Source organism: Phoenix dactylifera, chromosome 6 (genome assembly GCF_051530095.1).
Source record: "Phoenix dactylifera cultivar Ajwa chromosome 6, Ajwa_hap1_PhDact_Kaust_v1.1, whole genome shotgun sequence".
NCBI classification, from domain to species: domain Eukaryota; kingdom Viridiplantae; phylum Streptophyta; class Magnoliopsida; order Arecales; family Arecaceae; genus Phoenix; species Phoenix dactylifera.
In genome coordinates this window covers 24,497,794-24,569,882 of record NC_143195.1, presented here as the reverse complement: position 1 = coordinate 24,569,882, position 72,089 = coordinate 24,497,794, and the positions used below count along the sequence as shown (strand labels likewise).

The 72,089-nt window shown below is 38.6% G+C and overlaps 1 protein-coding gene and 1 pseudogene across 2 annotated transcripts; both read left to right on the top strand.

Moving 5' to 3' along the window:
- Positions 1–25,942: 25,942 nt before the first annotated feature.
- LOC103719558 (silicon efflux transporter LSI2-like) lies at positions 25,943–32,596 on the top strand. Its single transcript, XM_017845820.4, has 4 exons — positions 25,943–26,200; positions 26,726–27,901; positions 29,188–29,377; positions 32,147–32,596. Exons 2-4 carry the CDS (start codon positions 26,807–26,809, stop codon positions 32,410–32,412), a joined length of 1,551 nt encoding a protein of 516 aa, XP_017701309.4. The 5' UTR covers positions 25,943–26,200; positions 26,726–26,806; the 3' UTR covers positions 32,413–32,596.
- A 34,258-nt stretch (positions 32,597–66,854) lies between these two features.
- LOC103717729 (cytochrome P450 86A8 pseudogene) lies at positions 66,855–69,288 on the top strand (annotated as a pseudogene). Its single transcript, XR_015987915.2, has one exon. The product of XR_015987915.2 is annotated as a cytochrome P450 86A8 pseudogene (transcript).
- Positions 69,289–72,089: the final 2,801 nt, after the last annotated feature.

Here is a 72,089-nt window from a genome sequence, read left to right as displayed (position 1 = left end):
ACTTTCTTATTTTGATTATCAAATATATGTTAAAGCTTCACAACACTTTAAAAATATAGTTACTAAATAACAAATAACTTTTTATAAAAATCTACTTTAAAAAGATTTACTTTATGAAAGTTCTTCTGAAAGCTCTAAATGCTTTACTGCCAATAACAATGCCAAACAGAGCCTTAGTGTCTCAATAACGCTTGTATCTTTATGTACAAGAAATCCTTGGCTCTAAAAATGCTTCTTAGCTTCTTTCTTTTTCTCTTGTTTTTTTTTTTTTTTTTTGAATGCCTACATTATATGTGAAGGATGAAAATGTTAATCTTGAGGCACATGTTCTAGAGATCAATCAAAATCATCTATCTCAATCAAGAATTTTACTTCGAATTTCGGACCTCTACATCCTGCTGTTCATTATGTTTCACGATTAGTATTGGAAATGAGCGGAGAAGTGGTGGAACATGCGGAACCACATATTGGATCACTTCAGTGCGGCACAAAGCCGCTGACGCTGAGTAGGCTCATGGCGCTTTGCTTGCATGCAAGGCGGCGCGCCAGGTAGACATGCGCGGGCGAAGGAGATGCAGTTTTGCTTCTGAGCGAGAACGAGAAAGAGGCGATGCACCCACTTGCTCCTTCTTGTTTGTAATATTACTTTTCGGATATTATGACCATGTGGAATTTATTTAATTTGGCTCATCTTTTCTTTTTTCCTTTTTTTATAATTTAAGAATTAAGATAGGAAGAAACCCAGCTAGATTGAGTAAAGGCGTGACTCGGACCCGATTCCAACCTCCAATGGTTTTACCAGCTACACGAGTTAGCAGTTATCACTCTCCTCGTTCTTTTGTCATTTTTTCTGCTTAACAAAATAGAAGTAGCCTTGCTCCCCATTTTACTCCAAAGGGGAAAAAGAAAAAGAAAAAACTGAGTCAGCAACCTTATATAAATCGTTTGCCTTGTGTTATAGAAAAGTAAATAAATAAACAAATAGGACCTATTGTCAGCATGACTTTTTTTTTATTAAGAACAGTTGGGTGATGGCCCCAACCATCTCTCATTCAAGACAGTGAGTAAACTTGAGACCACAAGCTTAAAGCATTCAAAATGGTAAGCAATTGAAATGTGCAATAAGCTTATGTCAGGTGCTTATCTGTGAATAGATAGAAACACGTACGATATCACATAAATGTAGTCCATTATAGTCTCAGCAACCGACTCTTGGACTATAGAATGGAAAATGCCAAAGAAATTGACAATTAAAATAAATGGTCCGAAAGCAAGCTTATGTAAGGAGTTTACCTTAAGAATAGATAAAAACATCATCATTTATGTGGTTTATGACAGTCTCTGCGAGCAACCCTTAGACCATAGAAAATGCCAAATAAGTTAGCAACTAGAATGCATTGCGAGCAGGTAAGCTTATGTAAGTTGTTTAACTTCATTAGAATGGCATTCCATATATACATGATAGCATCGGGAAGTGACTCTTGGCTGTAGTGCCAAACTTGGGAGCTTTTAAAGTACATTGTGCGAAATTAAGCTTATGTAACTGACGGCAAAAAAAATAGAAAAGAACAAACAAACTTATGTAACACATTCACCTTTAGTTAACTAAAAACAATACTATATTTATTTAGAGAACTATAGGTATTAATGTAGTTGTACAGCATGTCAAGTGCCGAATAGTTTGCCATTTAAAATATATTATTTCCTAGGGGGAAAAAAACATTGGGATAGAGTAAGCGTACGTATGGTGTTTATCTTGAGTAAACTATAGCATCGAAAGTGCCAAACAATTTGGCATTTCCATGATGAGCAACATGTTTGCATCAATTTGGAGAACTCACAGTTGAGTGATTGTCACGCTCATCTCTTCATCTTTAAAACTTTTCAACATAGCCCTTCGAATTTCCAAATTATTTCAAAGTAGTTCTATTGTTCATCTAAACAGAGTTGGCACGTCACCATTTACATGATAGCATAAAATTATTATAGAAAAGAAATGCTCTTAGTATCTTCTTATTTGGTGTGAAAATCTTAATCTTTTTTTGTAGCCTTAGAGGAAGCCACTCGCATGTGCATGTGTTGCCCCTCCACCACAATGGAACGAGTAGAGGATGGGAGAGGAAACGAAGGATGCCCAAGGAATACAAAATGATAACCATCATGGGCAATGGAGCTGGAGGAGTAGAGATTAGAGGAGGAGAGAAGACAATTGGTATGGCAGACTTGGATAGGGAGAGGGAAGGTAGGCAAGGATCAGAAGAGGGTCATGGTGGAGGGGGAGAGAAGACAATTGGCATGGCGGTCTGCAGTGAAGGAGAGAGGTGGCGGGTGGAATGATGATGGGGAGACAATAGAGGATGAGAGGATACTATGGTGGAGGAAATTGGTGGATAGGATGATGGCGGAGAGATAACAAAGGATGGAGAGTGGGCTACGATGGAGGCGAGAGGAGGCAGATGAGATGGCGACACGAAAATAAGAGAGGAGAAGAAGGGGGATGCAGTGGAGGGGAGAGAAAACGGGTGGGATGGTAATAGGAAGATAAGAGAGGCTACTAGGCTAGGGAGAGAGGGAGTGTCTTCCTTTTGTCTCCACCACCACCACCGTACATAAAAAATGCATGTTACTATTAAATAAGTTTTGAGTTTCGATTTTTTTTAACAAATTAATTTTAATTTTATAAAAATTAAAAAATAATACTCAATGCATGGCTTTTTCTAGGGCATCAATAGAAAAGAGGATGAGGATATTTTGGTCATTTGAAGCAGCAGCCTAACGGTTGGCAAGGAGGAGGGCTACTTTGGAACGACTTGAAAACTTGAAGGGTTTTTTTGAAAATTTTTAAAGATGGGAGAATGTGTATGGGGTTTTCTCGCAGTTGAAGAGGTCAAAGTGTAATTTTTTCTAATTTTTTATACAAATCCGCATGCACAACCCTTTTTAGACTAAGAAAAAAAAAAATGGTACACTGCATGCATCATTGGCTGCTAGAAAATAGTTCGTATGGCCCCTACGACGTACGTTGGAACCGTCCTGGGAATAATTTTTACCTTATATACGTGAAGTGGGGGACGGTAGAACCTAACCTTGATAGATAATAAGCCAATCAGTTTGCCTTCTGAAGCGCATAAAGAATTTTTTTTTTTTTTTCTCCCTAAGCACCAGCAGCAAAGATATTTTTCTCTCTAAAATAATGCTTGAATAATTAGAACTTAGCAACAACCCATTATAGCAATATATTCATTTAACGATACCATCTTTTTTCCGAAAAATTTATCCACACCATCTTGAACTTAAGAATGCCGGTACTTGGGGCCTTTCTGTGCTCACTACAAGAAACTTGGACATTAGCGACGCTTTTTTTGGCTATTAGCGACGCTTTTAAGCGTCGCCTATGCTACAGTGGAAAAAAAACGCTCTTTTCCGACGCTTTAAAGCGTCGCTCTTTACCATTTGCCAAGAAAATTACCATTGGCGGTCTGCATCTTTTCCTCCATTCCATAGTGCTGATGGAACACAAAGAGAAATATAAATAACCTCCCCGATCGATACCTTCATTCCATTCATGCAAAGTGGTTGGGTTTGGCTATATAAACAGTTCTTTCTTTTTCAGATCCGCCGATGTGGGACTAAAAGGAGGTGGTTTCCGACGACGCTTTTAACGACGTTTTTAAGCGTCGTTATTTAACAACGCTAAAACGCGTCGTCAATTATGTATTAACTTTGACGATGCTTTTAAGCATCGTCATTAGCCGACGCTTTTAAAAAGCGTCGGCAAATGTTGACGGGGAAAAATTTTTGCCGACGCTTGGAATAAGCGTCGGCAAATAAGAGTCGAAAATTTTCTTTTTTGGTGTAGTGGCTGCTCTTATCTCAGATAACTTTTTTCCTAAAAAATTCAAATTCAATTTCAAGAAATGTAGAGGATCTGCCGATAAAATAAATATACTAATGTTATATTCAAACCTTGTCATTGTTTCCTTTCTTTTCTTTTCTTTTCTGTTTTTGCAAGATGTTACAGTTTAACTAATTGTTACCCAAATTCTAATTTTGTAAAATGCAATATTTGCCCAAATTAAATTGGTAAATAAAAAAAATAAATAAGATGGCTTAGAAGTGATCTGGATAATGCAGACACATCCATAACACTGTCCTTCGAGTAATTCTAATCTCGTGTTGCACAGGATCTTTACACCTTCCTAATCAAGCGGTGCAATTACACAAGCATGCAACAATAAGGATTATATTAACTTTGGACACCCTCTCATATGGTCAAAATTGAATGAGCCTGATCAGTCCTAGGTTTATTCAAGCTTAAGATTAATTTCAAGCTTGAGGATTTAGATGAAGCTTGATGTGTTTATTGTTCAATAAAGGCTAATCAAGTTTAATTTAGAAATGAGCTGAACATGAGCTTAATTTGATTGGTTTGATAACCATAAACTGAGCTAAAGTCAAGCTCAAGCTTGAACTAAGGCTAGATTCGAGCTTCAATTATATAGATTTTTTCAAATTTGAATTGGAGTTCATCTAACTTTAATAAATTATATGACTCACTAGTCCAGGCCTTATTCTTACCTAACTTCCTCAGACATAATCAATTGGATCTATTTCAGTAGCTGATTGCATATATACATACATGTATATTTGAAGATCTAGGTATTTTTCTAGCATGGATTGAAATTATTTTAGCCTAACATATATTTTTAACTTTAACTCCATTAATTTTAAATAAATTCTAACTATGGTCATATTTAGGCCAATATCTAGAAAAAAACTCAAAATGATCAAATCAATAACAAAATTTGCCTCAAATCACTCTAAAAAATCTTCAAAATTAGGAAAAAAAAAAGAAATTAAAGAAAAGAAGAACATTCTTATGTTCTTCACAAACAAAATACCATAAAACTGGGAAAAAAGAGATTAGTAGATATATGCAAGAGTCCCATTTATATAGAAAATCTAGGAATGTAAACCCTGATTAAATTCAACATCTTTTGAAACTCAACGTACCAGTTGTTCATTCCATTTAGAGCTTGTTATTCCTTTTTGTATGGGCATAAATTAGGGAACGATTATGGGACATTCACTCTATAAATATAATGCCTTTATGGGATTTTCTTGAAGTTTTGAGCTTTTTCTTCTCTACTCTCTAATTCTAAGTTCTATGTGATTGTTATAATACTGGTTATGAGTATGACCTGCTATATGTGATTCAGGAGGATCTTCAAACTTGATATGGACTACTTTGTCTACTATAGGTGGGGTTGGACTCTCTTCACACTTCCAATCTAAGAATACAAGCTGGAGTCATGACAACTATTGCATATTTATAGAAAATTCTCCCTACAAGCATGTAAGGCATCTCTTCGATATCATAAAACAATACAAAAACAACACAATGGAAAGAATTTAATTAACTAAAATCTAAAATTCAATAATTAATAAATCCATTTGACAAATCAAGTTCAAGAGTCTTACAGCAATTAAACCTCAAAATAATAAACTTATAAAAAAGATTATAATACTATGTCGATATTGTCAAATCTTGCTTCCAGTCTCGCTCTATAGCAGTACCTAATTAATTCTCTGAATGTGTAAGGAAAGAAGGGATAATGATTTAGACAGTCCTATAAGCAATGAACACTTTAATAGGATAAATCAAGTAATAATAATAGTTTTACCGAAAATAAGCATATAAAGGTCATCAATTCAAAAATAAAATCAGATATGTAGTAAGCATGCATGTGAATCAAATTTATTTATAAATCTAATTTCTTCCAAAACATCAAGTTCATCTCGTAATCCATAAACTATGACCACATTTATATACTATGGTTGGGTTATATAATGAGCTCAGAATAGTCAAAGTATCCATATATAAACCATACCGCTATGGTATCTATATGATAACGTACAATTCCTACTAGTAGGGTGTCGATATACCAGCACATAATCCTTACTGACAAGGTATCGATGTACTATCATATAATCTCTACTAGCAGGGTATTGATGTACCAGCACACAACCCCTACTAGCAAGGTACTAATATATATTCAGGCTGTGAGTCCAAATCCATTTTGAATAAAAGCTTTTTTATTCAAAAATATGTGTCATGTTCCAAATCAAAAAATATACAAAACCATCCAATATAGAAATCAATCGATCATAATCTATAATAAGATCAATACCTTCGATCATGCATTAAATAATATTTCATCATAAGATATATTCAATAAATAAATACTATGTTTCAAGTTCATAAATCACAAATAATATGGCTCAAAATTTAATGGCATAAATATTATATAATTTACTGATAAATCTAGAAAAAATATTACATTACTTACCTTATGAGTAGAATCAACCGGCTGACAAATTCTCCACTCTAAAAAAATCTCTCCTAGGGCCTAATATTCAAAAATTTCTATCAGAAATTTTGCTATAATTATTTTAAAAATAAAATCTTAAGTCTCAACATCCTTATAGGGCTTACCAAGCGGTAGTGCCCGACATCCCCGGTCAATCTAATTAAGGTAATTTCATCTAATCATAGTTGGACTTAGATATAAGTGTCTCAATGAAAATCAAGGATGACATAATCTAGCATGGTCTTACAAGGGATAAGGTGGAGGTTGGCACGCTGCGTGGAGGCTATGGGTCAGGATCTCTTTCACTAGGGTTGATTAAGGTCATGAGGGTCATTGATCAAAACTCTAGAGAGACAATAAAGAGAGAAAGAGAGAACAAAGTGTCTCTCTCTAATTGAGGAAGAGGAGGACCGTGGGTGGCTGGTAGTGGGAATGGGTGGTCAGAAGACCGATGGTTGGCCACCATGGATAGCGGCCAGCGGCAACAGATGACCGGCGGTGAAAAATCGAACAAAATTATCAAAGCAAGGCTTCTGTCCCATATCTTGAGATCCATGGCATCCCGGCGACTGGAACTCCGGACATGGCTATAAGCTGTCGTGAGGGACCGGACGAGGGCCTCGATGATGAGCATCGACGGCAAAAAGGATCGAAAAAATGAGGGTTGGATGTTTGAAAATAGGGGAACATGGCACGATCTTTCTTAGCAAAAATCTGACGATAGACGGCCAGAATCGAAGCTCCAAGGATTGATAAAGAGGGAGAGGAGGGTCAGTCGAAGAACTTATGCCCTTACCTAGCTTCTGATGATGCTTAGGCCATGACGATGGTGACGATAGTTCGAGACAAAGCTCAGCAACCTTTGGCGAACTCCACATCTAGGCTAGGTTCTCTGATGGTGGATCAAAAGGCCGATGCATAGGCTGTTTAAATATGGCCAAAGGGAGGTGCCACAGTCCCTCTTAGCTTTGGACTTTGCTAGAGAAATAACAAAAGAGGACAACTCCCATCGGAAGTCTATCTCTCTTCAGGAGATGTTCAGATCTCATCATGCCCACAAAAGCATACTCAATCACCATTACAAATAAAGGTTGTGTACCTTTGTTGTTGATCAACTAATGAAAGAAAGAGGACCTAAGTCCTACTTTCACAATTCTTTTATATTCTTCTAAATTTCTTTGAGAGATTCAAGTTAAGCGGGTTAAGGACAATCTTTCTTCTCCTTGATTGGAGCAATGTGAACAGTTCATGGGAAGACCGTTATATCTTGGGAGAAAGCCACCAAGCAAACCATGCATATTATGGAGGGGAATGTTCCTTTAAAGGTAGTGCATTATGGTTTGCCTAGATTGGCAAGCTTTCTCCTCTTTCCCACATTCATCTTTCATTTTCCATCACATTGAAGCAACCACGCTCCTCTCCAAGAGATAGAAGGCCAAAAGTAAATGTTGCAATTTGGAGATTTTTGAAGTAGAACTAAAAAAATTACAAAGAAAAGAAGAATAATTAGGACAGGTTCAGCCAGGCAAAATCAAGAGTACAGGCTTCAGAGCACATCCAATGAGTCCATCTAATCGTTGGGCTATTAGATCGTCTTGCAGTAAAGCCAACAACAAAAGTGTTAAGCATCATACCAACAGGATTTGGTCCAGCTGCTTGGGTCCTAAGTTCCATCTTGCGTTCTGACATATTACTAATTTAACATTTAATAGAAAAAAATATAGATGCTGCATGCGTGAGTCTCAAAGAAATCATAAGTCCCGGTTATTTTGAATTGACAAGAAATGCAAATATGATGTTATTATTTCAACACAAGTTGGTAAGAAGAAATTTGTCGCATTCATTGATAATGGAGTAATTAGTTAATGATATTACACAACGACCCCTAGTTTAATTTTCAAGATGGGAGAAAAGAATAGATTTCTTTTTTCAAACTAATTATGCCTTACGTAATAAGACGACAAGTATACACGGATAATATATGTTAACTGGTGTAAGAGTGGTTGCAAGAATAATTTGACTAGCCTAATCCAGATGAGAAAGTTTAGGAGAGGCTTTGGTTTTGGTTCTTTATCTGTGTTGGAAACTAATCCGATTAGGAAAAAAAATGAATTTTTTCAACTCTCTTAACTCAAAGTTCTCAAAAATAAAAAATAAAAAAAAAAGTATTTTTACATCTTTTTTCTTTCATTGATTAACATAAAACTGAAGTATATAATCTCTATTTATAATAGTGAGATCTATCCTTGCACAATTTTGATCAGATTTCTCTCCTAGTTTTAATAGTACTCACTTTCTAAATAGACATAACTAGTAAAAATAAACTTAAAAAAGCTAAAATTTTATAAGAGGTAGATCTCGACTTCTTATCAACTATGTCTTTTGTTGCTCCACCAATTATTCTAGGATTAAGAGATACGCATGGTCAAAATCTTTACTAGAAAGAAAATTTTCAGTTTGGCCAACTCGTTTTAAGCCTAATCGATAGACGCGCAGCCCTTCTTAGGGGTGGCGCCTTATCGTAGAATTCAAAAAGTTATCCAATTTCAAAAAAAATGATCGTTTCAATTAGGCATTGTATGATCAAGTTATAGCTTCTGAAAATTTGGTTTTCCAATGTGATATATCTCGCTCTTAGACCCTGTCCATCTCTACCCATAGTAGTCGAAGTGATCCATATCAAGTCTAATAACCCTCTTAGATCATAAATGGATTTTTTTGTCAACTTATTTTATGGTTTTAGAGTTAATGCTCATGATTGTGTTTTGCTGCAATGCTAAAAGTTAGAGGGCGTAACACGAACGAGATTTAGAGTCAGCCTACGAACCTTGGGGAGCCAGTCACCTTTTCCAATAAATATTCCTCAGCTCTTCTCCAGTGTTTTGAATTCAGAAGATCTTCCTAATACCGTAATACGCTTGCCAAGGTTCAATGATTTCTACCTCAAAGTAAAGAGAGTCATGTAATTTTCCCTGTTGGTCATACAAACTCCTACTCTAAACAAGGTGATCGCACATTTTAAAATTCTTGGCTATTGGAAGGTCCTCTAGTATATTGATTACAAGAAAGACTCTTGCCTAATGAGCTAATCATTGCCAAAATCGTCTATATCTATAGCCAAAAAATACTGCATGCAATTAAATTTCTCCCACAGATTTTTAATTTATATCAAGTAATGATTGCAAACTTCAAGCTTCAAATAGTTTCCGAAGGATACGCACCCTAAGCATATGATCACTTCCTACTTGCAAGAGTTAACGGAATGTGAAGGGGGAATAAATAAATAAAGGATTCAGAGCCAAAATTGTGGTCTTTCATTCAAATTATTTTATCAAAATATTTGACTTATAACCATATTTTTTTCAAAAGGAAAAGAAGTAATTTAAGTTAGTCAAAGGGAGGAAAAGTATCATAACTTGCCGTCTGCCCTGTAGGTCTTTAAGGGTTTTATGCTGATGGGTTGAACCAACATGTAAGGATTATGGATTATGATTTTTCCACATCATGAGCAATATGGATTATGATATTACCCAAAAAAATGGAGAAATTTTATGACCTTTCTCAAATTGGAAAAATTAGTGCAAAATCTTGGCGTAGACTTAGCTTGTAAATTACACAATTGAAACTAATGCCATCATATCCATTGGACAACCTCCTGAGCTTCCACTGAAACTGAAAACATATTTATCTATGTAAGCAAGGTTAAAAAGGTTGAGTATCCCATTTTATCCGCGAGGCATTTATTCGATATCAAAACTTAATTTTTTTATCTGTTAATAGTCAGATAAATCAAGTATTATTCCAAATTGTATAGAAAGTTTGCTGCTACAATCTCAGGAGTCTAGCCGACTACATTGAGATACTATGATACAATTATTAAAGCTTACATCGTGCAAGATAATAATCAACAAAATATGCTGCAAGACAATTAGTTCTACAGTAAATTATATTTGGAAGCTTTCAATAAGGATTATGACTTTTTACTTCTCCTTAAGAAACAGGTCATGAAATAGTTAGAACTTCATTTCCAAAGCTTCCTTCATTGTAACAATGTGGCAATGTGATCAAACATATGAGTGGTGCTAAGCCTACACAAGCTTGGAGGCACTAACCATGTGTCGTTCAATATATCAGTCATGAGACGGGACATATACAGAAAGAAGGGAAGCTATGGTTGTATAGAAACTGTTACATCTATGCATGATTGCTTGGAAGTCTGATCCCATTTGGGAGAAGGAAGATTTTTTTCAACCCGCTTCTTTTTAAAAAAAAACTAGAAGAAGATGGAGGAATCTCGAAAGTAGAGCATTAAGTCTTTTTTTTCTTTCATTGATTTTCCACTTCTTAAACTGAGGTATATAGCCTCTATTTATAATACTAGTAAGGTCCTCCCTTTCACAATTTGGGTTGAATTCCTCTTCTAGTTCGAATAAGACTAGATATCCTAAAATAAATATGATTAATAAAAATATTCTAAAAAAAGCTAAGTTTTGAGAAGCTAGATCTCGACTTCTATATCAACTTTGCCTCATATCGTTTTGCCTCATTTTTCTCAGATAGAGAGAGCTACACTCGATCAAAATCTTATCCGAAAAATAAACTTTCAATTTGATCAATCCGTTTTGGAGCCTGCATGATGGAATTTCAGCTTGATTCAACCTCTTTAGAGATTAGCCCAAAGTTGTAGATCTTGAAAAGATACCTAATTTTATAAAAAAGATTATCTCAATCAAGCATCGTATAACTCAGTTATGGCCTCCCAAAGTTTGATATGTGGCTCGACTTTCCAATATAGTGGATTTCGTTTCTTAATCCTGTCTAGCCCTGCTCATAAGGGCCAAAATATTTCACATCGAGTCTAGTGATCTTCCTGAATATCTGTAGTAGCCAAAGTATTCCATATCGAGTCTAGTGATCCTCCTGAATATCTATAGTGGCCAAAATATTGCACATCGAGTTTGGTAATCCCGATATTACACTACAACAAATGTGAGTTTTGCCGACTGGGTTTTCCTAACGCTAGGAAAAAACGTCGGAAAAGTTTGGCTCAGCGCCAACCTTTGCCGACACTTTTACCGAGCATCGGTAAATCTCCAGAAACAACGACGTGCTAAAGCATCGTTAAAACATTTAGAAACGATGACGCTTAACAGCATCGTTAGAAAACATAAAACCCCCCAACCGCTCGTCCGGCCCTCTCTTCACATTTTCTATCGGTCGATGCCCTAGCTGCGTGCGTCGACTTCCCCGCTGCCATCGACCTCGCCCTCGTCTGAGGTAAGCCGCCTCCTTCTCCTCCTCCTCCTCCTCCTCCTCTTTGTTTTGTTCTTGTTTTTAACGCTCACTCGGCCCCCTCTCCTCATACTCTCTCGGTCGATGCCCTAGCTGCGCGCCGATATCAAACTGATCTCACCTCCATCTCTAGCCCCGATTGGTGATCGAAGATTCCGCTTCTCCGCCACCGTCGACCTCGCCGTCGTCTGAGGTAAGCCTCCTCCTCCTTCTTCTCTTCCTCCTCCTCCTCCTTCTCCTCTTTGTTTTCTTCTTGTCATTAACGCTTGCCTGGCCCCCTCTCCTCATCCTCTCTCGGTCGATGCCCTAGCTGCGTGCCGACATCTCACCTCCATCCCAAGCCCTAGCTACTCCGCCGCCGTCGACCTCGCCATCGTCTGAGGTAAGTGATCCCCATACTCTCTGTTAACATTTATTAATTGCATGATCCTCATACTCTCTGTTAACATGAAGATTAGTGTCTAACATTCCTTCTGTATATATACAATTTTACAAGAATATGCCTATTTAAATATATTCATGTCATTCATATATTTCCTATTTAAATATATATTTCATATATTAAGAATCATATACACCTGTTTAAAAATTTACTCTGACATCACTGCTTCTCATGTACCTATAGCTTCCATGTCCCAACACAAGTAGGAGAAAACAGAATGAAACTGAATGATTGAATCGCTTCATGCCATTTGCAGTAGAAAAAGGGTAGCAGCGATTCCTACGGAGCATGATTTGGAGTCCTTACCAATTAACTTCTAGTAGCATGAAAACTCCATCTTCCTAGAAAATTGAACGCCAAGAAAAGGGAAGGTTTTTGTTAGCTGCCATCCGTGAATTGAGCTGAATCAGGAACTTGGATCCACAAAACAATAGTACAATACTCATAGACTATCTCTAGAGATCATATAAATTTTAAGAGGAAAAGGGGAACTGTTGAAAATTGACTTCAACAAACAGAGTTCCAAAAAGAATTGAAATCACATGATGTTAAGCATGGTGATATCCGAGTTGAATGTGTCTCTATTTCTCGAAACAAAAAAACCCTGCATGTTTTCTTAAAGCTAGTATGACAATCATCTTATATATCAAGAATTTCAATTTAAATGTTATGTTGTTGTAGCTCAGGCACTTACCCATCGTCATAGCTAAAAGTCAAGGCACTAGTCATGACAAAAAAAAACACCAGAAGAAAATATTCATAGTAACTCTGACTTCAGCGATCTCTAATGACACAACTATTTTTTTTTCAAGGACTTCTTTCTTTACAAGGTATAAGCTCCAGCAATAGCTCTAGTTGGTCTACATTTTATTCCATTCTTGCCATTCTAATTGTTGCAACTTTACAAGCAAAAATCAAAAAAAAAAAAAATTACAGCAATTGCAAATGCATGTGTTCGAATAGAAAAGAAAAAATAGCTGCAAACAACTTTCATGATCTAGATTGGGGTTCGACCGATCTGGATCAAATTACTGAACAACATATGCTTCTCGGAATCTTATATTTTGTATTAATAACATTCGCCAAGATCTTTGCCAAGAGTTGATTCATGAGGCCTCGGGCTAAGAATTGGATTTATTATAGCACCCTTTCACTTTAATATGACTACTTTTAGCAGTACATGCAACAATAATGCAATGGATCAATATCACTTTTTTGTACCATGAGTTCGTATTGGTGATTCATACCCTAATTTTGTTTATTATTTTTTTATATTAGTTGTAGTTCAATCAGTATTTTAATAGAATGGACAAAAGTTGGATAAATAAGTCGAGATCCAGTGCCGAATATTTGAATGGAGTTTAGAATTTCGTTAAATTTGCTTTTGAGAAATCTGAAATGAATGGGAATATTTTTTGTCCATGTCAAAAATGTGTAAATTGTTTTGCTATCACTCCACAAACTGTTGAAGAACATTTGGTATAGAATGATTCTCTGAAGGGTTATACATAATGGATATTTCAAGGAGAGTCTAAATTGTCGTCTTCATCTAACCAACCCTTAATTATAGAACACACTGCTAGTATTGGATCTAGTAACACAGACAGAAATTCTGTTGTAGAAGATGATATGAGGGGCTTACTCAGAGATGCTCTTGAACATAATATTAGAAATTTAACAGATTTTAGTGGAGAGCAAAAAGGAGCTCCAATAGGTGATGAGCATACCGTTACTGAATCTATACATGTTGAGGAACCTATAGACTCTGAAGATAATACAACTCGGTATCATAACTTGCTGAAAGATTGTGATAAAGAACTATATCAGGGTTGTAAGAATTTTACAAAGATTTCTTTTATGGTGTATTTATTTTATTTGAAATATTTGAATGGATGGTCTGGAAAATCTTTTACTATGTTTCTTTAATTATTAAAAGATGTATTTCCAGAAGGTGTTATTTTGCCGTCAACTTCTTATAAAGCCAAAAAACTAGTAAAAGACTTGAATCTTGGATATGAGAAGATACACAGTTATCCAAATGACTGTATTTTATACCGTGGTGAACATATTAATGAAGATTGTGCCGAATATGTGGATCTTTATGATGGAAAAAATAAAATGAAGATGAGCATGATTTGTCGAATGAAGTAGATGCTGCACGGTCTAAAAAAATTCTGGCTAAAGTTTTGAGGTATTTTCCTCTCATACATAAATTGAAAAGAATATATGCATTATCAAAGACGGCTTCCTTAATGAGATGGCATGATGAAGGACGTACAACGGATGGAATGTTAAGACATCCAGCGGATAGTTTAGCATGGAAAGCATTTGATGATAGGCATCACGAATTTGTTTCTGATGTTCGCAGTGTTAGACTGGGTTTGGTTACTGATGGATTTAATCCATTTCGAACGATGAGTTCTACATACAGCACTTGGCCAGTTGTTTTGGTTCCATATAATTTGCCACCATAGATGTGTATGAAACAGTCTTCACTCATTCTGTCAATGATTATTCTCGGTGATAAGAGCCCAGGTAATGATATAGATATTTTTTTGCAACCTTTAATAGATGAATTGAAAAAGTTATGGCAGGGTATTGATGCATTTGATGCTTTCATTGGCCGAACATTCAAATTACGTGCAGCTCTTATCTGGACAATCAATGATTTTTCTGCATATGTTAATTTATCCGGTTGGAGCACTAAGGGGCGTATTGCATGCCCTTCTTGTGGAGATTCAACTCAATTCATATTGGTTAAAACATGGAGGAAAATTCTGTTATATGGGTCATCGTCGATGGTTAGAAGCAAACTATCCATTTCGACATCAGAATAATCACTTTGATGGTACCATAGAGTTGCGATCTGCACCTATTCCACCAACTGGAACTGAAGTTCTTAAACAAACTCATGGCACTAACTATATACCCAGTAAGGCATCCAATAGTTCAAAGAAGCGGGGAAGGGGAGATGTTGGCAGCTCAATGACACAGGTTTTTGAGAATGCTGACAGCTTCGAGAATGATGACAGGTTTATATTGTTATAATGTATGTTTTATAATGTGTGTTTTATAATATGAATTGATACTTTTAAAAAAAATACAATTTTCGATGCTTTTAAGCGTCGATAAAAGACGTCGTGGCACACACCGGCACGCTTATGCCGACGCTTCAAACATTTACATTAGCGTTGGCAAATGCGGATCTCTCGACGCTTTAAAGCGTCGGCAATTTTCGACGCTTTAAAGCGTCGGAAAAAATCAGAAGAAAAACTGTAAGGAATTTGTCCATCGGGTTATTGCCGACACTTTATAAGCGTCGGCAAATCGCGATTTTTGCCGACGCTTTCGTCCTGCATCGGCAAAAAGATTTGCCACTCTAGTATCGCCGACGCTTTGGCGATGCTTCACGTTGCGTCAGCGGTACTTTAGCCGATGCTTATAAACGTCGCTAAAGGTCCCAAAAAGCGCCGGGATAGGTTGGTTTTCCTGTAGTGTTAGTAGTGGTCAAAGTGATCCATATTGAGTTTGGTGATCCTCTTGAATACTTGTAGTGGTCAAAGTAGTCCACATCGAGTCTAGTGGTCTTCTTGAATCAAAGTCCAGCAATTTTTTGAACTGTTGGGGTGAGGAGTTTTATTTGAGCCCATGCTGACATTTTGGATGGTGGGAGGTCCTATTGTTAAGATTCCTATACCTGCTAAACCGGTTGGCCTCCTTTGATTTCTTTTACACCATTTCAAATACTCAAAGAATATGCCACTATTTATTTAAGAAAAGAAATCAGTGCATGGTTGTTGACGCAATATCTCTTAACATAATGATATCATACAATGTGACTAGAAAAAAAAATAGTGGACCAAGATATATAGAAGCTCTCCGCTATCTATAGGAATGTTCCTATAACCGGTCAAGATGCTAAAACAAAATATAGAAGTAATAAGATTATGATATTATAAACTATAATGCATAAAATTTTTTGCATATTATATCCAACTAGACACATCCATTTTATTAATTTATTTAGTTATATCAGCTCTCGATACCATTATTAAAATAAATAAGAACTCTTCTTTAGAAAAACAATGATGAGAAACTCTAACAAACCCAAAATTGAAGAGGTACATTTTCTATGTTTATTCGTAGGAAAAAGATATGAGAAGGCACTCACCATATATCCATTACAATTCTAATTATTTAGTCGTATACTAATTTGTCTTTCATGTAGTTGCTTTCGAAGGAGAGAGACATTTGCTTTCCTGCAATAAAAAAGGTTAGGCTTGTAGTTAACATGAGCATGCTTAGTTCAATTGGTAAGTCAACGGGTAATATTTCTGTTGATCTGACTTTGAATCTCACCATCACCCAATTATATCTGCGCCTTCTTCCTTCTTAGTTCTCAAAAAGTAAGGAGAAAAAAAAAGGCTTAGTAACACATAAAGATATGGGATCATATATTTATTGTATAACCAAATTTATATAAGTATTGAGTATCTAATTAATGAAATTACTTTTTTTATTTTTTAGTGAGAAATGGCCTTGACAATGAACCCTCTATTTTATAGACTATCTGTATTACTAAATATGACTTTTGAACTCTATAATATACATCCTGGATTCCATCAGTCATTTTTATCTCTATCTTTAATGCAATAAATAAACTCTTGTGGTAGAGCTAAGATTTCATGTATGATCTATAAATATCTTAAGAGAATTGGCTATCTTTAAAATACTCTTACATCCATAAACTCAAGTTTGCTAGCCAAAATTCCGTGTGAGATGGAATCTACAGTGTCTCTCAAGGTCTCCAGTGTAAGAGGAGAAAAGAAGTTATTGCAACTAATGTTTGAGTGCATGAGATGGATGTGATAAGAAGAAGATGGTTGTAATACTTTATTTGTATTTTTTAACGTAGCGGACACTGATTGTTATAATGCGTACAAGATGCTTATATAAGATGCATGGGCTTAGAAGAACGAACAATTTTAATATTTTGTTTCTTCTTTTTTTTAAAAAAAAAATCAGCTGACACTGTTTGATGCATTTCTATTTTCATACCGTATACTCTTCTTTTCTTTATTGCAAATAAAAGGGAATTAAGTGGGTGTATGATAACAACTCGATGGTGCCTCAACGGACAAAGGAGATCCACATTTGGAGCCTCAAGAAAAGTAAACAAATGTGATGTTTTATTGATTTTTGAACAGAGATATATTCATTTTTACGTAAGTTGGTCTATATTCCTAATTTTGTTTTAGCAATTTCATCCCTAATGAAGTGTCTGGTAGTCTGAAATCTATACCACTGTTTTGTCAAAAAGAAAAAAAAAATCTTACTCCTTCAATCTCCTGAAATCTCTACCTTAGGTGTTTGTCTTTTTCTTTTTTTCTATATATATTTATCTTCAATTCCACTTGTTGATGTTCCTCGATATACATTTCATGAAGTTTTCCTTCCTCTTTGTACAAAGAAGTTAAAAAAAAAAAAAAAAAAAACTCTGGAGCCCAATCCTGGAAATCTCTACTATATAAACATATGAATTTCAAAATTTTCAAAAAATACTCCTTCAGAGACTCTCTATATTTTTTATTCCAAAGATATCCTTTCATTTTTTTTAAATTTCTTATACAATTCTGATTGTATACAAATACAAAATAGAACTAAAATCCTAGTTTTACAAAATAAAGAAATTTTATTTAATTACAAGAATATTTATTTTGCCGTCAGATCATAGCAGAAAATCCTTTCCCTTTATTATTTTCTAACTACCATTTTGTAAGAATAAATTAAAATTTAAAATTTAAAATTATATTTCAAATAAACAAATATATTATAGAGTGAAAAATTGAGAATAAATAAACTGGAAACGATTAGAAATGCCAGCTATAGATGGATAAGAAAATTTTGATTATAATATTTATGAAAGTCGATAAATATGAAAAGTACAAAAATTATAGATAAATGAGAATTTAATTATTTTTGATATTATATATGGTTTATATATACTACAACAAAATTTTATTTTTTATTTTTTTTCAAATATGCTTTGCATGTGCTGGAGTCCAAGTTGTTGGGTTAGCAGAAGATGGTGGACAGAAAATGCAGTGGAGTTGTGAGGTTAGAAAGAAAATTTGAGAGATTTTTGAATACTTTAACTGCTGCTCAAAGTATGTTTTTGATTATATTTTTTTTTTCTTGTACAAACTAATTTCAGCTTCTCATATTTATAGACCTAGACAAAATTTTTTAGATAGAATCTTTCTCATGATTCTTCATACTTGAAGACTAATCCATCATCTTCTAGGTTCTTCCACATGATTCTTCATGCTTCCAGAAAATTACAAATTATTTTTTCCAACACCCCCTCTTTGTAATTTTCAATTGTTTCTTGAAGTTCTCAAATTTTCCACTTGTGACAGCTTTAGTAAGAAAATCTGCTACATGAGAATTTGTGTTGATGAACTCCAAGCATATCTCTTCTTTGCATACTAAATCTCTTATAAAATGATGCCGAAGTTCAATATGCTTTGTCCGGGCATGAAACAGTGGATTCTTTGTCATTGCCATGGCCGACATGTTGTCACAATGAAATATCATTGGCTGTGATTGAACTTGATGTAAATTTGAGAGAATTCTTCTTATTCATACTGCTTCACAAGCAGTATCTTTAGCAGCTATGTATTCGGCTTCGGCTGACAATAATGCCACCATCTTTTTGCTTCTTTGAGCTCTAAGAAATTATCTTTGTACCAAGACAAAACAAATAGCCTGAAGTGCTTTTTTTATCATCTAAGGAGCATGCCCAATCACTGTCAATGAATCCAATGAGCTTATTATCTTCTTCTTCCTCATATAAGATGCTATGTTTTTTTTGTTCCTTGAAGATATCTAAGCACCCTTTTTGCGGCAGCATAATGAAGTTTACTTGGCTCACTCATAAATCTTGAAATCATGCTTATCGGGTGCACAAGGTCGGGCTTTGTATTTGTGAGATAAATTAAGGAACCTATAAGACTTTTGAATGTTTTTGTGTCAACTTTTCAGCACCATCATTTTGCTGCAACTTTTCTTTCAATCCCATAGGAGTTGAAACTGGTTTGCACTTGTCCATTTGGAATTTTTTCAACAAATCTTCAAGATACTTTTCTTGAGAAATAAATATTTTTTCTTTGGATTGCTTGACTTGAATTCCAAAAAAGTACTTCATAAGGCCCAAATCAGTCATCTCAAATTCCTTTATCATCTTCTTCTTGAATTCTTCAACCATTTATATATTTGTGCTCATATAAATCAACTCATTAACATATAAGCAAAGGATGAGGAAATTTTTACCTTCAATCTTCGCTTCTTTGGAATCCATTTTGAATGGAGTATCCATCAATCTTGCTATTCCAAGCTCTCGGTGCTTGTTTCAATCCGTAGAGAGTCTTTTGAAGTTTGTATACTTTGTCTTCTTTCCGTTTTACTTCATAACCTTGTGGTTGCTTGACTTATACTTCTTCTTTAAGATCTCCATTGAGAAATGCTGATTTGACATCTAATTGGAAAACATTGATCTCCAATTGTGCAGCTAATGCAAGAATAGTTTGTATGGTTTCCATTCAGGCAACCGGGCCAAATGTTTCATTAAAATCTATTTCGGGTTGTTGTGAGTAGCCCTTAGCAACAAATCTTACTTTGTGCCTTTGAATAGAACCATCTTCCTTGAACTTTGTACTGTAAATCCACTTTAGGCCAATTATATCCTTTCCTTTTGGCAAGTCCACAAGCTTCCAAGTGTTGTTCTTCTCAATGGTTTCAATTTCTTCATCCATAGCTTTCCTCCATACTTCTTCTTTGCTGGCCTCTTCAACAGTTTAAGGGTTCACAAGAGAAGAAAGCAACATCACACGCTTCATTGATATCTCGTAGTGCCCGCATCTTCTTTGGTGGTGAAGTTGAACTTTCTTGGTTTGAAGATCTTGAAGATGGTGACGTTGGAGGAGTTAAAATAGGACTTGGTGGTGGAGCATGTTGAGATTCTTCTTGCCTTATCGATGGTTTCCAAAACTTAAATGTAAATGGTGCTTGAATGGGATTTTCTTCACCTTTCCATGATCACATCTCATCAAAAACAACGTCCCTTGAGACAACAAGATTGTTTGTTTTGGGATTAAAGAGACGATAGCCTTTGGACTCATCACTATATCCAATGAAAATAAGTTTCTCACCTATTGCATCAAACTTATCTTGATTTGAGTTGAGGTATGAGAATAAGCTATGCATTCAAAGACTTTGAAATGATCTACAATCGGTTTTCTTTGATTCCAAGCTTCAAATTGAGTTTTATTTCTTACCGCTTTACTGGGAGAGCGATTGAGAATGTAAATAGCCATGTTAATAGCTTCAGCCCAAAAATTTTTGGGTAGGTCTTTGCCTTTCATCATGCTCCTTGACATTTCTACAATTATGCAATTTTTTTTTGCGCTACTCCATTTTATTGTGGACTTCTTTTGATAGTGAGCTGCCTTTGAATGCCATTTTTCTTGCAATAATTCATGAATGGAGTATAAATACATTATCCTCCTTGGTTAGTCCGAAGAGTTTTGATTTGGTGACTACTTTGCTTTTCCACAAGTGTTTGAAAATGAAGGGCATTTCCCATACGTGTGGAGGACCAGCTAGGAGGGCCATCAGTCCAAATACCTTGTCAGGGGAGCTGCACCGCACAGGCAAAAGCGCATCATCTTTAAGCCTGTCAGGTATGGCAGCCAAGCTCCACCTTCTTCCCACTCCAGATCTCCTCTGGTAAGTCTTGGGGCAAGCAGAAAGCTTGGAAGTGCTACAAATGTCATCAAATTGGATACATAAGGAGAAATTGTCCTTTGCTGAAATCTGAGAAGGAAAAGAGCCTTGGATTTTTGATCAAGAAAATAGATCCACATCATCCTTGTGAAATCATCTACAAAAAGAATAAAGTACCTCTTGTTGTTGAGAGATAGAGTTCCTGAAGGATCCCAAATATCGGCATGATCCAACTCCAATGGTGCTTTGGCTCTCCTAGAGGTCTTGGAGAATGAAAGCCCATGCATCTTTCTATATATGCATCCTTTACAAACTTGATTTTTTTACTCTATTGTAGGAAGACCAATAACCATATTCTTTTGCTTGAGCAAATGAAGCCCTTTGTTGTTCAAGTGACCATATCTCAAGTGCCATAAGAAGGTCTTGTCTAGAGTCTCACTTTTGAAAGCAACTTTTTCAACTTATGGCATCAAGAGTGGAAACATTTTGTTTTGGGTCATCTCAATTATTGCCATAGTGAGATTATTTTTCTTGTCAAATATTTTGCATTTTTCATCTTCAAAGGTTTGTGAATAACCCTTTTGTAAGAGTTGTCCAACACTTAGGAGATTTTGTGCAAGATTTGGAACATAAAGAATATCTTTGATGAGTTTTTGCTTACCTCCATAAGTGTGGACTGAAATGACTCCCTTGCCAATGGCATTTGAAGCTTTCCATCTCTAAGTTTAACTTGAGAAGTGATGCTTTGATCAAGCTCTACAAACAAGTCACGATTTTCTGTCATATAGTTGCTACAACCACTATCCAAGTACCAAACTTGTTAGTTTTCTTGTTGAATACTCATGCAAGAGAAGAGTTGATCGGGTTCACCTTTTGTGAAGTTGGCTTCATCCTTCTTATTTTGAAACCAACAATCGCGTTGAGAATGATTGGAATTTTTGCACTTTTTGCACTTAGAGTAGCAATCATTTGTCTCATGATTAGATTTCTTGCAAATTCGGCAACCAACACTTAAGCTCTTAATTTTTTGTTGGATGCTTCTGTATCTTCCCTTAGCTTGACCATCTCCTTCATTTTGGTCGTGATATCCTTTGCTATTTTTGAAGGATGAGACTTCTGTCTTGGCTTTGCCGCCTTGAAGGTTAGCTTAGATTAGAATGCTTGCTCTAAGTGAGAACTTGAAGATGTATTAATTCTTTGCTCATGAGTTTGAAGAGAACACATGAGCTCATGCAAAGTATATTTGGAGAGGTCCTTGGATTCTTCAATAGCAGCCACAACATGATCAAATTTTGGAGGAAGGCTCCAAAGAACCTTTTGGACAATTTTTTTTGTCTTCAATGGTATCTCCACAACTTTGAATTTGATTAATAATTTCCGCAACTTTGGAAAAAAATTCTTGAGAACTTTCACTCTCCTTCATTGCCATATTTTCAAAATCCCTCCAAAGAGATTGTAGCTTCATGGAGATGACTCTATCATTTTCATGAAATTCATCTTTCAATATATCCCATGCTTGCTTTGCTTTGTTGGCACCAAATATCCTAGGATAAATGTCCTTGCTTACTCCTTGTTGGATAAGTCTTAGTGCACTTGCGTCTCTTTTCATATTTTCTTTATATTGCTTTTGTTGCTCTTCCATCCAAGTTGATGAGCTCCCTTCGGCAGGTGGTTCTTCATAAGGGTCTTCAATCCTCCCAAACATCTTGAGAGATGAAAATGGTCTTCATTTGGCTCTCCAATAGTCATAATGTCTCCTTCAAAAATAGAAACTTGATTAGGAGAGTATGAGAACATGGTTGGAATATGATTAGCCGCCATTAGAAGCTCTGATACTAAATTTGTTGGGTTGGCGGAAGATGGTGGACAAAAAATGCAGTAGAGTTGCGAAGTTAGAAAAAAAAACTTGAAAGATTTTTGAATACTTTAGCTACTGCTCAAAGTATGTTTTTGATTATATATAGATATATATTTATTTATTTATTTATTTTGCTCGTACAAACTGATTTCAGCTTCTCATATTTATAGACCTAGACAGAATTTTTAGAATTTTCTAGACAGAATCTTCCTCATGATTCTTCATACTTGAAGACTAATCCATCATCTTCTCGGTTTTTCTACATGATTCTTCATGCTTTCAGAAAATTACAAATTATTTTTTCCAACACAAGTTTAGAATGAAAATTTTGCAGCCACCATGATGTAGTGATCACCACGTCAAACCAAAACCCCATAGTATATGGCACCGACTATATAATTTGCACCTAACCAGTCATGCCATATTACATATGCTAGCATCACAATGCTTCACTTTATTATATAAACAAGCGTTGGGTCGACTCATGTATTCCAAGCATACTCATTTAGGAAATCTTTTCTTTTCGTACTCTGTCAGCATGCATGCAATTTAGCGGTTACATGGCAATTCGTCGTTGGGCACATTCAGTTTACTACAAGCTACGTAGTCCATCAAATCCTCATTGTACAATATAATAGCTTAGAGCTGAGCCAGAGATTGGGACTCTACCATAAAGTAGCTCATTGTCGGGAATAGTTTAGGGTGAATAGATTGTGATGGAATGGAAGCTGAGGTGATTAGAAATATTAGTAACTGCTTTGTGTTGTTGCCATTGGCTTAAAATGATAAGGTCAAGAGTGGTTGAACAGAAAGTATACCAATTCTGAAGTCATTTATGTGTTAATTTAAACCATTTCAAGAACTTCCTACCCAACAAGAATAGCAGCTACAAGAACGAAGGTCGGGTCGGACTCGAGCAATGAAACTACTAGCTTCAAAGTTTAAAATGGCAGCCATTATGATGTTTATGTTATAACGTACAACTGATCTAACAGTTGTTGGAGGGATCCATTATAAATTATATGACGAGAATTTAAATAAAAATGACTGTCTAATCAGTGTTTTATTATAATGGCTTTGTATAATATAAGCGAAAACATTATTTAACATTATCAAGTCTAACTAAAATAATGTTTTGTTTTATATTCATTTTTTTGTACCAATATGGAAAAACATTGTTTTTGAGATTTTTGCATATACACCCCTCAAAAATTACTTATGCATTTAGTCTTTAGAAAATAGATGGTACATATATACCCCTCAAAAACTCTAAAGTTTGAATGAATTCCCTTCCCATAATTTTACATATCTATATATCATTTTAACCATAAAGTGGCTAGAAAATTGACTTGGTTTTTCCGTTGACTATTATGCATCGTGTTGAAAATTACTTTTGTCCTTAAAGGACTCGAGGGGATGTGGATTAAAGGAGACCCTCACGCAGTGATGAATTGGAGCTCTAGTTAGATGAAGTACAACTTGCTAATCCATGCCCTGGGAGATTGGAACATGCTTTCTTTCTTTATTAGGCACATTTTGAAGAGTATGTATGCAAAAAAAAATTATAAAAATAAAAAAATAAAAATTTTTGAAAGGATGTAGTAGATAAATAATATGGTACAATTTTACCTCTTATTTGATGTATGAAACCTAATCATGGAAATGTTTACAATTTTCAGATTCTATAGAAGCACATATACAATATCAGATTTCTGGAGGGGTATATATGCAAGTTTCGCGCCTGTGGAAGTATCTGCAGGTGCTCTTCACTTTCCTGTAATAAGCAAATAAGCTGTTTTGAAAGGTTTATATGCAAAAACTTTTACGTTTTTTGTTAAGTAAATGTTGATATGGGAAAGTGACACCAATGTTTTCCACTATTTACCATTTTTCCCATACTTATGGAAAATAATGGACATTGAAACATTATTTTACTTCCAACTAATCTCATTCCTATCATATATATTTTGACAAATAACAATTGATATAACCTTTATACAGTCATCAAAGTTTTTGAAAGAGGAATAATACCATCACTGAATGCATGATATCTTTGGAAGTTGCACTTTATTAAAGCTGAATGCTAAACCAATGCTGACATGAACTTGGCATAAAGAGCTCTACAATTGTTAACAAAAAAAGAAGAATAATAAGAACTCATTCAAGTTTTTGTCAGTTGATTGTCTGTTGAAATAAAATTTTAATATTTTATATTTTTCATAATTCAATAATTTAGAGATATTTTTTCATTAGAACTATCTATTTGATACTCCTAGTCGAATCAGTCTCAAGCATCGCATGTGATGGCATGCTATCATTTATCATGTGATGGCAAAATGTCTAACCCTATCTTTTATTGTTTGATGTAGTCACTAACATCCATCTGGAACTCCTTCCCTTGAGTCACTTGCATTGTAATAGCTTAGTGCTAATCTCATAGTTTATCCACGGACTACTCTTTTCTGATTCAGATCTGTGAAGCCACGACAATGGCTAGGCTGTTAGAATTGGCTGCAGCTATAGCTTGCAATTCCTTTAAATAAGAGATAAGTCCAGCACTTTTAGTACTTAGGCCTGATTGTACCCTATTATCCTCCTGATTTCCCATTAAGTTATGCCTGCAGCTTTAGGCCATGGTTTAAAAGTTCAAGCCACTAGATATACAGGCCATGCCCTGGAGATGAACCAAATAGAAAAGTTAAATCAGCTATGCAATACCTAATAGTGATGAAATGGTGTAAATTTAATATTAGAGGGATCAATGAATATTGTGTCAAACAACCAAGACACAGAGTTCGGTGCGACGTCAATCCTGATATTTGGTCCATAGCCAAATATTTTGATTAGCTCCTTCAAGAAATCAGTGGCCATGATACATGTCCTGCATCAGGAGAAACCTTATGACCATTCTCCAAACTAAAAATACAGTGAGGCCTCATCTTTTCTGAGGACTATGGAGATAGCTAACCATGGCCGTTGAATTTTTGTAGTTTGATCCATCTTTACAAGGATGCACTTCAAAATATGATCTACCTAATCCTAATTTTAAAATATTATAAGCATAACCAAAACTCTCTCCACCCCAGAATTAATTTCAGAGTGGGCCTGCTGCCTTTTTGCTTAAACAATAGTGTAATTAACTAACTTCTAGTGTCGAGCCAGTCTATATAACGGAACCTTTGGCCATTGGTTCATATCAAAAGTTTCCCGGGCCTTGCCTAGTTTCAAAGTGCAAGGCTGGGAAAAGGTGCCTTCTTTCAGGTATCTTGTAATCCATACGAGACACCTACAATTTAGTCCTAGTTTTTTGCTTTATTATTGTTCGAAAAGGTGCCGGACCCTGTGAAGTTGCAGCTACCATGCAAAAAAATTGTTCTGCTTCTTATTGTTGATACTTTTGTATGAAGTGGAAGTAACATCTTCTTGGAAGTAGACAGTAAGCCAAAAACTAAGGTTCGTATTTTTCATTGTGCTGATGTCCTTTCCATATTCATGTGGGAAACTGCTATATATTTTTGCTCACCTTAACATGATTTTGGCATGTTATTTTAGTTAAGGATTCCTTTGTTCTTCGTACGTTTCTTCGAAGTTTATGGCATAAATTCTGGTACAGCATTGTGATTAAAATGTTACAGTTCGTAACAGAATAGCATGTAAGATATTGACTATACGGGAAGATAAAACAAAACACAGAAGCACCTGGTCTAAAACATCAGGCAAGGAGGTCTCTGTCAATTTTTTCGAGAGGGAACCCTTCTTTTCTTTACTTTCTTTTCTTTTCGTTTTTTTTTTTCTGAGAGGGACAGTTGGGAACCTGCTCTTTGAATTGTGACTCTTTTGCTCAGAGGTCCGTAATGAAATCTTGAGAACCATAGGAAGAAGGAGAGGGAGAGAGATTATGTATTTGGCAGCATTATTTATGCTTTTTTTCCCTATGTCTCTAATACAAACTTTCATATTTTTTTCTCTTTAATACAGAGGTTGTTCATCAAAAAAACTGACGTAGTAATCAGCTCAGATCGATTTTCTTGGCAATTTTGCTTGATCTAGGCCGATATAATGGCCCTCGCACCAACTGCTGAAGTGGTTCTTGGCGCAATTGCCTTTGGAATATTTTGGGTGTTAGCTGTTTTCCCTGCAGTCCCCTTCCTGCCTATTGGAAGAACTGCTGGATCTCTACTTGGTGCCTCGCTCATGGTCATTTTCCGAGTTATTACTCCAGGCCAAGCCTATGCCGCCATCGACATCCCCATCCTCAGCCTCCTCTTCGGGACCATGGTGGTCAGCATCTACCTGGAGAGAGCCCACATGTTTAAATACTTAGGCCGGCTGCTTTCTTGGAAGAGCAAAGGTGGCAAGGACTTGCTTTGCCGAATCTGCCTTATTTCCGCCTTGTCGAGTGCAGTATTCACCAACGACACCTCCTGCATTGTGCTAACTGAGTTCGTTCTCAAACTCGCGAGGCAGCACAATCTGCCACCCAGACCCTTTCTTCTAGCTCTAGCATCCAGTGCCAATATTGGGTCCTCAGCAACTCCTATTGGCAATCCACAGAACTTGGTCATAGCTGTTGAAGGTAAAATATCTTTTGGAAAATTCTTCATAGGAATCCTCCCTGCGATGCTCATCGGGGTGGTCATCAACATAGTACTTCTTCTATGCATGTTTTGGAGAGAACTGTCGGTTGCGAAGACCGCAGAGGAGGTGATGGAGGAAGCGATCGTTCAGGATGAAGTACTCTCCCATAAATTTTCTCCTGCAAGAATGTCGCATACACCGGAGAGAGCCACCTCATCAGCTAAGAAGGCTGAAGAAGGGGCGATGGAGGAGGCGGCTGTCGAGGAGGATGAAGTGAGCTCCCATAAGTTCTCTCCTGCGAGAATGTCGCATATGACCCCAGAGGCAGCCCATGAGAATGGTGTTGAGAAGAATAGTTCATGGACAAATGGTTTTGCCAAGCCTTCTTTGCAAGTCTCTGATGTGAAGAAACTTTTAGGCAAGAAGGCCTTGATCTTGAAGACCTGTGTTTATCTTGTGACTATTGGGATGCTGGTCGCTCTGCTCATGGGGCTAAACATGTCATGGACTGCCATTACTGCTGCCCTTGTACTAGTGATTATTGATTTCAGGGATGCTGGACCCTGCCTTGAAAAGGTCAGCAACCCTGCTGATAAATTTGTTACGTTATGATTATATATATATATATATATATATATATATATAAAGATAGAGTAAATTACAAAATAATTTCTTATTTTTTTTTATTGCACTTAGATTTAATAATTTGTAAAACCTACACCTATGCTCATTAAATTAACAGTTTTAGTGAATCCATTTACCTCATGTGAGAAAGCAAAATTATCTCTGAGTGTAGAAGGAGAAATATATATTTTCTTATACCCTTAAGTAGCTGTTTTGTTATATATGATTATTTTGTTTATTTTCAAAAAAAAAAATAACGTGGCATTTGGGTCTCATTTAAACTTAACAGTTTGACTTATGTTCTTTATGGGTTAAAGTATTTGATACAAACAAATCTTAGGGAGATAAGTACAGGTTTTTCATAATACTGGGTATAAATGCAATTAACCCCCAATCTCATAGAAGTTTTTGTAATTTACTCTAAAAGATATAGATCTTTCTAATTATTTTGCATGTTAATTATGTGTGGTTTTGAATAACCTAGTCAATGAAATTTAGGCTTTGTGAATGCTACATAGATTATATGCCATATTTGTTTCCATCTGGTTAATGGTGGATTTGAATTCCTGATATTTGATAATTTCAATAGCCATGTGACATGATAAATACTCTATTAGTTTCGTACATGTGCTACAATTTTTCTTCAAATCAAAAGTTTCTCTCCTATGATTACCCTGTTCTGAACTTGGATTTGACTAATAAAGTCTACATGCTTTATTAATTTACAGTCTATATAAATTTAGTGTTTCTCATGTGATCTTGTAGCAGAGTAATATGCAATAAGTGGGCCTTTCAGAAAATTAAGAGCGTTTTCTGATTAGAAACCAGAAGTTTTATAAACTACAATTTCTTCAACATGTTTCAAAAGCAACAAATTTCAAATCCTTGTGCTGTCATACTTGGGACTGCCATCCCTGTAAATACTTTCTGACAAAACATGATTTCAAAAAAAGAAAAAGGAGGAAATTTTCAGATTGTTGCTGCTTGCGGTGCTTGTTTTGCCTTTCAGTTCGGAAAGCAACTGATGTTTAGTGAATGCTTTGTATATTTATCAACAGAATTTTTTGTTAATATTCCTAACATTTTCACTTCCAATAGTCTAACCATTTCATGTATCTCTTCATATGTTCCTTTCTTACTGAAATTTATATGGTAATTTTCCAACAGGAAAAAAAAGAAAAAAAGTGTTTCTATTGTGATGTGATGACTGCTTTTTATTTTTCTGAAAAATGTCTCAGGTTTCATATTCATTATTGATATTCTTCTGCGGAATGTTCATCACTGTCGATGGATTCAACAGAACGGGGCTACCAAGTGCTTTGTGGAATGCCTTGGAGCCTTATGCACGTATCAACCATGCTAGTGGAGTAGCAGTGCTAGCCCTTGTAATACTGCTACTCTCAAATTTTGCATCAAATGTACCAACTGGTAGGCTAACTTTCCCCCCTTCTTCAGCTACTCGGTTATGTTATAAAATATTGTAGTAATAGATTAGATGCTGCAATCATCTGCCTTGCTTTTTCTTTGTTGCTATCTTAAGTTGCATCTGCCTCTAAATATAGCGGTAAATTAAATAGACATATGCCACAGATTGTGGCATCTTAATGCTTCAGAAATTTTTAATTATTTTGTAAAGACAATGTGCAAATAAAGATGAAAAACTGTGAAAAAAGGTTCTTAAGTAGAAGTGTAGAACAGTTGAGGAATGATAAAAAAAAAATTCATATGCACAAAGATAAGTAGCAAGATAAGCCTTTTGAATTGGTTAATTCGTCTCCTTACTCTATCCACATCAATCCATTTCTTGTAGATGTGCCTACAGAGTAGGATGGGGATCAGATCATACAGAAACGGTTCCTTATAAGACAACCACCAACTCATGATTTAAGAGAGATTTGTTAGAAAAAATAGATTTAAAAGGGATATTACAAAAGTGAAGCTGTTCCTCTTCCATTTTTCCTTTAGTCCTTGTTACAATTACTGACAAACACAAACCTGAAATCAGATTAGTATTCACCTTTATTAACTCACCTTTTATTTTTTTTCTTTTTCCTTTTCTGTATTTTTAAGAAATAAAGCAAACCTATATTTTGGTTTTTCTTCCATATATAATTCGCAATTTGGAAAGTTTGAACATACATGTCTTCCATATATAATTCAAAATTTGGAAATTTTGAACATGCATGTCTTCCACCATGACATGCTGCATGCATTGGAAGAAAAATTGCCATGGATTTGTTATTTGAAGAATTACCTTTATCATCATTCCTTTCCTTGAATGAAAATTATCCCTCTTATTCAAATATTACTCAACTTCTATAAAATCTTTCTTAGGTCTTTCATCCATCTTTTAAAAACCTTACCCCAAAAATGAAACATAGAGATCAAACTTATTAAAGGGATTCAGCTTTATACATACATCCAGACACCTATATATAGTCATGCTCACTGGCTCCAGTAGCTCAAAAAAAAAAAAAAAAGATACAGAACCAAAAAAATTCTTCTCTATAGAGATGGCAAAGGCTCAAGTTACATCCCTTCACCAGCATAATTAAGGTGCTAGTTCGTCTCTACATCCAAAAGACTGCACTTCCATTGTCCTTACTTCATTACTTAAGGGCATTTTCTCCAAATTGTTCTCTTATTAGATATGCTAAATTTCATAGGATTGAAACAAATGCACTACAACTAAAAGATGTTTGAAAAGATATATTGAAATAGCTAACCGCCATACATCTCCTAATCATGGTCTTAACCATGTACACTGTTATGGAAACAAAATTGCTCTCGGACTAGTCCTAAATTGTACGTACTTAGGTCCTCGCAAACTCAGCCTAATGTAATTGATTAAATATTTCTGGTGCTCATTAGCATCCTAATTAAGTTGTAGAGTGTTGGTGGGTGGTTGGACTGATATGCAAGGGGCTGGATGAACCTGCTAGAAATCTGCAGGTTGCTGATAGTTGTTAACTTGTTGGTACCTAAACACTCCATGAGAGAGGTCCCTCTGTTCAATTAGGAGTGGTAACAGGTTCCACCATCATGAAACTAAGAAATCTGCTCGTTGTTAAACGACTTTTATCAGCACATTTTTTTAGGTCATTTGTCCATGAAACTGCGAGGCTCTCAAAAGACCTCCTGTCCACAATATATTTTGTAACAAATTATAAATTTATTTTTTTATTCATTAGCTTGAGGTTTAAGGTCAAACCTAACACAACCAAACATAAGGCCGACTTAATTTTTGAGTCCAAGCCTAACCCAGACCTAAAACGGGTTGGGCCAGTCAGCAGTCAGGTTCTAGCTGATCCAAATTTGATGACACCTTTCATTTGCATATTCTTCAAGAGATCTTGTGGAAAAACCGTATTTCTCTCTTTTGACACCTGATTTACAGTTGAGCCAAACTGTCTCAAAGTGGCAGCGAAGACTGAATTGCTGGAAGTTTTCTTGCTGAGAAACTAAGGACATGCATTACAAACCCATTAAATTATCCTCTTTCAAGCCTGCTATATAGCTTGTAGAACAAACTCAGATGTCCTATAGTTCAAACATTTTTCTGAATTGAAAATCAGAAGAAACTTATCCAACCCATATTAGTAAGATAATGCAAAAGTGATAATGATACAAAAAGACAGACCCAAGCTCACAAAGGGCAGCAGGAAAACACCACTGAGCTAGCTAACTTAAGCCTTCTAAACAGGCCTTTTGAGCGCTATCAGACTCTACAACTGGCAGCTCGAGACAACTCCTTGAGCCACACCTTCATACTCACTGTAGTTCACAACGTTAGCTGGTTCTTTGGAAATATTTCCATCTGGGAAAATCTCATCATAAATACATCGTGGAGATGTTTGACCCTAACTCCCAACAGTCAATTAGAAGAATTTAGAACCAACTGCGGGGATGTTGAACTATAACCACCTAATAAAAACATTAGGTGAACAAGCTAAGGTGATCTTTATTTGTGCTTCCAATTTCTAACCTAAAACCATCACAATCCTCAAATGACTCATGTTTCTTTCAAACATGCGATCCCACCAAGACCATGATTAGGCTTCCATTTCACAATCTTATAGTACAGCACAGGTCATACAAATACAGATTACACCAATCAGACTTCAAAATGGATAAAATAAAATAAATAAAATGCTTCTCATTTACGTAACCTAATCAACGAAGCAAATGTTGGTGCAGTGCTCCTGCTAGGAGCTCAAGTGGCTAGATCAGCAGCAGCAGTCTCTCCAGCGGACGTGACGAGGGCATGGCTCATACTTGCATGGGTGAGCACGGTGGCTGGCAACCTATCCCTCCTCGGCTCGGCCGCAAACTTGATTGTTTGCGAGCAGGCACGGCGATCGCAACACTATGGTTATACTCTCACTCTCTTGGGCCATATTATTTTTGGGGTCCCATCTACATTGATCGTAGCAGCCATCGGTCTACCTCTCATCAGGGGTTAGCTGTCTTTTTTTTTTCTCAAATAATGGCGGTAACTAGAATTGCTTGGGTTAAATGTTTATAGAACACTTGGTACTTACCTAGATTAGCTTATAGGCTAAGAATGGTGAGTGCCTTGCAATGTAGTGTGCTTGTTAATTGTGATCATGATGCTTTTGTAACATAATGGAGTGATTTAGCGCAGAAGTATATCGAGTGATGATTGTGAATGAATCAAGTTTGAATCAACAATCGATCTGAAGGATGGAAGTGTTTGATAAAAACCATTCATAGCTTCAGATAATTTCCTTCTTGCATGGAGTCATTTCTAAAAAGAATGAAGTCTTGGTGAATCTCTATGAAGTTCATTAATTAATGGAGAACAAAATGCAGAAGAATACAGATCAGATACAGATGTGATATCTCTTGTTTTTCTGATGAAATGAACTGGTATCTCTTGTAATATACAATGGAAACGTTAAACGCTGTCTGACGTGATCATGCGAGAAGGTACATCGTGCAAAAAAATAGAAAAGAAAAAAAAATCTTAAGAAGTTAGGACTCCCCACTCTCAACAAACCCAGGGACGATGTGGAAAAAGAAAAATAAAAGAACACACTGGAAAATATAAAATCTCAAATATTTCCTGCAAATTCATGGGATAAAATGTGGTAATCTATTACCTCACCCAAAAAGACTAGTTAAAAAATATTATTCAAGTTCCTTGATTTTGTATTAATTAGTACCTAAGATCTACCCCATACATAGTTTATCACATGTATAATAGTCTTATCAATGTCAACATAATATATTGAACTTTCTATTTAAATAGAAAAGAGAAAAAATTGGCACGTGTGATGCATATAGAAGCATTTGAACTATTAATTTAAAAAAATTTAGTTATTTAATATTATTTCAATGATATATATATTAATTCGTTGCAAAGGTCTGCAATGGTCAATTTCTTCTGATCTAATAATATAAAATTTTGAAGTAGATAATATTAAACTGCAATTATAATAGAGTTCATTGTTAGAATTTAATCAATAATGAGAAATTAAATCATAATTTATGTGAATATTTGAGTCTCATATGGTACAGGTGACTTTTGAAATGTGTTGTGTGTCTTTGGGGCATAAGATAGATTTTTCTTTTTTTTTTTGCTACTTAGTAAATCTATAACGATGTCAAAGATTGAGAAGTAAAACTATTATAGTGAATAAAATATGTTTGAAAGAATAAAAATAGACAAATTTTGATAGCGGCGCTTTATCAAGTCCTTTTAGCTTGTTTAATATTTCCTTTTTGTTCCTTTCAACAATTATCTAGTATAGAGAAATAGTGCCAAATCAGTACATTTTACATATGTCGACCTATATCTACTATACAGAGATATTTTCGGTTTTCCAAATTTTGAGGGGAGATTTATGTAACACTAAAAATATTATATTAATACTAATAATTTTTTTATTTTTTAGAGAGTTATTGATTATTTGATTTATGGATTTGAAGCCAAATTGAATCGAACTAGAAAATTTTGGAATAGAATCCAAGCCCAAATTTCTTATTGGTTTAGATTAAGATCACTAACATAAGGTTTCAACTTATCCCTGCACAGAATGCGCTTTGACTCATGAAAAACCGAATCAACGATTTTAAACCAATATGACCCTTCATACAGCAGTCCTTTCTTTTATCTGAAAAATAATATTCAAGTATGAAAAGATCTATAGGGTCATTAATATAGTTTTATTGCATGCTTGCAGTGATTGATAATTAGCATTATAACACAACTTGTAGTAACATAAAATTTTCAAAAATGTGAAGGCTTTGAAACCTTTTGATTATAGAGCGCTAATTATATTATCGAAAGTGTCTAGCTATTAAAATATAATAAATAGTTTCTAATTTTTAGCAAAATAATCATAGATTCTGTCACCAAAAAAAATCTTAGATTTTTCTTGTCACGCCCCGAGCCCGAGGCGCGGCAGACGTCGCACGCCCGCACGGCGGGCCGCGCAGGCGTGCAAGGCAACGGATTACATCAAAGCAAATACAGATGTTCAAGACTTATTTAAGGATTAATAGCAGATGCTTAAAATTGTCATAAATAATTAAAATCATTCAAAAGCAGTCTTGCAAAATTTCAGAATAACATATACCAACATAATTCAAATGTCCAAACTAAACTAACTAAAATGCCAATAACTGAAGAATCATCGGAAACTCTAACGCACTCCCCAATCCCGTGCAATCAAGCCTCTGGATCTGAAAAATGGAGAAAACAGAATAATGAGCTACACTAGCCCAGTAAGCAACAAAATACCCCAGAGTGGGGTCAGAGCATATCAGATCGAAATACAGGACAATGTTTGAAACCAATCACAAATAATATCATTTTTTTTATAAAACTCTGATATCATAATCTCAACGTGATAGGCTACAGCCACGTAACCCAGTGGCATGGGTTGCACAAAGTGCTAGAAACCACTATTGTTAGTCACCGGTGGAAACGGTGTCCAGAAACCACTATTCTAATCACCGGTGGCGCGGTGTCGAAACCGGTTCCTCACAGATTACAAGTCGACAGGTCCAACGTATAATCCCCATTGGCGGGGCCAGAATAGAACAGAACAGATCATAGCCATGCTGAGAATGCATATATATAAAAATAGTTTTCATAAATTGTGCAGTCATATTTCACGGATTTCAGAGCATATAACATGATTTTCAAATAAAATTTAACATGCCTGACCCATTTTACAGAATACAAAACATTTATCAGAATTTAATCTATTTATCAAGTAATTTAAAAATTACACTTGAAGTATTAAGTTACTTACCTCTTCTCGCTTGATTCCTACTTCAGATAGACGGATCAGGTTCACCTGTTTAAATTTAATTAATTTCTTATTAATTTCAGAGCTAAGCAAAATCCAAAAATAATACTATTGGTCACGGCCCAACAGGGTCCAGAGTTGGCCCATAATGGGCATGGCCAGATAGGGCCCATATTGGGCACGGTCCAATGGGCCCACATAGACCCAGCTAAATAGGGCCCCCAAAGTTGGCTTCTAATTGGTTCATTTATGCAATAAAATTTATTGCATGGACTAATACTTAATTATAGGGTACTGTTCTATAATAAACTTTAGTGGAGGGACCAATCAAATATATTTGGGGAGCCTTATGTAATAATCTTTCTTATAGGGACCAAACATAAATTACAGAATACCTTTTTTGTGAAATAATATACTGGCAAGGGCTTATCTACAAAATTTCATTTATTGGCCAAATGGGTTCGGATTCCGGGTTCGGGTTTGGGTTCGGGTTTCATATTTGGACTGGGCCCACAAAAGGGTACGACCCAAATAGGGCCCGAACTAGGCTGAACTGGGCCCGATTTGGGCCCACAAAAGATTATGGCCCATCTGGGCCCAACACTATTGAACTGGGCCCAAGTTGGGCCCACAGTGAACCAGGCCCAAGTTGGCCTAGTTCGGCCCACGATGGGCCTTCATCTTCCCCAAACTCCCCATGGACAGGGGAGATGGGTACCAAGAGAAGGGAGAGGGGAGAGGGGAGAGGGCTGGCTAGGTGGCCGAAGGCCACCCCTCGGTTGACGGCCAGCCGGCCGCGGAGGCGGCCGGCGGCCGCTGCGACGGCTAACGGGGAGGAGGGCAACCGAGATGATCTCGGTTTGTAGGGCCGAAACAGAGGAGAAATCAAAGGTAAATGGCAACGAAATGAAGAGCCAAAGAAGAGGCCTACCGGTGGACGATGGAGGCGGCGGATCCCGGCCGCAGGTGGCTCAGTTCGGCGATCAAGTGGCAGCGATGGCGGTGGGGCTCTCCGACAGGAAGATTATTTCAAAACAGGGGAGACTCGCGATGGGGTTTCGGACAGCGCTCGGCCGGGAGGGCACGCCGGTCACCAAGGAGAGGAGGAGGAGGGAAGGAGGGAAGAGGAGGAGGAGGAGACGGAGGAGAGGGAGGAGGGCTCGGGTGATCTCCGAAGGAGGAGGAACGGGGGTTTTATCACCCCATTTCAACGGCTCTCCGTTGCGGGAATTGCGGTGGAGGCGAAATCAGCGGCCGTGCGTGCGGCCGCGAGGTGGACGCGGGACGACCGCGGTGCAGCCGCGGGATGCCCGCGGCGTCTCTGCGCCCGAAGAAGAAGGAGGGGATCGCAGACGCGATCCCCTGCTACGCCCCTTCCAAAAGAGGCGTTGGGCTGAAGTCGGCTGGGGCTGCCGGCTTCAGCCCAGTATCTCACATTCTCTCCTCATTAAGAAAATTTCATCCTCGAAATTTGAGAGATCTAGGCCTTTCAAATTTAGAAATGCTCAGCCTATTGAGTAATACAAATCCAAGATCTCATTCTCCTCGGTCAAAATCAGTGATAGATAACTTTAGATCAATTATCAAAACTTTCATATAAACTCGCAAGATTAACACTAGATAAGTGACTAACTAAAATCTCAGACTGAAATTATCATCTTGATGCATGTTCACTCGAGATCGGATCAGGATCGATTCACAATAGGATTGATTAAAATTAGTTGTGTTTGGGATAGAACTTGAAATAAAATGAATTTGATGCTCATATTATGGTAAGGAGCAGATCCCACAATAGATAATGACCAACCTTAGAGTCAAATCATTATATTGCTAAGAATATGATTCGCAAAATGAACATGTACTGATGATCATTAGGTAGCAACGATTTATCTCAAAAATGATTTGCATCAAATCACAAAAGCAAGTCTGGAAAGGCAAAGTATTGATACTATGATTCAATATGCCGCAATGCTTTTAACTTAAACTTATAAATCATAAGATGGAAGCAAATAATGCATGGTTTATTCCGATACTTAACAAATTAGACCATATTTAATCAATAATCAACCAATCTTGGTCATGATATCCTCAAATTTTTCTTAGCATACCCAAAAATAACAAAGTCTATCCAAGAGATAACATAATCTTATCATGATTGACCTGAGAATCAATAGCATACACCTTCCCTTATTAACAAAATCTTTTATTATTGAACAACATAGTCTTTCATAATAACATGTTACCAAAACACAGTCAATATTTTTGACCAGTTTAAATTGACTCAGTCCATCATACTTTCGCTGCGCAACTCTGATCAATATTCTCCAAAATTTCTTAATGATCCCAGATCATCAACATTTTTTCTTTTTTTTATCCAAGCAAAATTTTATCCTTGCTTTCCAAGTACACTAGGTCATGATTAACCCTTGAGATAGTTGTCGTATTTGTACCATCGTATAATCAAGTAATCATATTCTAGATCCAAATTTGAACTAAGCCAATTCTAGTTTCCCTTGACAATTCCATTATACAAGTTAATATTTATTCTAAGCTTTGATAATTAAAAGATTCTAGATTAACTTACTCAGGAGCTTACTCAATCATCCCGAATCTTTTCTTTTAGGCTAAACTTATTTGGGCCTCTCATAAAATCCCACTTGCATTTCTCATATGGTGATACAAAATCCATAATCAACTCACAGCCTTGATTAATAAATATTTAACTCACACAAATCTAATAATCTGGTTCAAAGATTTTCAAGAAATTCCTCCAGAATATAAGCTCTATGATTTTTCATTGAGATCAATTCCTTAAATAAGTAAAATATTTTTTTATTTGCAATACTACAAACATTTCGGAATCTTGTAAACTACTAGACTTAGAGAATCTATTCAAAACACCACAGATTCATTAACTATTTCATCCCTTTAATAATAGTTCCCATTTTTTTTTTAATATATATATTGCAGATAAAAGAATCTACTAATAACACAATGATATCCATATTGATCAAAATCAAAAACACTATACTTTCCAGCGAAATTTTTCATTAACAAGAAAAACCATCAAGAACTTTTCCAAATCAAAGAGGACCTATTTTCGACCAACCCAAAAATATTTTAATACTCTAATATTCTCAAGACGTACTAATTGACTTCCCATCAAAATACCAATCTTAATTGTAAAACGAAAAGATATAAAATTTCAAGTCCCAAGTAGAGCCAAAGAAGAACTCTTGAGTCTCATCCTTAAATATATTTTACTTATATATAACAATTTCATGTTTGATCCAACTACATATTTTAACCTCGAAGAATATCATAAAATCTCTCCTAGTTCAAGCATTAGACAACTTCCTATGAACGAAACTTAACTTGCCACCAAATAATTAACTTCAAATTAGAAGTAATATCCACAATACCTGATATCAAGTTGAACTTCCAAAATAATTACATTGCACGATAATATTCCATGATTAACATTCCTTCACTTAATTTAGTCAAAATCTAATTAATCATAACTTGAAATACAAATTGCTCTACCAAGAATACTCTCGGAATAGCTTATTCACACTTCGGTTACGACCATAATTAGGTTTCATTCTAATTTTAGCATTTCAAAATTATGATAAAATAACTCAAATTTATCAATAACAAAAGCAAATAAATGCCTTCGTCTAATGGCCTAATGTCTACCCATCTCTCAAACTTTCCGATGAATCCTAAAGATCCTAAAACTTAAGCTCCATCTGACTATTTCAAACACAATCCCTAGGAATCTGAAACCTGAGCTCTGATACCACCAAATCTGTCACGCCCCGAGCCCGAGGCGCGGCAGACGCCGCACGCCCACACGGCGGGCCGCGCAGGCGTGCAAGGCAACGGATTACATCAAAGCAAATACAGATGTTCAAGACTTATTTAAGGATTAATAGCAGATGCTTAAAATTGTCATAAATAATTAAAATCATTCAAAAGCAGTCTTGCAAAATTTCAGAATAACATATACCAACATAATTCAAATGTCCAAACTAAACTAACTAAAATGCCAATAACTGAAGAATCATCGGAAACTCTAACGCACTCCCCAATCCCGTGCAATCAAGCCTCTGGATCTGAAAAATGGAGAAAACAGAATAATGAGCTACACTAGCCCAGTAAGCAACAAAATACCCCAGAGTGGGGTCAGAGCATATCAGATCGAAATACAGGACAATGTTTGAAACCAATCACAAATAATATCATTTTTTTTATAAAACTCTGATATCATAATCTCAACATGATAGGCTACGGCCACGTAACCCAGTGGCATGGGTTGCACAAAGTGCCAGAAACCACTATTGTTAGTCACCGGTGGAAACGGTGTCCAAAAACCACTATTCTAATCACCGGTGGCGCGGTGTCGAAACCGGTTCCTCACATATTACAAGTCGACAGGTCCAACGTATAATCCCCATTGGCGGGGCCAGAACAGAACAGAACAGATCATAGCCATGCTGAGAATGCATATATATAAAAATAGTTTTCATAAATTGTGCAGTCATATTTCACGGATTTCAGAGCATATAACATGATTTTCAAATAAAATTTAACATGCCTGACCCATTTTATAGAATACAAAACATTTATCAGAATTTAATCTATTTATCAAGTAATTTGAAAATTACACTTGAAGTATTAAGTTACTTACCTCTTCTCGCTTGATTCCTACTTCAGATAGACGGATCAGGTTCACCTGTTTAAATTTAATTAATTTCTTATTAATTTCAGAGCTAAGCAAAATCCAAAAATAATACTATTGGTCACGGCCCAACAGGGTCCAGAGTTGGCCCATAATGGGCATGGCCAGATAGGGCCCATATTGGGCACGGTCCAATGGGCCCATATAGACCCAGCTAAATAGGGCCCCCAAAGTTAGCTTCTAATTGGTTCATTTATGCAATAAAATTTATTGCAGGGACTAACACTTATATAGGGTACTGTTCTATAATAAACTTTAGTGGAGGGACCAATCAAATATATTTGGGGAGCCTTATGTAATAATCTTTCTTATAGGGACCAAACATAAATTACAGAATACCCTTTTTGTGAAATAATATACTGGCAAGGGCTTATCTACAAAATTTCATTTATTGGCCAAATGGGTTCGGATTCCGGGTTCGGGTTTGGGTTCGGGTTTCATATTTGGACTGGGCCCACAAAAGGGTACGACCCAAATAGGGCCCGAACTGGGCCCGATTTGGGCCCACAAAAGATTATGGCCCATCTGGGCCCAACACTATTGAACTGGGCCCAAGTTGGGCCCACAGTGAACCAGGCCCAAGTTGGCCCAGTTCGACCCACGATGGGCCTTCATCTTCCCCAAACTCCCCATGGACAGGGGAGATGGGTACCAAGAGAAGGGAGAGGGGAGAGGGGAGAGGGCTGGCTAGGTGGCCGAAGGCCACCCCTCGGTTGACGGCCAGCCGGCCGCGGAGGCGGCCGGCGGCCGCTGCGACGGCTAACGGGGAGGAGGGCAACCGAGATGATCTCGGTTTGTAGGGCCGAAACAGAGGAGAAATCAAAGGTAAATGGCAACGAAATGAAGAGCCAAAGAAGAGGCCTACCGGTGGACGATGGAGGCGGCGGATCCCGGCCGCAGGTGGCTCAGTTCGGCGGTCAAGTGGCGGCGATGGCGGTGGGGCTCTCCGACAGGAAGAAGATTTCAAAACAGGGGAGACTCGTGACGGGGTTTCGGACAGCGCTCGGCCGGGATGGCACGCCGGTCACCAAGGAGAGGAGGAGGAGGGAAGGAGGGAAGAGGAGGAGGAGGAGACAAAGGAGAGGGAGGAGGGCTCGGGTGATCTCCGAAGGAGGAGGAACGGGGGTTTTATCACCCCATTTCAACGGCTCTCCGTTGCGGGAATTGCGGCGGAGGCGAAATCAGCGGCCGTGCGTGCGGCCACGAGGTGGACGCGGGACGACCGCGGTGCAGCCACGGGATGCCCGCGGCGTCTCTGCGCCCGAAGAAGAAGGAGGGGATCGCAGACGCGATCCCCTGCTACGCCCCTTCCAAAAGAGGTGTTGGGCTGAAGTCGGCTGGGGCTGCCGGCTTCAGCCCAGTATCTCACATTTCTACTTTAATATATGGTAGGATAGTAATAGTACATAAAAGCATTGTTCCTTCTGGTTCAACTTTATTTTTTTTCGAAATTTATATGCCCATATTTTCACTGCTATCATCCAGCAGTCAAATGTGTGGAGTCTATGGAGAGCGCTTGACAGAGATTTTTCTCTACCATAAAAGTAAAAGAACCACTCAAACATCAAGAGAGTTCGGGTGAATAGAAAGGAAGCAGAGGGTAGCAACTTTTTTTGGCTGCCTCAAGGTTCAGTAGGTTTCGTACCTATTTGGGATTTATATTAATAATAGATCTTTTTTCAATAAAGCTTTTAACAAAAAGCTATTTTTCTATTTAATAACTATATTTCTAAAGTATCATGAAACTTTAACATTTATTTAGCAACCAAACTAAAAATACTTTTAATATGAGAAACTGACAATAAAAGACATTGTGTAGTACTTTCAATTTTTTAAATTTTTATACTATGAAAAACTATTTTTATAAAGTATTCTTAATTTACAAAATATTTATTTTGAATACTATAATATAAGAATAGTATAATATTATAACATAATATTATAATATTATAGGAAGTTATACTGTTACAATATGATTACTATAACATAATATTGATAATAACATAATATTGTGATAATATTAGTACAATATGATATAATATAATATCCTATCATATAATATAATATACTTATTATTATTTAATAACTATAATACAATATTTTGATATAAAATATTACAATTATTATTGCAACATATTAATATTTTATTATATAGTATATTACTGCAATAATATATAAATATGGCATTTATTATTTTAGTATAATATTGTAATACTATTATACTATAACATAATTTTCATAGTAACAGAATAGTGTAAACTTCAGCGATATCTTGGTTGCATAAAGAGCTTTTTGACGGATTTCAGAAAGCATTTTTAGGGATGAGCTCCAAATTAGAGATTCTGCTAAAGTGGAGGATTTTTATCTTCTAGAAAGATTCAATTTTTTTTTTTTTTAAGTAAAGGAAGACTATAAAGTTGTCTTAGGTTTTTTTTACTAAACGCACATATATCGTCTAAAAATGCTTTTTGGGCTCCAAGAAGCACAAGCTCCTCTAAAAGTAATCGGAAATGGGGCCTAAATAGGGTCCACCTCCATCAAGCTGTTGGTCAACCGAAGCGAGAAGAAAGCCACTAACCAGCAGCTCTATATTAGGTTATATATCTCAAAGAAAAGAAAATTAATTGTCTATGTGCACCTATGCAAATAACTTATCACTGATTCAAAATATTGGTTTAGACTCCTTTTTTTCCAATGAAATTTTCTTCTACCTGCATAGCATGTCTTCATAAGCGTGTAATTAATAAACATATTTCTTTCTATATTTCCTTACACTCAATCAAAGAAACCATCCATTATGTGATTTGTAACTTTTTGTTTTTCTTGATGAAGCTTGGTGTAGCATCTTTGCTCATTTGAGAGAGAGAGAGAGAGAGGACACGGGGTGTATCTTTTGCGCGAAAGAAGAATTCACCTTCCTTCATGTGAATCAACCATTGGATCACTCATCGCATATATCTCAAAGTACTTCATATTCCATTATTCATCCACCTACGCAAATCCCAAAATTACCTGTGGATAATCCATTCATAGATTCGTGCAGAGAACGTGAATCTGCCGTTCACACAAAAGATACAACCCCACCAAATCCACTCAATGCTTACTCTAGAAATAGAACTAAAATGGATAATTCCAACTGTTGATGCAATCTCATTGGCAATAGATTGTCTGGTCCTTCACTACACTATGTCAGATTCTCTTGGTCACCAAAAAAACCTACATATTATAAGGTAAGTAATATGCTATAAATGGCTAATAACTAGTATCTCATACGATCAGTATCCAATTTTTCAAGTAAGGAGTTTTAAATATGTTAGCATAATTTTAGAGATCACATAACAACCTATACAGCCCATAATATTTTTCTTTATTAGCATGATCCTATATCAGCCTATATTATCTTTCTTGTATGGAGTCTGTACACTAATACATATAACTCTTAAGATGTACCTAATGTGAAGGAACAGAGTAAATATTTTAATATGGTATCAGAGCCACCGATCACTTAATCTGTCACCTCCATCTCTTCTGCCTTTATTGTGGTTGTCGTTGCCATATCTAAAAGCTTTAAAGATCCCCATTGTCGATCTATCGATCTCTGTTTTTTGGTGAATCAACATTCGAAGATTCTCTATTTTCTGGTGGATCTGCAGATCCTTTATTTCTCCGTAGATTCTTTATTTTCTAGTGAATCAATATTTGAAGATCCTATATTTTCTAGTAGATCTGCATATCCTCTATTTTTGGTAGATTAACATTCGAAGATCCTTTGGTTTCTAATGGATTCACAGCTTTTCTCCTCCGCTTTTCTTCTCAACTTCAGATCTTCGGTCATCTCTCCTCACCGTCGCTCGACCCCTTTTTCTCCATCTCCGATTTCATTTGCTAGCTCCGACTCCTTCACCATCTAGTTCAAGGTTTATTGATCCTCTTCTATGGTGCCTCCGTCTACGAGGGTCATCAACATTTGGTTGCCTTCTATCTGAATGTCGGTCCTCACTGTAACTACTATCTTCCTTATGTCTTCTCACTACCACGTCATCTATAGTAGCCACAATAAATGACACAACATCTACCACATAAATGTAGACAAGACACATCATGCAGCCACATCATCATTGACCAATTGTGGCATTCTGCCACATCATCATCTATCCATCCACAAAGCTTGCCACATCAGCTATTTGCCATATCAATGCAATATGAGAGCTATATTGGCCACTAATCAAATACAGTCCACATCATAAAATATATTAGCTAGCCACATCATCAAATAAATCAATTAGCCACATCGACAAACACATCAGTCTCTCACGTCAGTCAAACACATCAATAAACACACTAGTCTACTATTTTAGTCATCCATATCAATGGACACATTAGTCTGCCCCAGTTAATTATGTCAGCATTGCCAAATACATCAGTTTGTTGCTTTAGCTCCCTGGTCTACCATTTCAGTTTCTATGATGCTATATCAACTTTTATTCTGACATATCAAATTTTGTATTGTTATATTAACTTGACACATCAGTCTACCATATCGGCTTTTGAATTGTTACGTCAACTTCTGATCCGCCATATTAGCTTTTTAGATGCTATAATAGCTCCTAATCTGCCACATCAGACTTTGTGCTACCACGTCAGCTCTTAATCTATCACTTCAACCTTTAAGTTGCCACACCAGCTTCTGGATGCTATGTTAACTTCTAGTTTATCACATCAATTTCTAAGCTGCTACTTCAGCTCTTGATCTGGTACATCAGTTTTTAGGTAGATTCATTATATAATTTCTAAACTCAAGTTGACACCTACAATACCATCTTGAGTTTGAAGAAGGATGTTAATATAATTTTAGAGATCATGCAACAACCTGTATCAGCCCATAATATTTTTTTTATTAGCGTGATCCTATATCAGTCTATATTATTTTTCTTGTATGGAGTATGTCTGCTAGTATCTATAACTTTTGAGATGTACCAAATGTTACGAAATAGAGATATAAAATTATTTCTCTCTCTCTCTCTCTCTCTCTCTCTCTCTCTCTCTCTCTCTCTCTCTCTTGTTTGTCTCTTCTTTTGCAAATTCTTTAACAAAATCCATCATCCGTCATTATTTTAGGTTCGATTGTTAAAACATTAGAATAAGGCCCCATCAACTATTATAATTGTGGTTATACAAAAAACAATCATGAGATGTGCTACAAGGTAGATGACAAGGCTTAAATTTCCCCTCCCATTCCAATTGGTTTTATTGATGTACTCCTCTCCCTTCGATCTCTATATATCTATAGAAAGGAATAATTTGCAATAAAATTAGAGTAGGCAGCTCATGGAATGTTGTGAGTTATAGTGGACTAGTCACGGAGACTTCTGTTCCATTGATAAGCACTCTGGAGCTACGCTGGAGTTATGAAAAGGACCAAGGCAGTATGAAAAAAAAACTCAAATCAACGACGAGAGAGAGAGAGAGAGAGAGTAGAGTTGACTACATGTCCCTCCTTGATCTATGTGCTATGGGAAGTAGGAGTAGAACAAAGTCAAAAGATGGGCAGGAGGAAATGGAAGTCATCCTATTGAGTTATCGGGAAAGAGAGAGAGCGAGCATTTTTCTTTTCACATAGCGTGTAAGTCCGAGAGCAATTTGTTTATCGACCTTCAAAATAAAAACAACAGCATTTGTGAATTGTGCTCTTCTCTCTTCCACGGCATTTTACTCACCAAACTTACTTCATTAATTTCCAAGGCTGACAGACATACTCCCAAGTTGAACAAAAATCATATGGGGCGGGCACTATAGAATATCATATATGATAGGACTCCTATTTTAGCATGTTTCCTCTCGCATCTATCTTAAAGAGAAAATCAAAAAATTAAATAAGTACAAGTCTCCTCATATTAACAAAGTCCATCAATCATGTAGCTAAAAAAATGGCAAAGAAAACTGCACCCACCAAAAGCAATCAGCATAAAGAGAGACCGTCCGCATCCTTTTTTTTCCTCATCAAGCCTCTATATTTATCTTCTTTCGAATCAAGCCATCTATCCCATCTGTGAGGTCGTCATTTTTCTCCCAAGTTTCTTTCTCCTCCTCCAAATTCCTCTTTTTTTTCTAAAATCTTTGCACCTAAGAGTTTATAGAATCTAAGAAATGGTATGTATATAATTCTTATATTAGACAAAGTTAGTAAACAATATACTAGTACTGATTAGCACCATATTCTAAAAACTATATTATAATTTATCTAAAAAAGTGTATTGGCTTGCTAGATAATTAATTTGTTAGTGCATATTACTGGGCCATGTAGGGTGTATTGGTAAAAAGTATTTTTTTGAAAACTATATATCCATTTATCTGGAGTTGTGTATTGGATCACTTTTGGGTGTATATTAAATAAGCTTGCAATATGTATTAAAAAGTCGATGAGTGCATATCATCAGTATAGTGTATACTTGTGAACATGATATTCTAAAAATTGTGTATCACTTTGCTTAAAGGTGTATATTGAGTTCTAGAGGACTAATTTACTAAGTATGTATCATCTGATCGTGTACTGTTTACTGATAAATAATATATTTTAAAAATTATTTATTAATTTACCTAGATATGTGTATTAACTTGCTAGATAACTAATTTGTTTGGTGCGCATTATTTAGCCATGACTAATTTGTTTACTAAGTCTCCTTATATTAACAAAAAACATATTTTGAAAACAAGGAAAAGAATGCCATGCATGATTTTATTTCTTTTTTTGTTTTTTTTATAATCATAGGATTGAAAACTCAGTTAATAGAAGGAGTTTCTGACTTTTGGATTTTCTTCTTATGGGCACTAGAGAAAACATGGCAAAATTAGAAGCCCACTCCATATTTTTTCTCTAGTGCCCACCCCATATGATTTTTGTTCTTCCAAGTTGGAATAAAAATGCACTAGTGCATGTATATCAAATAAGGCAGGCTTTTTATTTTGCCATATTTCTCCTAGCGCCCCTTTTAAAGAGAAAATCTAAAAATCAAATCGAGATGGAACCTCTACTATAAATAGAATCCATCAGTCCCATGATTTTAAAAGTAAATAAAAAAATAAAAAAATAAGGCATGTGAAGGAAGACAATTTGCCCACATCCTCTTTTCATCCTTGTCAAACCTCTCTCCATCTGTCCTCTTCCTCGTCAAGCCATCTCTCCCCTGTATAAGGCCTGCCTCCTCCTCCCCAAATTCTTTTCTCCTCCAAATCCCTCTTTCTTTTCCGAAATCAAAAAACTTACTATATGTATCAAGAAGCCAATGAGTGTGCATCACCAGACCATATATTATGTACCGGTGAACACCATATTCTACTAATTGTATATCAATTTACCTAAAGATATGTATTGGGATGCTAGATGACCATTTTTTCTAGGTGTGTATCATCTAGCTATATAGTATGTACTAGTAAACACCAAGTTTTGAAAACTATATATCAATTTTCTTGGACATGTGTATTGGATGCTGAATGACTATTTTACTAGGTGTGCATTACCTAATTATATACTATATTCTAGAAATTATATAACGATTTATCTAAAGGGGTGTATTGAGTCATTGTTGGGTATGTATCAGTCTATCTTTGAAAGCTGATAAGTTTATATCACTTGGTCATGAATTGCATACTAATAAACACAGTGTTCTAAAAATTGTGTAGTGATTTACCTAAAAGTGCGCATTAGAATGATAGATCACTATTTTGTTAGGTGTGTATCATCTGACTATATAGTGTGTATTAGTGAATACCATATTAGTGTATATTAGTGTATCATCTGACTATTTTGAAAATTGTATATCGATTTAATTAGAGGTATGTGTTGGAATGCTGAGTGATTATTTTGCTAGGTGTGTATCAATGTTGTGTACTATATGTCATCTAGCCTTCTTTTTTGTTTTTTAAGTCACAAAATAGATGGACTCCATAAGTACGAGGAACTCCATCCCAATTTAACTTTTGGGTTTTCTCTTTAAGATGGGCACTAAAGAAAACGTAATAAAATAGAAAGTTCGCCCCATACGATATTCTCTAATGCGTGCATCAAAGGATTTTTGTTCTCCCAAATTATCATGTACTATTTTTTTAGATCATGAATGTTACACACTAAGAACATGAAATTTATAGGCTATCGACAAAGTTTCATCTAATATGTAATTTATGTTACCCCGTAGGGATGCTGCTCAATTGAGTGACTAGGATGCATGGATCCCAAATGAACATGTTTGATCTTGTGCATGTAATTTTGACTTTTCTGGCACATATCCTTTTCTTTCATTGCATGTAATTTTGCAGCAAGCACGGACTCACTAGGACACATAGAGAGTTACACCGCAGAGTGATGTGCAGCTCTCAATGACCACCGTTAGAAGATGGATGGCCATCAAACAAAGCAGTCCATGAGTGCACACCGTGTCATATGTAGTGCATGTTGTTTGATAGCCATCCATCTGATGGTGGCCATGGAGGGTTGCACAGTACTCTACGTGGTACAATCCACGCACAGCAAAGGATGTTGGTTGTTCTGCAGCAAATTCAAAGATGCTCAACCTTGATATTTTTAGGTTGCTCACAAGAGTTGGTGTTAGCTCCACATCACTCAGTAAAGTTAACATTAGAACATAACACAAATTTGGGCAAGTTTGGCTATTCCTAAAGGATTGGGATAAAAATCCTATTGGATGCATGAATTGGGCCGTCCATTTAAGCATGGCCCTTTATTAATGAAATTTCCCAAATCCCGTAAGAAAAAAAAAGGCCTCTATAGTTCTTTTTTTTCTTCTTGCAGCCCAAAGGGTAGGATCTGGGCTAGATTTGGACAGGCTCTTAAAAAATGCAAGATATATGGACCAACAGGCCCGATTTCTATAGAATTTTCAGTCCAATCTTATAAGAATATTCAGACAAGCCCTTAGTGTGAGCGAATTCCTTGTGATTCTAGGATCACATGTGGCTCTAACTTGTGTAGCTCTTGACATCTAAATTAGTCCGAATGGTATGGACCGCACCAACGTAACCCCTGCCAAGATGTGATATTATCAGAGGGGTTTTGAATCTTAAATATATATATATATATATATATATATATATATATATATATATATATATATATTTAGAAAAGTTCTGTATTATTCTGCTAGGCACCTTGCTCTTAATCAGACAAGTGAGTTTCTCATTGCCCTTATTTTCTCATCCAACGTAGTGGAGTTCTCTTTGCGTTCATGGAAGAACCAAGTCCCCCTCATGGTTCGTGTCTTTGTGTGGATTATGCTTCATAATGAACATGTAACTGTCAACAATCATAATCAATCTTGTGCAACGCTGCGCCAAAGAACTCGTATCGAGCACGTAGCATCTACATGTTTGAATGCCTACAGTCCACGGGAAGAGGAGCGAGGTCAGAATGCAACACTCTTAAGTATTCGTCAATAAATGCCCATCCTCTCCATCCTAAAATCCACTTATACTGGTCTGCCAAGTCTTGCCAACGTAGAGGAGTAAGGTGGTCCTTTCCGCTTCATTTTTTCAGTCTTAAGCCAACATATGATTGTGGTGGAGTGGTGGGCACTTCTTCTAGCTAAATCCCTTTCCAAGGCAATTCAGTATCTGGTGGCACTTCTTGCTTTAAGTTTCGGTAGGGTGGTGTTGGCTAGATGCTCTCTTTTGGGATGTCCATTTTTTTCTTATGATTTTTTGCTGCCCAGCTCCTGTTCTTTGTTTTGTTTCTATTCCACTCTACCACCTCCTAGCCTTTAATATTGAAATACTACAATTTCTTTTTCACCAGAAAATAGGAAGAAAAGCACAACCTTGACTCCATAAGAAAATATCATCCATTAGCTGGCCAGCATACCAGCAGCCGCTTTACTCGTGATGTAACTTCAATATGAAGCATATTGGGGACTATCAAAATTTCATCTAGAATTGCATTCTTTGTTGTAATTCCACAAGGTTGGCCAATTCTTTTGGGGAATTAATAAGATGTTGAGAAAATCTTATTGCCGAAAAGTCCACACAGGATGAGTGATAACTACTCTGGCTTCCAAAATACAAAATATGATCTTAATTCTATTTATACCATATTTTGATCATGCAATAAGCACCACGTAACGACAGGAATAACCAGGAAAGGCGACGGAATATTGCCGGTGCTAGAAAGAAGTGTTGAAAAAAGATTAAGCGGTAATGAAATTGGCTGACTGGTGTAGCATAAATAAGACCCATTGATGGGCAATATTAGTAAAATTGGCTGACTGGTAATGATAACAAAGGTCCCAAGCAACCATTGATAATCGCTCCAGCAATGCGAAAGAAGAAAGCATAAGAACATTAAAACTTGCCTTTCACTGATAAGCCTCAAATATTCGAAGAAATGTCTCACACAACTAGAGAAGAAAATTACCCAACTCATAGTGATCATATCGAATTGCTGATACTTTTAGCACAAACACTAGCAACTCCTATTACAAAGCTATCTCCCACATTTGGAGATAAGGATCCATCCTCTAGCGAGGAGGATGGACAACCTACGAGCACTCAAAATCTTTTTCTTTAGCCTTTCATCATCAAAGTTCAAATCTAGATCCCTATATACAATGGAACTATCAACACGGAGAAGCTAGATAACCGGCTAAACCCGTTAGACACCTATTTCACTATCTATGGATACATTAGTGACCTGAAAGTATCTTTCACCCATCTTAAGCTTTCCAGCCATGTCTTTACCTCATAGAATTCGTACATAAAGAACAATAACATCTCTAGCCTGACGTGGAGCAAATTCAAGAGCCTAATCAAAAAAGTAATTCTACCTAATCGGTCATGAGGAGAATCGGTGAATTAAGTAAGAGCACCTACAATAGAAGTACAATCAATCCATCCAAGAGCACCTACAATAGAAGTACAATCAATCCATCCAAGACTACACCACTGAGTAAAACAAGCAAGCTATCTTACTTAGGATCTCCATCAATGATTGTGTAATCTTTATTAAGTACGTTAGAGGTCTCCATGAGAGCATCAAAAAGGAGATGAAACTCTTCAAAGTTGAAGATATCAGCGAAGCCAGCAAAAAGGCTATGAGGATTAAGAAAAAGAATTGACCTAGGAAAAGTAAGAAGGGCAACAAGTTTGAGAAAGGCAATGAAAAATCAAATCAAGAAGGGAAGCAAAGCAGAGAGCACATCAACAAAACTTAAAAAAATTACTACGACCATGGTAACATCAGGGAACACACCAAGGAGAAGTACTAGAAGCTTGACCATGAGTTGCAACCAAAGAGGAAGAAGCTGAAAGACAAGGATTTTAAGAAGAAAGGGAAGGCGGTCCTCAACGTGATACAGATTGAGCTACTTGAGTTTAAGCAAGTAGACTCAAAATTGAGCCTAATAGTGAGAAAATCCAAGATAGCAACTAAGACAGACCTAAAGATGGGATAGGAGCGCTTTCACTTGAAGATCTAGGTGAAGCAAAGCATCACTGGGGCAATTGTAGATCTTGAAAACTAGAAGAACCTATATCTAAAAGTCTGGCTCAAAAACTAGGATTGCAAACCAAGCCTCATTCGCATCCTTACCCTCTCAGAAAGATTCAGAAGGCATCAAGTTGAAGATCATTAAGTAGTGTACCTTCAAATTCACCACAACTGAGAAATATATTGACAAGGTAACTTGCAAAATAGTTCATTTTAAATATTTGCCAAGTCATCCTTAGAAACCCGTACCTTTGGGATCTAGATGTAGTCTTCCACAAGCAGCAAAGGAAGTATCATCTCATAAAGGATGGAAAGGAGTTACAGTCAGCACCTCCAAAACCCAAGAAAGCATAGATCTTGCAACTGCTACCCAAGCAAAGAGACTAGCTAATGCCTACAAAAGGTTTCTGCTCAAGAGATGCCAAGCTCTCATCCTTTGGTTTCACCAATTGATCGACTAAGATTGAGATTGAGGAGAAGTCGTTGTTGTTGTCGTCAATGAGGAAGGATCACAAGGAGCATCCCTACCACGAAGTTCAAATATCAAACCAGAGTAAATTGTTTGTCAAAGTCTGAAAGCAGAGAAGAGCAATGCTAGAAATCATCTCCAAGCAAAACCAAGTGGTTCAGCCATGAGATGGGGAGGCAAGCGTTTTCCTACCATCAGTTCTGGTTTAATATGAGCTAAATCCTGTAAATAGGGGGAGCTTTGATCCAAAGAATCATCAAACTCGATGTGAACCACTTTGGCTTGTATGGGTTGGGCTAGACAGAATCCAAGAGTGAAATTCGCCATATCAGAAAATCGAATGGCATGCTAAACTTTTAGGGGTCGCAAATTGGTCATACAACACCCAATTGAGATGATCTTTTTTTTTTCTAAAATTAGACAACTTTTCAAGCTTTATGATGCAATACCACTATTTAAGAAGGGTCATGCCCTTAGTGATCAGGTATAAATTTCTTTAGAAAAGGATTTTGACCGAACATATCTCCTAATCTGAGAAGAATCGAGTGAAGTGATAGAAGACAAAGTTGATATAAAGGTCTAAATTATCTTTTATAGAATTTTAGCTTTTTCGAGTTTTTATTTTTACTTGTCATGTCTATTTTAGGAAAGTAAGTTATATTTGAAGTAAAAGAGGAATTCGACCAAAATTATGTAAGGACGGACATTAATATTATAAATAGAGGCTTTGTACCTTGGTTTTATGTTCAAAAATAAAAAGAAGGGGATGTAAACCCTACCTTTAAAATTTTGCCATCTTATCTCAAATTTTTTTGAGAAATTCGAGTTCAGCGAGTTGAAAAATTTTTTTCTGCTTCATGATCGGATCAGAAGGTCATGGCATCTGGATCCATGCTGCTCTCTACCCTTCCTTCAATCATTTTTTGGCTGATCCAACACTAGTGGTATACCCATGCATACCAATCCTCATCTTCTGGTTTGTGACCACTCTTTACTACCGCATCCGTTAGCGAATGCCGCGATATGTCTGGACAAGATGAAAAGAACACCAATAGATAGGAAGAAGAAGAAGAAAGAGGACTTAGGCAATTGGAATAGAGTGTAAGGAAAAGAAAAGGGCGAAGAGAGGGAAAATGAGGAGTGAGTGATGAAGCTTGCACGGGAGGAACAAGTAAGCAAACATGGGCTCTTGATATTTGAAAGAGGAAAGAAAGATAAGGGAGAGATAACATACCAACAGCAGAGTAGAGCACTCCTTGCTCCACAGAGAGATTACAAGAAAAGGGAGAGGTGAGGGAATCTAACATTGGGTGTGAGTCCTCCCCTTCCCCTGCTTTTTCTTTCATAAAAGAAAATAAGAAGCTGAGGAGTACTGTCATGCCCCAAATCCAGGACATAACATGGCCATGCTATCAAAAGGTACCGCCTACCACAACATAAAGCCAATAATCATAATCGGTATACAAATCCATCTCAAATAAAAATATAACAAAATGATCCAAATCCATCATCCATTAAATAATTAAATAATAGCATGTTCAAAGTGATAAAATTCAAATTTAAATACCCAAAACCTATCTCAAAATTCAAAAAATCATCAACTATTATTCATAATCAATTAAAAATACTAATTTTTTTTACAAAATTATCAAACTTGCTAGCGCGAACTCCAAACCTGTATTATCCTTTGTTTTTAGTGACTGTATTCATCTAAAAATAGAAAAATAAAAAAAGATATAAGTTACACAGCTTGGTAAGTAAACCTTACAAAACCTTACTTGATCATTTAGAGAAGACAAATATCATTGAAAAATAGGATATTTCATAATAACAGTATAATTATTGATCAATCATTCTCTTGCATATGCATAAATCATGCAAATTATATAAATATAGTTTCCAGTATATAAATAAAATCATAAATCATGCTAAATTTATAAAGCCATATTATTTGTTATTTTGCCATATCATAATTCATAATAATTCTCTCAAACTAAATGCTAAGATCACCTCATACCTATGACAAGGTCGTAAGTAATATCATGCCAACTACTATAACCCATTGGTTTGATTCTTTAAAGAATTTGCTTTTTTTTCTGTCACGGAAGAAATTTCAAACTCTAATTCGCATAAGCTACTATAATCCGCTGGCGAGGTACGTATGCCAAGCTACTACCTGCTGGCAAAGGCCATATGCCAAGCTTTTGTAACCCACTGACGAGGGCCATATGCCGACTATTCTAACCCGCTGGTGAGGTCATACATAGTTTTCTGAGAGCGCATAGTCATATTTCTTAAATCATATTTTCTTAAAATATATGTTCTTACATCATAAATAAATAAATAAGTTGAAAGGCATTAAATGGATTGATAGAGTTGAGAGCCCATAGATAAATGATTAACGGTAAAACAATCATGCAAATAGTCTATTTATGACAAAATTACATATTTTATAAATATTGAGTTCATAATTCATAATCAAGTTACTAATAATAAATAATCGAAGAACCACTATTTCATAAGGAATCATGAGTTTCATAATATCGTATGCTTGACCCTTAATTTTAAGAAAATATGATATCATCAATATTTAATATTATTTTATATTTTTATATAAATCATAGGTATGGAAAATATATGAAAATTTAAAAACTAGTAAGAAGTGTCAGAATTAGTTATAAGTTCCAAAATTAATAAGAAGTATAAGACTTACTCACCTCTTCTTTTTTTTTTTTTTGCTGAAAACGGGTTCTCATACAGTACGTGTACGAATACACCCAATAAAGTCAAAAAACACTAGCTCACGGAGAGCCAGTGGCAACTCTCCCTCCCCCAACCAAAAGGTGTACCCTGAATGATGAGCCGCGAAGGCAGCCACCCAGTCAGCTGCCCCATTGGCTTCTCTGAATACATGCTTGGCCTGGATGGCCACCCCAACCCCACACATCATCCCAATATCCCGAACCAAGGGGTGGTCTAAGCCCTCACCCCTCAGCCCCGCCCGGATCCAGCTGATGACTGTAGCCGAGTCGCTCTCCAAGACAATCGATCCAGCCTGCAGTACCTGCCTCGCACATCGAATACCTGCCCAGGCAGCTCGTAGCTCTGCCCCGGGAACTGATGTGCCGAACAACTGACAGCCACCTGCTGCCACCACTCTGGAGTGCGGGTCCCGTATCACAAAACCCGCACCACCTCGCGAACCTCCATTCAGGACCGATCCGTCGAAGTTGACCTTGAGGAAACTCGGGGGTGGGGGCTCCCAGGTGAAGAACACCAGCTGAGGAGCTGCCGAAGCAGGAAAAGAACCCCAGGTGTCCCGAGCTGTCAGAGGTCTATCTGAAGAGGGGCTGAACTCCAATGCCTGTACTCGCGCGAGCTCTGCAACGAACCTCGGTGACACCCTGCGCTCACCAAGGGTGCGGGCGTTCCTCGCCAGCCAGATCTGATGTGCTGTGTAGGTCGCTCGAATAGCCTCCTGATATATCTGCGGCCGGGCCAGCCACTGCTGCATCATCCGTAAAAACTGAAGCCTCCCACACCAAACCCCCTGCGGGAACCCTGCCCACAACCATGCCGACCTCGCCCACGTACACTGGAAGAGCACGTGGTCGACCGACTCCTCCACGCTGCATGTCCCGCACTCCGCAGGGATCCCCCAACCGCGCCTACTCAGCACTGCCCTCGTCGGAAGGCGATCCCATGCCACCTTCCAAAGGAAGAGTGCCGCCCTCGGGTGAAGCCCGGACCTCCAGATCCAAGTGTAATCCTGGCCCGACTCATGCTCCTGCTGGATAACCCTGGCAAGGTCTCCCAGTCTGACACTGGACCGGCAAGAGGTACCCCAAACCCTGACATCAGCCCCCCCACAACCTGGCACTGGAAGGGACCGGATTCTCTCAGCTAGGTGTCCTCCGAACAACTGTCGCAGCCTATCATCATCCCATGCTGAGTCTCCTGGGGCAAGAAGATCGGAGACCCGCAATCCCTCCACTGCCTCAACATCGATCATGGTCGGCCAACACCTCAGTGGGACGGTGTCCACCCATGGGTCCGCAGTCACATCAATACTCCGCCCATCGCCAATCAGCCACCTGGTGTTCGCCGACACCAACGGCAAGTACCTCCCAATCTCACGCCACATGAAGGAGACTCGCCGCCCTCTCCATGCCGCCTCTGAGACCTCACGGCCATATCTGGCCGCCATCACCTGACTCCACAGCCCGTGTGGCTCTAGCAGGAAACGAGCTGCATGCCGAGCAATGAGAACCTCGCGCTGCTCCAGTAGGGACTGCACTCCGAGACCGCCCATGCTAGTGGGCCGGCAGACATGCTCCCAAGCCACCAAGTGCACTCTGCGGCCTCCACCGTAAGACCCCCACAGGAAACATCGCAGCAGTCGCTCGACCCTTAGCAGGGTCGTCTTCGGAACCACGGTGTTGGCCATGAGGTATACTGGCATGGACCCCAACACCGATATGATCAAGGTCAGTCTCCCCATCATGGACAGGGAAGCCGCTCTCCATCCCTCCAACCTGCTCTCCACCCGCTGCACCAGGTGGGAGCACTCTGCCACTCGCAGTCTGCGGCCTGTGATCGGAACACCCAGGTAGGTCAGTGGCTCCTCCTGCTCCGGTATCTGCAGAATTCCTCTGATCTCCTGTCTGACCCTGCTCTCCATGCTCGGGCTGAAGTGGACCGCTGACTTCTGGAAGTTAACTCTCTGACCCGACGCCACGCAGTAGTCCGCCGCCACCCGCCGGAGGACTTGTGCATCAGAAACCCGCGCCCTGGCCAAAAGAAGACAATCGTCAGCGAAAAGTAAATGGGACAAAGGACTAGCCCCTGGGGCAGGGACGTAGGCCTCCAACTCCCTGCGGGCACACACCCTCTGCAAATCACGAGACAAAATGTGTCACGACCCCCGCCCCGTTCCCGGCGGGCCGCCGCGACGGTCCTAGGGTGCGGGTAGGCATAAGGCCACCAGCCACCGCGTAGAACCCTACTACCTATCAATCATCAATGAATCTTGAAAAATTTGGCATGATGCATGCACAAAATGATCACTTTTCCTATAGTGACCTGTCAGGATTATCTCAATACATACAACACACTACCTGTCAGAGCAGCAATCACATAATCCGTCACATAATGAACCTGGACAATATATATCAATACATTATCTCAGGCATATAACTCATCTGAAGCATATATGGAATAATCGAGTAAACATATATACTACTCATGAATATATTCAACAGATCATAATGCTGGAATATACAAATCAGGTGTCAATATGCTGAATCATCAACAAGACAGCTATTGGGAGGTGGGTTTTACGCCCCAGACGAACCAGCAACAACTCCCTACTGTCACATGCATATGCAGGATAAGACACCATACCAATAATATAAATGCTAGATAGCTATCGGAAGGTGGGTTTTACGCCCCAGGCGAACCAGCAACAACTCCCCAGTATCACATGCATATGCAGAATAAGACACCATACTGGTAATATAAATGCAAGCCAGTATCCAGAACAGAAATCCATCTCACATCTATATACTAAACGGCACCTCGCGGGAATTCTACATCCGCGGAAAGCCATACTGCACCTCGCGGGGTCTTACTATGCCCGGCGGCAAGCAGAATATAAGTCGTAGGACTGGCCAATCCTACGCCTAGGGCCGTGTCCCCCCTAGGAAGGGACTGGGCTCCGCCCACCCAGAAGGCTACTATGTGCACAAAGGCCGATGTTCAACCCCATCGACTATAGGTGTCCTGCAGATACTGCCAAGCCATGCATAAATGCCATAATGCACCCTCCCAATACTCTACTAAAAAGGAGTATGATCAAGACTACCACTCACTCGATCATGACCCAATCATAAACTAACATCAGGGTTAGGAGTGAGGGTCAAGGAAGTGCAATACAACTCAATATACCACTAAGAAGGCTCTACAAATCTTTGAAATGGAGGAAATGAAATCAATTTACAAAAGAAGTCATTTCACAATTCAGATCCAATTTAATTACTCATAAAGAGTATAATCAAGGCTACCACTCATAAGTCTTTGAAATAGAGGAAATGAAATCAATTTACAAAAGAGGTCATTTCACAATTCAGATCCAATTTAATTACTCATAAACCCCTCGTAATTCTTCTCAATGTTTCCTCAAATGCATGTACAGAATAATCAAGCATGGAGAATCAAGATTATAGAGGAATCTACTACAATATCAATCAATATGCTCAAGTGGAATCAATTCACACTTGGCGACATTCATGAAAATGAATTAAGAATGCTCATAGTGCAAAGTACATGACTCCCACTCACCTGTCAATCTGGCACAGCCCTGATACGCCTCCAAAAATCTACAGCTGGCAGTGGGGAACTTCTTCCTCTTGTTTCCTAGCTTCTTGCCCAACTGTGACATGCATTTACAATACATTTAGTCTTGTATCAAGGGCTATAATCTACGTGCCAATTATAATATAGGGAACTTTAATTGATTCAACTTCCCCGTTCCCTAAATCTTTTCTTTTCTTTCTCTTTTTCTTTTTCTATTAATTAACTCATCATTTATGTGTATTAGGGACTCCCTTGCACGAGTACAAGGTCTCCCTTAGCCTAATCTAGGCTTAATACCCTATTTTGGCATAAAATTTCTTATTTTCCCACCCGGATGAACAGTAACCCGGACTGACAGCCGGTTACTTCATCCCGGGTTTGATCCACTTTCCAAACTCCAAATTTGATGAAATTTTTACCTAACATTCTACACTCATAGGGAATTCTAAAAAGGTAACATGCATTGCTATCGGAGGTCGTTTGACCCCCTAAATAATTCGCCGAATTTGGGACTTCGACACAGTTTTTCCGTAGTGCCAGAAAAATTTGTCGAAATCCGATTCTTTCTCTTTTAACCACCTCTACAACCCTTATCCTACCCCTCTAGACTATATCCACCCTTTGTATAGCCTAATGTCATCAAAAGACTAGATAGGAATGGATATTTACCCTTTTTTTTTTGGAAATCGAGGTCCTTGCGTAGAGGGGAAGGAGATCTACACTTTTTCCTTCAGCTGGCAGCGCAACCGGGATCTCCTTCCTTTTCTTTTTCTTCTTCTTCTTCCTCTTCCTTTCTTCCTTTCCTTTCCTCTCCTTCTTTTTCTTCCTCTCTGTTGCCGTCTGAGAACCCTCCCTTTCTTCTCTCGGTTTCATTCCAAAAGCCACAGTAAACCCCCCTTTAAATCACATCAAAACACTATTCACCCTTTGTTTAATATTATTAAATTCCCATTTTGCCCCTAACACTTCAACATATCTACCGTTATGCCATTAACTTTTGATTCCTTCCAATTTTACCCCTTATATCAATTTTAAAGGACTATTCTATCCCTTTTTTTTATAAAAAAAAATAAAAAAAAATTTTGGGGTTATTACATCCTCCCCCCCTTATATAAAATTCGTCCTCGAATTTAAAAGAGTAAATTATCTGATTACTCAAAGGGATGAGTATATCTACTCTTCATATTCTGCTCGGTGTGGTATTGGAAATCAAATGAATTGGGAGTGTTTTACCTTCTATCTCTACCACACAGGTAGGATACACATACTTCGCTTTTATACTATCCCCTACATGTGTACTAATAGCTAAGGGAATATGCATTAATATCTTATCCTTAGCTAACTTTTTAGCAAAATAAGGGGACACAAATGAATGGGTAGCTCCACAATCAAATAACACTCTAGCTTTAATCTTATCAATGAGGAGCATACCTATCATAACTGCATTCGATGCCCGTGCCTCCTGTGGATTTACCGTGAACACCCTTCCTTGCCCTCTGCCTACTGGAGCTGATGGCTGAGATGGTCCAGCACTCTGCTGTGATGTTTGTGCTTGACCTCTACCTCTGCCTACAGGCTCCCTACTACTAGGCCTGTCCATCTGCACAGAAGGATAGGATGCCAAAGGCACAAACTGCTGGGTGGCACCCTGCGAGCATTCTCTGACAAAATGACCCGGCTGTCCACATCTGTAGCACACTCCCTGACCCATTCTACATCTGCCAGGGTGCTGCTTCCCACATATGCCACATACTGGCCATGATTGGAACCTAGATTCAGTTCTGGCCATAGTGACTGGAGGACGAGGTACTGATGGTAGAAAAGTATCTTGTGATTGACCTCTTTTCCTCCATTTCCTCTTACGTGGGACAGGTGGAGCTAAGCGTACAGACTGCTCCATCGGGCCCTCCGAAAGATCTACTCCCTCAGATCTATCTCTACTGCTTTGCCCTTTCCCCATACTCATTTTCCTCTGTTCTCTTTCAGCTCTTTCCTCTTTGTTTCTGGTCTCCCACTGTTTTGCTTTATCAATCAGCCTAGATAAAGTGGGGACCTCTACTGCCAGTACTGCATTATAAAGCGGGGAAATCAGACCCCGCCTGAATCTTTCTATCCTGGCAGCTTCAGTGGGGATGATGTAAGGAGCATACTTCCCCAATCTAGTGAACTCACGAGCGTACTCAGATACGCTCATTCCGGGCATCTGCTTCAGCCTCTCAAACTGAAGAGCCCGATTCTCCCTCTCAGCCGGAGACAAGAACTCATCCATCACTGCTTGCCTGAACTCTTCCCAGGTTGGAGGATTCCTACTGTACAATCTGTCCTCCACTTGTCTCTGGTACCAGTCCCAGGCATCTTCCTTCATTGTAAGCCCTACAAGTTCTATAGCTCTTGCATCAGAACAGGGCAGTCTCCGTATCATCTTTTCAGTCTCCTCCAGAAATCTCTGAGGATCTTCACCTTCTTCTCCCTTAAACTTCGGGGTTCTGAGCCTCAGAAACTCCTGTACAGTAATCCCCTCATCATCTAGAGCCCGCCTGGCCAAACTTCTTGGCACAGGTACAGGAGGTGGGATAGATACTACTGACGGGGCAGGAGATTTCCCCCGAGCAATTTGCTCCCTCAGAGCCTGATTCTCCGCCAGTAACTGTTCCATCAATGCATCTCTACTTCCTACATCTCCTTGATCATCAACCCTCCGTCTATCAGCAGGAGGAGGTTTTTCTCTTTGGGGCTCGACATGTGCAGAACCCGCATCCAATGCTATATCTGGCTCCATCCTCTTTCCAGGACGAGCAGGTCCTCTCCTTTGAGGTATTCTTTATATGTCTCTAAAAGAGTTAAAAAGAGAGGGCAGTCGTTACACACTGAGTCATAATATATTTTACTGAATTGTAAATGACTCATAAATTAACATATAGAAAAATCCTATGCTCCATAGTATAATCCTAGACTTAATCCTGACTCACCCTATTGCTCTGACAGGACTCTTGTTTAACCTTTGCTCTGATACCAAGCTTTGTCACGACCCCCGCCCCGTTCCCGGCGGGCCGCCGCGACGGTCCTAGGGTGCGGGTAGGCATAAGGCCACCAGCCACCGCGTAGAACCCTACTACCTATCAATCATCAATGAATCTTGAAAAATTTGGCATGATGCATGCACAAAATGATCACTTTTCCTATAGTGACCTGTCAGGATTATCTCAATACATACAACACACTACCTGTCAGAGCAGCAATCACATAATCCGTCACATAATGAACCTGGACAATATATATCAATACATTATCTCAGGCATATAACTCATCTGAAGCATATATGGAATAATCGAGTAAACATATATACTACTCATGAATATATTCAACAGATCATAATGCTGGAATATACAAATCAGGTGTCAATATGCTGAATCATCAACAAGACAGCTATTGGGAGGTGGGTTTTACGCCCCAGACGAACCAGCAACAACTCCCTACTGTCACATGCATATGCAGGATAAGACACCATACCAATAATATAAATGCTAGATAGCTATCGGAAGGTGGGTTTTACGCCCCAGGCGAACCAGCAACAACTCCCCAGTATCACATGCATATGCAGAATAAGACACCATACTGGTAATATAAATGCAAGCCAGTATCCAGAACAGAAATCCATCTCACATCTATATACTAAACGGCACCTCGCGGGAATTCTACATCCGCGGAAAGCCATACTGCACCTCGCGGGGTCTTACTATGCCCGACGGCAAGCAGAATATAAGTCGTAGGACTGGCCAATCCTACGCCTAGGGCCGTGTCCCCCCTAGGAAGGGACTGGGCTCCGCCCACCCAGAAGGCTACTATGTGCACAAAGGCCGATGTTCAACCCCATCGACTATAGGTGTCCTGCAGATACTGCCAAGCCATGCATAAATGCCATAATGCACCCTCCCAATACTCTACTAAAAAGGAGTATGATCAAGACTACCACTCACTCGATCATGACCCAATCATAAACTAACATCAGGGTTAGGAGTGAGGGTCAAGGAAGTGCAATACAACTCAATATACCACTAAGAAGGCTCTACAAATCTTTGAAATGGAGGAAATGAAATCAATTTACAAAAGAAGTCATTTCACAATTCAGATCCAATTTAATTACTCATAAAGAGTATAATCAAGGCTACCACTCATAAGTCTTTGAAATAGAGGAAATGAAATCAATTTACAAAAGAGGTCATTTCACAATTCAGATCCAATTTAATTACTCATAAACCCCTCGTAATTCTTCTCAATGTTTCCTCAAATGCATGTACAGAATAATCAAGCATGGAGAATCAAGATTATAGAGGAATCTACTACAATATCAATCAATATGCTCAAGTGGAATCAATTCACACTTGGCGACATTCATGAAAATGAATTAAGAATGCTCATAGTGCAAAGTACATGACTCCCACTCACCTGTCAATCTGGCACAGCCCTGATACGCCTCCAAAAATCTACAGCTGGCAGTGGGGAACTTCTTCCTCTTGTTTCCTAGCTTCTTGCCCAACTGTGACATGCATTTACAATACATTTAGTCTTGTATCAAGGGCTATAATCTACGTGCCAATTATAATATAGGGAACTTTAATTGATTCAACTTCCCCGTTCCCTAAATCTTTTCTTTTCTTTCTCTTTTTCTTTTTCTATTAATTAACTCATCATTTATGTGTATTAGGGACTCCCTTGCACGAGTACAAGGTCTCCCTTAGCCTAATCTAGGCTTAATACCCTATTTTGGCATAAAATTTCTTATTTTCCCACCCGGATGAACAGTAACCCGGACTGACAGCCGGTTACTTCATCCCGGGTTTGATCCACTTTCCAAACTCCAAATTTGATGAAATTTTTACCTAACATTCTACACTCATAGGGAATTCTAAAAAGGTAACATGCATTGCTATCGGAGGTCGTTTGACCCCCTAAATAATTCGCCGAATTTGGGACTTCGACACAGTTTTTCCGTAGTGCCAGAAAAATTTGTCGAAATCCGATTCTTTCTCTTTTAACCACCTCTACAACCCTTATCCTACCCCTCTAGACTATATCCACCCTTTGTATAGCCTAATGTCATCAAAAGACTAGATAGGAATGGATATTTACCCTTTTTTTTTTGGAAATCGAGGTCCTTGCGTAGAGGGGAAGGAGATCTACACTTTTTCCTTCAGCTGGCAGCGCAACCGGGATCTCCTTCCTTTTCTTTTTCTTCTTCTTCTTCCTCTTCCTTTCTTCCTTTCCTTTCCTCTCCTTCTTTTTCTTCCTCTCTGTTGCCGTCTGAGAACCCTCCCTTTCTTCTCTCGGTTTCATTCCAAAAGCCACAGTAAACCCCCCTTTAAATCACATCAAAACACTATTCACCCTTTGTTTAATATTATTAAATTCCCATTTTGCCCCTAACACTTCAACATATCTACCGTTATGCCATTAACTTTTGATTCCTTCCAATTTTACCCCTTATATCAATTTTAAAGGACTATTCTATCCCTTTTTTTTATAAAAAAAAATAAAAAAAAAATTTGGGGTTATTACAAAATGTCAGCACACAGGATAAACAAATAAGAAGAAAGAGGACATCCCTGGCGCAGCCCCATGGTGGACTCAAAGAAAGGTGAAGGTGTGCCGTTGACCAAGATAGAAAACTTTGGCCCCCTGACACACCCCATGACCCAGCCAACCCACTGCCTGTGGAAACCGTACGCCTCGAGTGCCTGCTGAAGAAAACTCCATCTGATCCTGTCATAAGCTCTCTCCATATCCAGCTTGATAGCCATCAAGCAACGTCGCTTCGATGCTCGCTGCAGGTCCCACATCATCTCCTGAGCCAGCAAAACATTATGGGAGATATTTCTGCCAGCTATAAACGCCCCCTGTTCCTGACTGATGATGCCAGGCAATAGGGGCTTCATCCTTCGGACCATTATTCTGGCCACAACCTTATACAAGGTAGTGCACAGACTAATGGGTCTGAAATGGCCTGGCTCCACCGCCTCCTGACGCTTCGGAATGAGCGTGATGAAGGTGGCTTTCCAATCTTCAGGCATCCGCGCCTGAGAGAAAAAGCACTGAATAGCCTCTACCACTGCTACCCGAATGATACCCCAGTACTGTCGGAAGAAGAACGGGGGGAATCCATCCGGTCCCGGGGCCTTGTCTGGAGCCAAAGCCCAGACTGCCTCCTGAACCTCCTGTGCCGACACTGGTCGGACCAGGGCTGCATTCTCCGAATCCTCGACTCTCGCGTCCATCCGCATGGGATGGTCTCGGTCGCCGGAGACCTCATCCTCCGTCCATCTGTCACGGAAGAAGTCCAGCAGGGCCTGACTAATGGCAGGCTCCCCTTCCACCCGAAGTCCAGACCCATCTCGTAGCGAGTGTATCGTACTCCGCTGTCTCCGGATGATCGTGGTCCGGTGGAAGAAGCTAGTATTACGGTCCCCCTCACGTACCCACTGAACTCGAGATTTCTGTCGCCAGAAGATCTCGTGCTGCCGTAGTAGTGAGTGGTGGGTCGCTAGGAGCCCCCGAAGGTCGCCCATGTCATCCGCCGAGAGCGCACCTTCTAGGTCTTCTTTCCGCTGCAACTCAGAGATCGCAGACTCTACCCCCTCTACTCTCCGGAAGATATCGCCCACAACCTCACATACTCACCTCTTTCACCTTAACCTTCAAACTTCACTAGGTGAACCTGCTAAAGCTTTTCACAACATTAAAAGTGAAACTAATTTCTATTCAATGACTTGAATAGAATCAAAATACAAAAAACAGGGATGATTGGCCGGATAATAATGTTCGGCGGCTCCGAGTGGGTTAAGTCTAAGCAACTCAATCAATAAATCATAGGGCATGGACTCAATTAAGGCCAAAAAATTCAACAAGTTCATTAATGATAGGTTTCAGGAACTCTCAAGAAAGCTAGGTGGATCGGTCCGGCAAGCTGCCCAAGCACCAGGGCGATTTAGGGCTTATTTGCAGGGTCATCTTAGGTCCAAAGAAAGGATAGATGCAACACTATACTTGGATCCGTGGATCTTCTCAGAGAGAGAAAATAAGGAGAAGAGAGAGAAAGAGAGAGATGAGTTCTCTCTCTTCTTCTTTTCTTTTCTTTTTTTCCCTCTTCTTCTCTCTGGGCAATGTACGGGAATAAGGTGTGGATCGACAGTTGTGATCACGGTGGTCCAGTGAGGTGGCAATGACTGACAACGAAGAATAGCCGGCGGCAATGGCCAGCTAGCTAAAATTAGCCCAAAGACAAGGCTAAACATGGGATTCTTGGCTCGGTTGTCCTAGGATCTCAGCCCTTTCGCCGATGGCTGGGGGTCCGACTTTAGCTAGGGGCTAAAGCAAAGGAGGGGCTGAGGCCCTCCGCGATGAACGCCAGCAGCAGCAGAGATGGTTGAAAGAAGAAAAAACAAGCTTAGTAATAGTGTCGGAACGGGGTAAGTGAATAAGGCCCTTTCCAACCATTATTTCCAGCGAATTCAAAACTAGTGACAAGATCTATCGAAAAGAAAAACAAAGAAAAGGGAGATGGGGGCTTATCTTGACTCCAGCAAGCTTCTTCGGCCTCGATTTTCGGCAGCCACAGTGAAAGGAAATAGACAAAAACAAGAAGAAAGAGTGAGAAAAAAGAAAAAAGATGGGCAGCCTCGATTTTAAGGCTCACCTGATTTAAGTCAATCTAGACTGTCATAAAATTGTTTCTATCTCAAACAACCTTTGCCATGGTCCATTTCCATCCAATCTATAGTTCCATTTTTTCTGCAAATTAAATGTGCCTTTTCATTTCAGATCTTTTATAGGAACTCATTATCAATTTTTTATAACTAATAAAAATTAATCTTTAACCAAATAGGACTACAACCATCCATCTTTCTTGTGCCAAGTATTAATGAAGTATATTGTTGTTGCTGCTGCTGGTGCTGTAGCAACTGATTGTCGTGGCATATAAACAATTTTTAATAAAATACAGTGTTATCAGTATTCTAAACCATATGCAGAGAGAATGCAATTATAATTAGATAACATTGTTGGAGCCATGTCATAACCAAGTATATGGAAACATATTACAGCGCTCCCCTAGTTAAAATGACACAAGGGGCGCCCACCAACTCGGGCAACATGTCTTAGGTCCAGCGGATGTCCCAAACACTCAACGGTGGCCTCACCCAACTTTCCTGGTGGTTACGACAGCTCGCTCTCTTACAGGCTTCACCGTATCCAGAAGGGGAAAAAAAATGAAGGACATGTACAAGGATGATTACTGATCAGCTCATGCAAGCCTCTTTAAATGGCTGCCACGTATAAGCTTGGACTCCAAATAAGCTATCAAGCTCTCTGATTGGAATTGTAAGGTCAGCAGCTTGGACTCCAAACCCCACGGAATCCAAACGAATCCCACGGGCCGATAAAAAGACGTTGGTGGGTCGGTCACCCAACTCCAAACCGTTGGCCGGCCCGTTTCTATCTTCCCCTTTCTCCCTTCCCATCTCTCCTGTTCCTTCTCTCCCACTTGTATCCCCTCCCCCCCCCCCCCCTCTATCCCCCTCCTATGCACAAAAGGCAGTCCACTTTATTGCCGTCTTTATATTTCGGCATTCAATCCGTCCCATTTACTCCCATTCAATGTCACCATTAATGGAGGCCACCCTTTTCCTTCAAAATTAGGTATTCCAAATCCCGACTTTGAACTCCCATCTCTACTCCAACGAATATACAACTTCATAGCCCGTTCCAGTACACGTGGCACCACCAAATTGTGAGAAATATGCACCAAGCTCTAGTTCCCCCTGGCCTCCTTGCTTTCCCTCAGGCAGTGGCTCCCACTTGTTATTTGGACCCAACGACCTCTCCTGGCAATTTAAGACTGTGTATGCAGAGAGCTAAACCAACAAGAGAAGAGCGAGAAGAGGTGGTAGCTGGTGCGAAGGAAGAAACCAGTCTGTCCTATTAAATGCCTCTCATCTATTCCACCTCCTTCTATAATACCAGTACGTTAGCTTGATTCATTACATCGTTATTACACCTACAACCCATTTTATTTATATCATATACAAAAAAACACACTACCAAAAGAGTGAGTTATTGTCACTCGAGAGGCGGGGTAGAGCTCATTGTCATGGAGAGCAGCACCGTTCTGGTGGTGCTGGCATGCATCGCGGCGTACGTCTTGTGGTTCTCGCGGCTGGCTGTGGGCCTGCGCGGCCCGCGAGTGTGGCCGCTGCTCGGAAGCCTCCCCGGTTTGATCCAGAATGGCGAGCGCATGCATGACTGGATTGCCGAGAACCTGCGAGCCACCGACGGCACCTACCAAACCTGCATCTGCGCCATCCCCGGCCTCGCCCGCCGGCAGGGCCTCGTCACTGTCACCTGCGACCCCCGCAACCTGGAGCACGTCCTCAAGACGAAGTTCCACAACTACCCCAAGGGCCCGACGTGGCACGCCGTCTTCCACGACCTCCTTGGCGACGGCATCTTCAACTCAGACGGCGACACCTGGCTCTTCCAGCGCAAGACCGCCGCCCTCGAGTTCACCACACGCACCCTCCGCGCTGCCATGAATCGCTGGGTCTCTCGCTCCATCCACCACTGCCTCCTCCCCATCCTCCGCCGAGCCGCCGACGGCGCCACCGCCGTCGATCTCCAGGACCTCCTCCTCCGCCTCACCTTCGACAACATCTGCGGCCTCACCTTCGGGAAGGACCCTGAGACCCTCTCCCCGAGCCTCCCCGACAACGCCTTCGCCACCGCCTTCGACCGCGCCACCGAGGCCACCCTCCACCGGTTCATCTTCCTGGAGTTCGTCTGGCGGCTCAAGAAATGGCTTCGCGCCGGGAGCGAGGTCGCTCTCTCCGACAGCGTCGTCCACGTCGAGCGATACCTCTCCGCCGTCATCAAGAACCGAAAGCTCGAGCTCGAAGCCGACGGCGGCCACCACGACGACCTCCTTTCCCGCTTCATGAAGAAGGGCACCTACTCCGACTCCTTCCTCCAGAACGTTGTTCTCAACTTCATTCTCGCCGGCCGCGACACGTCCTCGGTGGCGCTAAGCTGGTTCTTTTGGCTCGTCTCCACCCACCCCACCGTCGAGCGCTGCATTCTCCTCGAGCTCGCCGCCGTCCTCTCCGGCACCCGCGGCACCGACCCCGCTGCCTGGGTTTCTACTCCCCTCGTCTTCGAAGAGGTTGATCGCCTTACCTACCTTAAAGCCGCTCTTTCGGAGACTCTCCGGCTCTACCCCTCCGTCCCCGAGGACTCGAAGCACGTCGCAGACGACGACGTCCTCCCGGACGGTACCTTCGTGCCGGCCGGCTCTGCCATCACCTACTCCATCTACTCGGCGGGGAGGATGAAGCCGGTGTGGGGGGAGGACTGCATGGAGTTCCGGCCGGAAAGATGGCTCTCACCGGACGGGAAGCAGATAGAGGCGCACGACTCGTTCAAGTTCGTCGCCTTCAACGGCGGCCCCAGAGTCTGCCTCGGGAAGGACTTAGCTTACCTCCAGATGAAGTCCATTGCCGCCTCTGTGCTTCTGCGCCACCGCCTTGCCGTCGTCCCCGGCCACCGCGTCGAGCAGAAGATGTCTCTCACTCTCTTCATGAAGCACGGGCTCAAAATGAACGTCTACGACCGGGACCTCAATGTCGTCGCGGAGGAGCTCCGCCCGCCGGAACAGCCCAAGGTGGCGGTGGAGAGTGGCGGCACCGCCGCTGCTGGCCTTGCGAAGTCTGTTCAGGTGGGGGCACAGCCAGTGCTTAAGTTTCTCAGTTCTTCTTAAGCTCAAGAAGGGTACGTAGAGTTAGAAGTTTGGATCGAGGTGGTGTGGACGAAGGTAGATAGGAAGTAAACAAGTTGGTGTGAGCTTGGCGAGGAGAGGAGATAAGGATTATTATGTGTATTCTAGGAGCAACTAATTCAAATGTTACGCTTGATGTGATCGACATAAATTAATAACAACATAATGGAGGTTAGTTGGCCAAAGAAGTGGTTCTGAAAAGGAATCTCGATAGGTTTTCTATTTGCTCTGTGGTTAACACGTCAATTAATTATGGAATTGTACATTGGAATACGACGGCATTAATTTCAAGAGAGAGAAGGCTTTCTGCAAGATGCTAGAGCCTTCACGTTCATTATGGGGGACGGAATCCATACCTTTTCTCTCAATTATTTCGTTGCTTTTTTGTAATCGCTTTTCATGGATGCATGCGGTGCTTTTACGGTTGTTTTATTGCTACGTTTCTTTGGTTGCAGCCATCAGCATGCAGGCAACTGGCAGCATTCATTCATCTTGATGTCAATGGCGGCAGAGCTAGTCTACTGAAAAAAATCTTTGGAGTGACTCCACTAGATCCGGCACCAAATGCAACTTGCAGCCATAGTCACGGTCGGTAGAATTCATGGGTCTTGGAGAGGCCCATCCTGTGGTGTAGCTGAAGGTTGAGGGTTGCATCTTTCGTGCGTTAAGGAGAATTCACCTTTCCTTGCACGGTCCGCCAAACGACCAGTGGATTCATGCGAACATTGCGAAGAAAAACCCTTCTTTCACACAAAAGATACAGCTCGGATCTCTGCAGCTAAACATTGCAATATGTCAAGTATAGGTTGGATAGGACGTTAATTGACTATACTCTGTACTTGTCTAAGAGTAAAATAGAACAGTGTGGGGCGGATCGAGCGTCTAAATAGGATAAGACATATGGAGTTAGATAAGATAGATTGGACCGATCAAAACAGTAAAATTATATAAATTATTTTTTTTTGTTTTTTTGCTATAGAAAAGAGATTGGTTAAAGTTATATATATCTCTATCATGTTCGGGACAGATTTCACCATTATCAAAACAGTAAACTTACCCTATTAGTGTTGAGGCAGGTTGGGTACTTGTTGGGGTAGAGTAAATTGCAACTCTTATCCATAGCTAAAATTCTTATATCCTAAGAGAATGACATGCCAGGCTCTTGCACGTTATAATTAATCGTAACGATAGGATTTGTTTGTGATTGGCTCGGGTGATTGGTTAACCATGTTTAGTATGACTCTGAAAGACCGAAGGCTCGAGGTACACAAGTGTTGTTAAAGGTTCCACTTGGTGCAATTACCCGCACACCGTGTGAAGAGTGTGTCACATCCCGCATTGGTCATTGCTTATGGAATGGAAATAGAAATCTCTAATGACAATTTACAACTATGATGTGAACTTCCAGTCGCTGTTACAAAGCAAATATCTTATATGGTTAATGCATGCGTAGAAAAGGCTGTCACACTGGTCCATATGACAATTAGGTGTTAACTCCATTTTTAAATAAATTCATTAAGATGATAAATATAGCTAACAACCTACTTGAAGTTATGGAATACAAAAGGTTTTCATGGAATATCGAGAGCTTTGCCGTAACTTTCACGTTTCATGATGGAAGGATGTACAAAGGTCATCTAACGTTAAAGAGGGTCCCTAGCCTGGCCTTTGTAAAATAAAAGCCTATGTTTTTTTTATCAACAGAGACAAATTTAGCAAGGCATAAGCTAGAAGAGTCCTCTTAATATTAAAATTTAGCAAGGCGTAAGCCTGTGTTTGTCATATTACCAGAGTTTTTCTTATTTGTGAGATTTGAAAGCATGCTCTTTGGATAACTCCAAAACTGTTTGATTCATTGAGATAATATTCTCGATTTATGGCTTTAAATTATTATATATGAAACACTATGCTTTATGATTTGTGAATGATGGAAATCCGAGTAGCTATATATATACATTAAAATACTTCTGAACAATTCAGAAATCTATTGATTCTTTGATATGTTTGTCTTATATTACATGGAGCCATGATGCTATGCCTTTAGTTTATTTGGATCTTTGCTTATTAGACCATCAAAGTTCTCAACATGTAGCATAATAAAATTTAATCTTGCCTAATGAGGCATATTCCATATTCTACTGAAATCAAGATATGAAATCGAATAAGTTTATTTTATTGTAAGTGCAATCTAAAGTGCTAATATATGGAGAAACCATTTGTACGATTTGTGAACATTGAAACAATTATGGAAGATGCATATTTGTTTCAAACTAAGCGATGTCCACATATCAAGGGTTCCACAAATTTGGTTGCTACGTCATCATGTTATTATTCCAATTTTAGTTTTGAAAATATTTTCGAATTAGGACTATTATATGTCTGATCTCTAGAAAAAAAAAGCCCTTTTCAGATTATCTTCACTTTGGCATCTATCAATGATCACTTTTGAGACCGTTATATGAAAATATTTATTTGAAGGCTTTTTGTAAGTATTTCTGCCTAAGGATTTGATTGCAAAATTTCTTGGAACTTCTACTTGGCATGTCAACAAAAAGATTAGTTGACATTATATGATGCCATTTTAAAATAGTGATATGAGAGTGACTTAGGAGGAGCCACAGCAACTTGAGGCTGATGATAATCATATGAAGCATAAATCCAAAAGGACTTCAAATGAGTATAATGTCAATAGATTTATGCAATTATTTCATAAAGATAATGACTTGGCCCCACAGGAAGGTTGTTATTTTTGTGATTTGATTGGAATAAGATGGTAGAATAGGCATTAAGAATATTTTTTCCTAGGCCCTCCAAGTATGGAAATTTTGTTCCTAGTGCTTATGTTTACTAGTCTTATTATAGAAATGGCTAAATAAATTCAATGTGTGATGCAATCTCTACCCACATGAAGGTTTGAAATTACCTCTTCTAAATTAACATTGGTTGGTTTAGAATTAAAGTTTATGCTTCATAGCATTGAAGTATT

Bases quoted from the DNA above. Each gene is read 5' to 3' on its own strand.
- LOC103719558 (XM_017845820.4), top strand. From the start codon at position 26,807: ATGGCCCTCGCACCAACTGCTGAAGTGGTTCTTGGCGCAATTGCCTTT. The intron at 27,902-29,187 runs GTCAGCAACCCT...AAAATGTCTCAG, and splicing joins CTGGACCCTGCCTTGAAAAG to GTTTCATATTCATTATTGAT. The intron at 29,378-32,146 runs GTAGGCTAACTT...ATGTTGGTGCAG, and splicing joins TGCATCAAATGTACCAACTG to TGCTCCTGCTAGGAGCTCAA.